Source organism: Marmota flaviventris, chromosome 19, assembly GCF_047511675.1.
Source record: "Marmota flaviventris isolate mMarFla1 chromosome 19, mMarFla1.hap1, whole genome shotgun sequence".
NCBI classification, from domain to species: domain Eukaryota; kingdom Metazoa; phylum Chordata; class Mammalia; order Rodentia; family Sciuridae; genus Marmota; species Marmota flaviventris.
The window spans coordinates 31,779,148-31,851,236 of NC_092516.1; the positions used below are offsets into that span (position 1 = coordinate 31,779,148).

The 72,089-nt window shown below is 40.8% G+C and overlaps 3 protein-coding genes across 16 annotated transcripts in view; 1 reads left to right on the forward strand and 2 right to left on the reverse strand.

Annotated features, from left to right (window-relative positions):
* Znf655 (zinc finger protein 655) overlaps positions 1-3,249 on the reverse strand; it is a 16,719-nt gene extending 13,470 nt beyond the window's left edge. For 2 of the 8 annotated variants that reach the window (XM_027953269.2, XM_027953274.2), the window contains exons 1-4: positions 2,951-3,161; positions 2,047-2,209; positions 564-649; positions 42-168 (exon numbers count right to left, since the gene is read on the reverse strand). In XM_027953269.2, the coding sequence (XP_027809070.2) occupies positions 42-168; positions 564-649; positions 2,047-2,182 (349 nt within the window). In that variant the 5' untranslated portion in view covers positions 2,183-2,209; positions 2,951-3,161. The other 6 variants (XM_027953272.2, XM_027953275.2, XM_027953270.2 and 3 more) reach the window with 5 other exon arrangements.
* A 33,046-nt stretch (positions 3,250-36,295) lies between these two features.
* On the reverse strand, positions 36,296-54,976 carry Zkscan5 (zinc finger with KRAB and SCAN domains 5). Of its 7 annotated transcripts, none has more exons than XM_071605275.1 (7): positions 54,907-54,976; positions 53,186-53,685; positions 49,460-49,598; positions 46,077-46,159; positions 45,653-45,788; positions 39,813-40,421; positions 36,296-37,968 (listed from the first exon to the last, which is right to left on the reverse strand). In XM_071605275.1, the coding sequence occupies exons 2-7, from the start codon at positions 53,597-53,599 to the stop codon at positions 36,845-36,847; spliced, it is 2,505 nt and encodes an 834-aa protein (XP_071461376.1). In that variant the 5' UTR covers positions 53,600-53,685; positions 54,907-54,976; the 3' UTR covers positions 36,296-36,844. The 7 variants fall into 7 exon arrangements, with proteins under 7 accessions (XP_071461376.1, XP_027809068.2, XP_071461377.1 ...); XM_027953267.2 differs by having other exon boundaries at positions 53,186-53,688; positions 54,907-54,967; XM_071605276.1 differs by lacking the exon at positions 54,907-54,976 and having other exon boundaries at positions 45,653-45,785; positions 53,186-53,954.
* A 3,199-nt stretch (positions 54,977-58,175) lies between these two features.
* Znf394 (zinc finger protein 394) lies at positions 58,176-70,791 on the forward strand. Its single transcript, XM_027953280.2, has 3 exons — positions 58,176-58,785; positions 63,135-63,261; positions 68,071-70,791. The coding sequence occupies exons 1-3, from the start codon at positions 58,285-58,287 to the stop codon at positions 69,129-69,131; spliced, it is 1,689 nt and encodes a 562-aa protein (XP_027809081.2). The 5' UTR covers positions 58,176-58,284; the 3' UTR covers positions 69,132-70,791.
* Positions 70,792-72,089: the final 1,298 nt, after the last annotated feature.

Below are 72,089 nucleotides of genomic sequence, written 5' to 3' on the forward strand. Positions count from 1 at the left end.
CAGAAACAGATAAATTGAGAAATAAGAAAGACAGTCCTTACCCAGTGAGACCACGTTCTCATAATTCTCTAACATCACTTCTCTGTAGAGGTCCCTCTGAACAGGGTCCAGGCATCCCCATTCCTCTCGAGTAAGGTGCACAGCCACATCCTCGAATGTCACAAACTCCTGAAATAACACATTCTGGCTGCTCTGGGGAATGAGGCCACTGTAGCACCATGGCCAGAAAATGAGGATGATGACAGAGAGGGCATCCAGTGTGTATTTACATTGGGGAGGAGGGAGAACAGATTAGAACCTAGGGAATAAATCCCATAACCCTTAAATATCGAGTAAGTGGCCACCATAGGACCAGGGTCAAAGAAGGTCTGCTCAGGTATTGGGGAGATGGAAAAGTGTTTTGTGTAAAGTGCAGATCTCTGAAGAGGACCAGTTCCCAAACTGGGGGTCTGCTATTGAAAAAAAAAATTCTAGGCAAGGATCAATGGATGGGATGAGGGAGTAGTCACACTCATATCAGCAGCAAGAGCCCCTGAGGAAAAGCAGAGGGTTCCTCAGCTCACCTGGTACCTGGCTGTCAGCAGCACAGCTGCCTGGTCTCCTGGGCTTCCCTCGTGGGGAAGAGCAGGCACCTGGGGAACAGGTGGAGCTGAGGGAGGAGAAAGGAGCCAAGAGTGAGAGCAGCCCCTCCCCAGGGCTCCCTTTCAGAAGAGGCCTCTCTAGCCCAAGGGGTGTCAGTGGGACCTCCTTTACATCTATATTCTAGTAAAACCAATGAACATTTATCAAGCAATGGGTGTGTCTACTCTGCTCCTGCACAGTACTTCATGCCCTACTCACACATGTTTAGACCTGTGATACAGGATTTTATTAAAAATCCTCCTATTTTACTTTAACCCCTTGACATGATATTGCTCTCACAGAAGAACAGCATTATACCTGTTCTATAGATGGGCAAAGCAAAGCATAAAGACTTGTAGTGACTTATCCAGGGCCAAGGTTATTTAAAATACTTCTGACACTTTACCAGACACTGCTCTATAAATTCCATTAAGCCTCTCTCTTTTGTGAATGGGCACTGTCTCTGCAACCAGTGTGTTAGGCTCCCAGGAACAAGGAATGGCCCTCTTTCTTCACAATCCTTTCCGCACTCCCACAATGCCCCACAGCACCCTACACCCTATGGTGCAATCTATGTTGCAACACACAAGTGTTTCAGGCACTGAAGCTGGCCACAGCAATCTAAGACATAATTCTCAAAAAACAAAGGAAAAAAAAAAAAAGTCTTGACTATCTATAGATAACAATATGACTCTACAGTCAATATATAACACATATGCATTCAAACAGGCATTGTGCTCAACCAAGGAATTAAGTTAGATTAGTCACAAACACTGCAGCTGCAACAGAAAGGCAAGTGGCAAAGCAAGTAAAGTGAATAGGGGAAGGGAAAGGTCCTGGATCTAAGAGGAAGTGAGAGCCAAGCAAGGATTGTGAGATATGGCAAAAGCAGCAAATCTTAGAAATTATTTTGGATGTATTAAGTGGGATGAAGTGAAGGTTGTCTGAAAGACAAACACCCAGAACAGAATGAATGACTACCACTCTGCTTATTAAAGAAAGATGAGCTGAGCACAGTGGTGCATGCCTGTAATCCCAGTGACTCAGGAGGCTAAGGCAGGAGGATTGGCAAATTCCAGGCCAACCTCAGCAACTTAATGAGATCCTTCAACTCAGTGAAACCTAGCAATTTAGGAGACCCTGTCTCGAAATAAAAAGTAAAATGGATTAGGGATGTAGCTCAGTGGTAAAGCATCCCTGGGTTCAATCCCCAATACTAAAAAGGAGAGATAGAAAGAAGAAAAAAGAAAGAAGAATAATTTTTAACCAAGAGGTCCAAACTAGGAATGATCTGAGCCACATCTGTCCCTTCCAGTCCTCCCTCTAGGGGATAATTCTTATTCAAGTTCCTGGCCTCATCCTGGCAGGCCCAGGAGACTCTCTACACTCCCATTCTCCTGGTTATAAATGCTATCTCTGCCTTACCCCCAGTGAGTCCCTGTTCCATGTCGGTGTCCTGCAGGAACTGAGGTTCTGGGGGAAAACACTCAGACTGTGTCTCCAAAGGCTGAAACTGGACCCTTGGTGATCCTGCTGCTTCCTGGGCCGATATTTCCTCCATCCCTGTTCTGGAGGACAATAACCATCACTGCAGGGTGAGATTAGGAGAAATTATTGCAATACATTAAAACAACAAATCGATTTATATCCTCTAGACTTAGCAAAGTATCTTACACACTGTAGGTACTCAATAAAAACTAGTTAACAACGATTACCCACTCCAAATAAACAACACAAAGAAAAACAGATATTACTCAGTTTCAGATGCTTAAGATCCAAATCATTAGGTCCTGGTTCATAGATGTATTTGAAATCCACTAAATCTGAACTTATAGGATTTCATTAAGAAAAACAATATATACTACAAGCGAATGTTGTAAAGCTTCCTGTAGAGAGTTTAAAGAATTAAATGTACAACCTTGTTTTGGAGTCTCAAATTCGTACTCAGCGAAACATGCTCGTTGTGATTACTCATTGTTTTCTAAAGGAGGCCCCTTAGGAACAATTTTGGTAACGACGACAGCCCACTTGAATTACTGAACGGGACTAAAGAATAATAAAACTCCACTTTTGGGGTCAGACCCTTCGTCCGACTGGGTGGGCAGTCTGAGAGGAACATACAGAAGACCTGAGACTCAAAGAGGTTTAACTAGTGTCCTTCAAACCCAAGGACGCCACAGGGTTACGTCCTCCTTCCACAACCCGGTGTAAAGGCCCTCGCCAGGCTCCTAGCTTGGTGCGCAAAAGGCCTCGCCTAATGCTGCCCTCCTCCCGCTTCCCTTTTAGGTGAAAACAGAATCCCAAAAAAGGCGAAGCGGGCCATACGGACCCCGCTCACACCAAGGCACGGACACCGAGTTCTGACCGCGGGGCCCTCAGTCCGCGCCGGGCTTCCGGGAGAACCAGGACCGACGAGAAACAGGCCCCCGCGCGCTCCTAGAGACGGGAACAGCCTTCAGTCCCGGCCGGGGCCGCCTCCTCCTCCTGGGGAAGCGAAACAACGGGCCGCTCCCACGGCGACGCGAGAACGGCTTCCGGGGAACTCACCCGAGCAGAGAGGCGGACCTAACGACAGTCCCGTCACGAACACCCTCGTTCGCTTAGCCGCGCCAGCCTTTCCGGGACCGCTCTAGACAACCCGGAGGCGGGCGCTTCTCGTTTTCACTTCCGGCGGCGAAAGAAAGGCCCCGGATGAGAGCCCCGGATGGTGCCGTTGGATGAGGTCCTGCATAAGGGAGTGGGTACTCTAGTAAGGGCCATAACCCTCTCTCATATGGTTTTTCTTCGTCCTTCTGCGGTCGCACTCACCTGATGGGCACTTTTAGCCATCACACCACCTATGACTGCGACAGACGTTGGGAAAGCGCCCCCCACCGGCCCTTCTCAGACGCCAGCCGACCCTTCAGACTCCCCGCAGGGAGGTGGCCGGCCCTAGTAGGCCCGTCACCCTGAGGAACAATGACTGAGCTATGGTCATAGTAGGGAGCTAGCAGAAGGGTGCCTCCGCCGAGTGGCGCCTCTGCGAAAGGAGGACCACCAAATCCTGGGATCGTCTGAAATTTGTGGACCTTGGGTAATGTGGGGGTGGGGAGCCTTGTGTAAGTTGAAATGGAAATGAGACTGAGGAAGGCAGTTGGGTTTCTGGTGCAAAGCCTCAGCCATGCAGAAACAGGGATGGGTATAAGGTAGTGCCTTACCTGGGCAGGCGGAGAGCTGGGACACGAACCCATAGGCCATTGCGTCCCCATGGTATTCTTGGATCTTAAGACCTCTTAACAGAATCAAAACTAAAAAAAGTGATTTGGAAGAAACTTTAAACATTATCTATAGTAAGTCAAATGCTATCCTTTACTGTTACTTGTCATTTCAAATTAAGAAAAATCTGAAATGTGCAGCATCCTGTATGCTTTTTTTTAATATATTTTTTTAGTTGTCAGTGGACCTTTATTTTATTTTTATGTGGTGCTAAGGATCAAACCCAGGGCCTCACACATACTAGGCAAGTGCTCTACCACTGAGCCACAACCCCAGTCCCTCTGTATGCTTTTTAAACTGCATCAACTTCTGAGAGATTTTGCCGTCTTTGTCTTTCCTCCTTGGGTATCATTGATCTAGGCCAACTTCATACTGTGACACAGTCCTTTAATCTCTAATATCCTGGCACAATGGAGTCAGGATCAGAGACAGATGATACACTGCTTAGTTTATTGCTTGCTGGCCAGCTCCAGTTGGAAACTGTGTCTTCTGTTAAACAGAAATATACTCTTGGGTGATGTCTAACTATTGTTCCTATTGACAGTCCCTGGGACAACAGATGACACATGAATTTCTCCCTTTTATAACAGCTGTTTTAATATTCTAGGGTAGCTGTAGTTTTGGATTTCTTTACTGAGTTGCCATTTCTCCACTTCAAAGTGCCTCACACTGTAAGCAGAGAGGCAGAAGAGATGAGCAAACTGAAAGTGATGTACATACAGTGTTTCCAAGTTTTAGCAGATTCAGGCAGTTTTTTCCAATGAAAGGACCACAGGAGACACCCATTCAAGAGTCCCCTTCCCTCCAATAGCCGTTGAGCCCTAACAGAGCAGGGTTCTCTAAGAAACAGTAGCTATCATTTTGCTTTTGAGTCTTTCAACACTTCTTCAGATGACACAGGTGGAAACAACCAACTCATAAAATTTATGATTTTTAGCACTATGTTGCTTTACAGTGCAACTATTCCCAAGGGATTGAGCACTTCATTAATTTTTACCATAAGCCCCCTATTGCACTTATCATGGATAGGCACAAAAGAAGTAGAATATTACACCTCTATACTTTTGTAGTTTGAGATAAAAAAAACTAAGCTAGTCAGGTAAAGTGGCACATGCCTATAATCTCAGCTACTGGGGAAGCTAAGGCAGGAGGATCACTGTTGAGAGCCACAGCGGAAGGGGCCCCAGCAAACTTCCAGCTGCCAGCTGATGATTGGCTCACAGTGGCCCCAGCAAACTTCTACTAGCTGCCAACTGATTGGCTCCTCTGCGGTGATGCTCATTGGGTTGTTTCCCTGCCCTTTCAGACCACAGAGCTGCTCATTGGGGGACTTTTTTTGGCTCTGCCCACGCGACCCAATGGGCCTCAAGAGCAGGAGGAGGTGGGGAGGTTGAGAGGCTTGTGGGCCGTTGGTGGTGGCAGTTGGGCTCTGAGGGTTTTTCCTGAAGAGCTGTGTGGTGCAGTGTGTGTGTGTTCTAAAAATAAAGTTCATTTCTTTTGACAAGTGGCTCCTGAATTGTGCCCAGCCAGACTGCAGCAATCACAAACCCAAGGCCAGCCTGGGCAATTTAGCAAGACCGTGCGTGTCTCAAAATAAAAAGGTCTGGGAATGTAGCTCAGTTGTAGAACACTTGCCAAGCGTGTTTAAAGACCTCAATTCAGTGCCAGGGCAGGGGAGCTAAGATAAATTGCTGAGGAAACATGGGGTAACTAGGGCAGTTTGGAACAGCTGGAGAAAAGGTTTGAGTTGGAATCTGAACAAAGCAATAAACTGTTGCTGGGCACAAGGTGGCACACTCCTGTAATCCCAGGAGACTGAGGCTGGAGTTGTGGGACAGACAACTGGGACACGAGGTTAAGGGAATACTTCATTAAGAGGCCCATTTTCAAGAAGTAATTTGCCTGCAGCCTTGCCTAGCTTAAATGGACAGGTTATGTCACATTCCTCAGCAAACTGTTATCTGTAGGAGAAATGCAGGCCCACAATAATGTTGATAAGAGGAACCCAAGTTACCCTGGGGGGGGGGGGTGACTTATGTGTGCCCTTTCATAGACCAGATTCTGAAAATCAGGGAGATAAGAATAATTCATCCTAACCATCTATAAGAATTTATGGTTAAGAATTCAATTAGAAGTGGTATGGGCCACAGTGAGCCAGAGTTGGCATGGCAGAGGGGACTTGAAAGTCTGGTGTCATCCTGCTATTAGTCAAAAGTCAGACCTGCATGGGACTCTCTGGAAAGTTTCTCTGGGTTCCCCAGTTAAACTGGAATACAGGAGAGTCACGCTGTCCCTCTTCTCCCCAAGAGGAAAAACTCTCCCTTGAGAGTGTCCCCTTTACCCTTTTCCTATCCCTTCAATAAACTCATGCCTTTTACTCTTTGTGATATGTCTGAAATCTTTCGGACTTGATCACAAGAATTGAGGTTTGAAGGTTGGGGGAATCTTTGTGCTACCTCAGTTTCCCAGATGGCACCAGCTCTGTAAAGGAGGATTGCAAGTTCAAGGGCAGCCTCAGCAACTTAGGGCCCTATCTCAAAATAAAAAGGGCTGGGGATACAACTCAACACCCCTTGGGGTCAATCCCCAGAACCAAAAAAATAAAAGTAGCAAACTGCTATTTTAACCAGATCCCTGGAGAAGTGCTAAGAGGAGAAGAAGTGTATTAAAGACTGGCACTCTTGGGAAGTGATGGAAACTTTAAGAGGTGAGGCCTAGTGGGAGGAAGTTAGCTGGCTGGGGCTTGTTCTCCTAGGGGATATTGAGATCCTCACCTCCAACACTTTCTTCTCTCTCTTTGCTTCCCTGTTGCCATGGGATGAGTAACTTCCTTTGCCACCTGCCATGGTGTGCTGCCTCACCACAGGCCCCAAAACAACAGGGCCAGCTAATCACGGACTGAAAACTTTGAAACTCAGCCAAAATAAAATTTTCCTCCTTTAAAAATTATCTCAGGTTATCTTGTTACAGTAATGCAAAGCTAACACTATAATAATAAATCTACGACATAAATCAACTATTTGAAAATAGTGTCCGCGCAACTGGCAACACATAATCATGGCCCCAAAGAGAAGCAGCCACTTCAATTTGTGAAACCATTTATCCTTGATCTTCTTTTACCTATACTCTTGCATCAGAGCCTCAGCCATACACACTATTATTATTGACCGATAATAATTATAACTATTAACAATTACTGCCATCAACAAGAAAAATATAAGTATCTGTGAAATATAAATATCTGTGAAGGCAAGTTTCCCTGTCCTCAAAGCAGGCAAGCTGAACAGAGATCCCCCAAGCCAGAATTTAGTACCAAAGTGAAAGACCCACCGATTCCCTGTCCAAGAAAGACGCACGAGGCACTGGCTGCAAAAGCAAGAGGCGATTTATTGATACACAGGCGCCTGCGGGTGCCCAGCGAAACCTCAGCCGGAGCTTCGGTGAACTGGCACACCAGGCTTTGGGGTACAGATCTTTTATAGGGTACAGTGGTCAGTTTCCCTCCTAGCACAGTAACAGGTATCTCATTGGCTCTTTTGAATCCAGCATATAGGTCACTTAAAGGGTAAACTTGTTTTTCACTATAGGTTCCTGGAAAAACCACATAAAAAAACATTTGTTATTCATTGTATGGTTTTTCATTGTATGATCCCGTTTGCCCAATCGTGCTGGTTCCTTTCCCAACCATCCTGTCCTTTCTTAATCGGTTACACTTAACTGATTTTCTGAAAAATACATCTGACGTCTGTGCAGGTGTGGAAGCAAGCCCTGGTGATTTATTACTGGGCCTAAAGTTATTGGGCTGGGGTCTTTCAAAAGAAGTCCAGAAATCGGATGCAAAGTCCTCCCAAGATCCTAGAGAGGATCTCGAGCTCAGTGCAATTCCGCAAGGTGGGTGCTAACGCATATCCGGTTATAGCACTATTTCTTTCCTCTGGGTTCTTGTGACCTGAGGGTCCGGGTTGCTTGCATCAGCCCCTTTTTCGTCCCAGCACTCCAGATTTCTCCAGGGGTTACCTTGAAATGTGGTCGGGGCCAACGGGCGGGGCAAAGGTTGAGGTGTCCCCCGTGCCCCTGGCCACCCATGATGTGGTTGGAGAAGGGTCCTCACACGTGTCCTGACTCCCCACCTTGGCCCCAGAAGCCCCTGCTCCCTTCGGGGACACACTGGATCCTGGCCAGAAGGGTGCAAAGTTTGGATAAGGGGCTGGGGTGAGATGTTTCGGAGACCAGATAGAGGAGTCTGCACACCCTTCTGGGGCCCACTTGCTCGTGGTTTCCCCCGCTGTGGGGTTGAAGCCAGAATTAGGAAGTCAGTATAGATAGGTAAATCGAGTCAGGTCGGATCAAAGAGGCCAATTTTGATGGAGTCTGGGAAGTTGGCGACTGTCCCCAGAGGGATTGAAATGTTAATTCCTTCAGAGCCCTTCCTCCACCCTTATCAGGAACCTGCCCCAGCTCCAACCTGTTGTCAAGGTAACCTGTCCCAGGAATTGCCCCTTTTGTTGTTAACAAGTCCTAGGCTACTCCATCCTGCCCTTTCCCCTTCAGCCCACTTTTTTCCCCACCTTTGGGCCCTCCCACTGAGCATTCCTGGGCCTAGTGACATACACAGGAAGGAGAACAAAGGAAGCCCAGGGCATATAAAAAGGGCAGAACACCTGCTTCTTGGGATACCAGGATACCAGCTATGGCCCCCTTCTCCCTCCTGGGAAGAGTCTGTTACCCCTTTTTAAATAAACCCTGCTTTATATGCTTGCCTCAGCATGCTTCTCTAATGTTCAAACTTCAACAGGTGGGGAAACAGGACTCATCACCGATAACTGGCAGTATCAGCGACTTGGATGAAATCACCCTAATTTCTGGAGTTCCATAGGACCCCAGTTTTTTTTAAGTACCCAGGTTTATTACATATCAAAAGTGTTGTACATCATCAGTTCCTCCCAGAACCCACGACCACTAATGGTGATTACAGGATGAAGCCTATTGAATTAAAAAACGTTTTGGATGCAATAGGAAAGATTGTGCGTATAAAACCATTTTCCTGTCAGTTTTAGGGCTTTGTGAGGCTTTTAAACAAGAAACTGTAGACCATAGGTGGATTTTTTCAGTTATGGGGGGATAACTCTTCAACTTAACAAAGGTTCCTAGTGAAGGGGGTTTGTATAGAATGTGAGTTGGGCCATTAGGAGTCTGGTTACCAGGGTGGTCTTGGGTGAAAACTGTAAGCCCACCAGGTCTGAAATTTTCCCTAAATAAAATAAGCTATGTTAAAGGCTCTTCAATTTTGAAATTTAATGATAGACTGAACTTCACTGTGAAAAATTCAGCTAGCTAAAACCTAATGCCCACCTCCATTTCTTGTTGTGCCACTAGCATGTGAAAGATGTTTCTTTTACTGAGAGCTACTAAATGAGAGAGGACCAAATAAAAACTTCATTATACAGGTCAGTGCTAAGTAGACCAGAAGTAAGCAATAAATGAATTGTATAGAATACACTGTAAACAGATCAATGAAATCTTAGAATTTGCTGGAGCAATAGGTTTATTACACAGGGAAATGTGTCTTTTAAATAATACTGTTTTCTTTCTCATTGGATCTTTCATAAATAACCTTGCATTTGTAATATAGTGAAATCTCTTTCACTTATATAAGACATGCCCTTGCAAGAATTGAAATAGCAGGCCTAGAATGAACTTTATACTTTCTACCAGTGAGCAAAAAAACATTGATACTGTATCCATTTGAACAAATATTTTTTAAATGTCAACTGCTTTATGAAGAACCATGTTAAATGTTATGTTAAAAATAAAAATTTTATTTTCTGTTTTTTATACTGGGGATTGAGTTCATGAGTACTTTACCACTGAATTATATCACCAGCCATTTTTCAGTTTTTACTTTGAGACAGGGTCTCTAATTTGCTGAGTCTGGCCTAGAACTTGGGATCCTCCTGCTTCAGCCTCATGGGTCATTGGCAGTACAAAAGAACACTACTTCACTCAGCCAGGTTTTGGGGGGGTTGGGGGGGTATGGAAGATTGAACTCAGAAGCACTAGGCAACTGAACCACATCCCCAGCCCTATTTTGTATTTTATTTATATACAGGGTCTTACTGAGTTGCTTAGCATTTTGCCATTGCTGAGGATGGCTTTGAACTTGGTGATCCTCCTGCCTAAGCCTCCTGAACCATTGGGATTACAGGTGTACACCACTGCACCTGGCTTCAGCCAGTTTTTACACTTTTTTTTTTCCTGTGATGCTGGGAATCTAACGCAGGTTTTATGCATGCCAGGAAAGCACTCTACCACTGAGCCACATTCCCAGCCCTTTTTATTTTTTGAGACAGAGTCTTGCTAAGTTATTTAGGGCCTAAGTTGCTGAGACTGGTTTTGAACTTGCCATCCTCCTGTCTCAGCATCCTAAACCACTGGGATTACAGGAATACCACTGCACCCAGAAAGTCTTTATTCTTGAGTAGCCTAGTTGATATAAAGTAGGAAAGCATTAAGAATTAAATTTCAGAGGGGTTGGGGTTGTGGCTCGGTGGTACAGCACTTGCCTAGCATGTGTGAATGAGGCACTGGATTCAATTCTCAGCAGCACATATATAATAAAATAAAGGTCCACAGGCAACTAAAAAATATTTTTTAAAAAATTAAATTTTAAGAATAGAGTTATCAGACTCTTACATAGTAATTGGTATACAGTGGTGGAGACAGTCTGAAGTCAAGAAAGGATTAACTAGGTGCTGGGATCATTTGAGAAATGTAAAGTAAAACCCTATCTTTCTACTTTTGCCAGCACTGAATTGGAGCAGGAAAATATCCCCACAAGGACCTGTCCAAATCAGGGATAAGTGACTGATCCTGACAGCAGCCCTGGCTCTCAGTTCCGCCACCTTGTTGGAGTGCATTCATTTTGATTCATACTACCACTATGAGCAAAGGTTTGTAGGACTGTTTTCTCTTTCCTCACTATTAGAACTTTGACACAGATTTCAAAAATATTTCCTCCATTTTAAAATACCTAAGACTGAATGGGATTTCAGGAGATCTATCACTAAAATTGAAGGAAAATCAACAAATAAAATACAGTTGAAAGAGGAGGCCTGCCCCACCCTGCTGCAGTCCAGCAACCTGGGGAGAGGCCTGCCCCACACCTGTGTGGAGAGGCACCCAATGCTGGGGTTCCTTATTCACCAAAGCATGGTTCTACAGCCCTATATCAGGGTACATATAGGCTTGAAGGTGCTGCTGCCACAAAACTGGGATATCACTGCTTCTATCAAGGGACAACAATAAGGACCTGGTAAGACATCACCAAGGTCCCTGTGGGCCTGGCTACACCAGAGGCATCTCTAATAGGGGTGTTAAAAGTTATCCTGTTGCTAAGATAACAGGGAGTCTTGCATGGGGTTCCCATTCTCGTTTCGCCTACTAACAGCCAATTTCTTATGATTACCCTTTCACTAGTCATATAATCTAATACCTCTATATTCTCACATTCTACCTCATAAACATCTCAGCTAACCCCCCAGTAACCCCCACACCATTAGAAACTGTAAACCATTATGCAAACCTATGGACTATATGATAGAAGATAACCGAAATCATTCTTTCTAATTATAGCAACAAAACTGTAAATGTAAATATAGAAGCTAACTGATCTATGGCTGCACATTGGGTACTTGAGTGCTGTAATTCTGATCTCCCCCTTAAAGGTGAGTTATTAATGACCTGCAGGGACACTATAAGACAATAGGGAAGAAGCTGTAATACCTCAAATCTACACTTCAAGAGAAGAAGACACATGACATCATGAAAATTCGAGGGAGGAAAGTGCCCCAAACAAACCAAAATACAACAATAGAATCCATAGATAGCAAAGTAGATGAAATGTCAGAGAAGGAGTTCAGAATATACATAACTAAAAGTAACTGGGACTTAAAGAATGACCTAAGTGAAAAGATACAGGCAAAAACTGATCACTCCAACAAAGAGATAAGAGAACAAATACAGGCAACCATCAATCACAGCAACAAAGAGATAAGAGAGCAAATACAGGTAGCAAGAGATTACTTCAAGAAAGAGATAGAGATTCTGAAAAAACAAATAGAAATCCTTGAAATGAAAGAAACAATAAGCCCCCCCCAAAAAAACAAAACAAAAAAAAAAACTCAATAGAAAACATCACCAGCAGACTAGATCACTTGTAAGACAGAACCTCGGACAAAATATACAATTTTGAAAATAAAGTTGACCTCACAGTGAAGATCGTAAGAAACCATGAACAGAATATCCAAGAATTATAGGATACCATCAAAAGACCATTTTAAGATTTATTGGGATAGAGGAAGGTTCAGAGATTCAAACCAAAAGAATGCACAATCTCTTCAATGAAATAATATCAGAAAATTTCCCAAGCATGAAGAATTAATTGGAAAATCAAATACAAGAGGCCTATAGGACACCAAATATACAAAATTACAACAGATCTACACCAAGGCACATTATAATGAAAATGCCTAGCATCCAGAATAAGAATAGAATTTCAAAGGCCACAAGAGAGAAAAATCAAATTACATATAAAGATTTTTCAACCCAAACCCTCAATGCCAGGAGACCCTGGAACAACATAAAACAAGCTCTGAAAGATAATGGATGCCAAGTAAAAATCTTATATCCAGTAAAATTAAGCATCAGATTTGATGATGAAATAAAAACCTTCCATGATAAACAAAAGCTAAAAGAATTTACAGCAAGAAAGCCTACACTACAGAACATTCTTGGCAAAATATTCTACAAGGAGGAAATGAAAATCTGCAAAAGGAACAACTACAATAAAGGAAAAGCCAACCAAAGGAGAAACCAAGTCAAGTTAAATACCAGAAATACAAATCATGTCTCAATAATAACCCTGAATGTTAGTGACCTAAATTCACCAATCAAAAGACAAAGACTGGTAGACTGGATTTAAAAAAAAAAAAAAATGCTTCCTTCAAGAGAGAAAAATTGAAGACAAAATATACAATCTTGAAAATAAAGTTAACCTCACAATGAAGATCGTAATAAACCATGAACAGAATATCAAAAAATTATGGAAAATAATTATGGGAATTATGGGAAAAACTATGGAAATTATCATAGAAAAAAAAGTCCACAGACTGAAGGTGAAAGGTTGGGATAAAATATTCACATGGTCTGCATAAATAAGCAGGGATTTCCATCCTCATATCAAAAAAAGTAGACTTCAAGCCAAAGTTAATCAAAAAGGATAAAGATGGACATTTCATACTGCTTAAGGGAAACATACGTCAACAAGACATAGCAGTTATAAACATGTATGCCCCAAACAATGGAGCATCTACGTTCATCAAACAAACTCTTATCAAGTTCAAAAGTCAAATAGACCACAACACAATAACTCTAGGTGACTTTAACACACCTCTTTCACCACTGGAAAAATCTTCCAGACAAAAACTAAACAAAGAAACTATAGAACTCAGTAATAGAATCAATAACTTAGACTTAACTGACATACATAAAATGTATTATCCATCAACTAGTGAATACACTTTCTTCTCAGCAGCACATGGGTCCTTCTCTAAAACAGAGCATATATTATGCCACAGAGTAACTCAGGAAATGCAAAAAAGTAGATATACTACCCTGCATTCTATCAGACCACAATGGAATGAAACTAGAAATCAATGACAAAATAAAAAATAAAAGCTACTCTAAATAAATATTATTTACTACTCTATTATTTACTCTCCAACTATTCTGGAAAGTAAATAATATGCTATTGAATGAACAATGGGTTTCAAATGATATCAAGGAGGAGATTTAAAAATTCTTAGAGGTAAATAAGAACACTGATACAACATATTGAAATCTCTGGGACACTATGAAAGCTAAAAGGAAAGTCCATTACATGGAGTTCATTCCTTCAAAGAAGAAAATGTCAAAAAATAAATGACCTAGGGGCTGGGGATGTGGCTCAAGCAGTAGGGCGCTCGCCTGACATGCATGCGGCCCGGGTTCGATTATCAGCACCACATACAAACAAAGATGTTGTGTCCGCCGAAAACTAAAATAAATAAATAAATAAATATTTAAATAAATAAATAAATAAAAATAAATGACCTAACCTTACATCTCAAAGCCCTAGAAATAGAAGAACAAATCAACCCCAAAAGCAGTAGAAGACAGGAAATAATTAAAATCAGAGCTGAAATCAATGAAATTGAAACAACTGAAAAAAATGACAAAACAAAAAGTTGGTTCTTTAAAAAAGTAAATAAAAATGATAAACTATTAGCCATGCTACTGAAGAGGAGAGAGAAAACTCAAATTACTGACATCCATGATGAAAAAGGAAATATCACGATGGACACTACAGAAATACAGAAGATAATTAGAAATTATTTTGAAAATTTGTACTCCAATAAAATAGAAAACACCAAAGGCATCAACAAATTTCTAGAAGCATATGATATGCCCAAACTAAATCAGGATTATATACACAATTTAAACAGATTAATTTCAAGCAAGGAAATAAAGGACAACATCAGAAGCCTACAAACCAAGAAAAGCCCAGGACCGGATGGATACACAGCTGAGTTCTACAAGACCTTCTTCTTTAAAGAAGAACTAACACCAATACTCCCCAAATTATTTCATGAAATAGAAAAAGAGGGAACATGTTCAAACACATTCTATGAAGCCAATATCATCCTGATTGCAAAACCAGACAAAGACACATCGAAGAAAGAAAAGTTTAGACCAATATCTCTAATGAATATAGATGCAAAAAAGTCTCAATAAAATCTGGTAAATCGAATACAAAAACATATCAAAAAGATGGTGCACCATGATCAAGTAGGGTTCATCCCAGGGATGCAAGTTTGATTCAACATACGGAAATCAAAAAATGTAATTTGTCACATTAATAGACTCAAAGATAAAAATGATTTGATCATCTCAATAGATGCAGAAAAAGCATTTACAAAATATAGCACCCCTTCATGTTCAAAACACTAGAAAAACTAGGGATATCAGGAACACATCTCAACATTGTAAAAGCTATCTATGCTAAGTCCCAGGCCAACATCATCCTAAATGGAGAAAAATTGAAAGTATTCCCTCTAAAAACTGGAACAAGACCAGGATGCCCTATTTCACCACTTCTATTTAACATGGTTATTGAAACTCTAGCCAGAGCAGTCAGACAGATGAAAGACATTAAAGGGATATGGATAGAAAAAGAAGGACTCAAATTATCACTATTTGATAACGATATGATTCTACACCTAGAAGACCCAAAAAATTCCAACAGAAATCTTCTAGAACTAATAAATGAATTCAGCAAAGTAGCAGGATATAAAATCAACACCCATAAATCAAAGGCATTTCTGTATACATCAGTGACAAATCCTCAGAAAGAGAAACTAGAAAAACCACCCCATTTACAATAGCCTCAAAAAAATAAAATACTTGGGAATCAACTTAATGAAAGAGGTGAAAGACCTCTAAAATGAAAACTACAGAACGCTAAAAAAAGGTATTAAAGAAGACCTTAGAAGATGAAAAGATCTCCCTTGTTCTTGGATAGGCAGAATTAATATCATCAAAATGACCATACTACCAAAAGCATTATACAGATTCAATGCAATCCCAATCAAAATCCCAATGACATTTCTCACAGAAATAGAAAAAACAATCATGAAATTCATCTCGAAAAATAAGAGACCCAGAATAGCCAAAGCTATTGTAATGCTACCAGAAGAGTGAAGCTGGTAGCATTACAATTCTAGACCTTAAACTATACTACAGAGCAATAGTTACAAAAATATCATGGTATTGGCACCAAAAGAGACCTGTAAACCAATGGTACAGAATAGAGGATACAGAGACAAACTCACATAATTACAGTTATCTCAAATTAGACAAAGACACCAAAAACATATATTGGAGAAAAGACAGCCTCTTCAACAAACGGTGCTGGAAAAACTGGAAATCCACATGTAACAAAATGAAATTAAACCTCTCTCTCTCTCTCACCATACATAAAACTCAACTCAAAGTGGATCAAGGACCTAGGAAATAAACCAGAGACCTTGCGCCTAGGCCCAAATCTCCATCATGTCAGATTAGGTCCCAACTTCCTTAACAAGACTCCTATAGCGCAAGAATTAAAACCAAGAATCGGACTGAAAAAAGATGGCCGCTGCGTACGGGGGTTGCTGAAGTGCTGAGCGTGGTGCTCAAAGCAGCGGCTTTAATAGAGATTTCTGTTAGAGCTCATTTCACCATTAATCTGTAGCGGACCACTTTGCCAAGGAGCAGGAAGAACAAAGAAATCGAAAAAGAGACGCTTGGCTGCTCAGAGCCGCGGGCGCTTTGCTCCCATCTGCTTCCTCTTTCGCTTCGCTCCGGGCGGAGAAGCTGAATGTGTAATCAGCAGTGGATTGTAAGTACCCGAGGCAAAGAAAGCTCAGTGCGCCCCGCCTTTTTTTTTTTTGAATATTTTTTATACAGGGAGAGTTTGTGGATTGGGTTTGTTGGTGGGGCTGTGGTTTCTGTGCCGAAAATCCACTCCGCGGGAGCCGCCATTTGCTTTCTGCTTGCTGTCTTGATGGCTCTGTATACACTGTCCGGCAGCCACACCTAGAGGTTGGAGCTGGGCTGCGTGCCGAGCCCTGTCCTCCGAAGGCTGGACTGCAGCCTCGAGCGTCTCGGTGGCCTGTTCGCCGCTGCACCTTCGGGCAGAGCCTGCTCTGGGGTCGTTCTGCACCCCCCTGCCAGGGGACCCGTGCTCCGGAGGAGGGGGACGGAGAGCCGCGGCGGCAGCCGCTTGGGCCCCTGGGGCCGGGCACAGGGCTGAAGAGCTGCGGAAGCCAGGGCGGCTCTGCTATGGTCACAGACAAGCGTGGCCCAGAGACAGCGACAGCGGCAGGGTTTCATTTCTAGAAATCTGGACTGGAAACAGAAGCAGCAGTTTGTATAATCCCAAGAACTTGCATATACCAGGAAGCTGTAAGGGCAACATGAATAGCATTGAGGAGATGTAACATGGTGGCAGGCGCAGAGAGATCAAGTCACTGACATCTTCAACTGCGCGGGCATAGGGAGCCATAAACTGTCTAAATGCTGTTTGCTCAGGATCACTAGGCAATGCTGAGCTGACGTGGATCTGGGGTGCACAGGCTGGGCCCCTCAGAACACACACACAGAGCCCGAATCGGAAGCAATTAAGCTCCGGTTCGCCTGCTTCGTGTGACTCAGCACTAACGATCCCGCTGAAATAATTGGCCGGCCCTTAGGAACTTACAGAGGTAAAAGCCAACCGAGCCTTCATAGGCAGTGGCCACAGGACTGAAACGGGGATTGGGAGAGACAGTCAGGACCCACCCGTTGCATTGGTCACCCGGCAAAGGGAACAAACGGTCACCATTTGCATGGGATATCACCATGGCAGAGAAACGGCGTCACGGGCGGAGGAGATAACTGCATTGAAACCAGCGCGACAGGTGTGTAATCCCCTAGTCATCTCTCTCCACACAGCAGGGAAAACTTAAGGGCCACTCCCAGCTCTCCTGTGAACGCAATAACCAGACAGAGGGAATCAGGAGTGGTGCGGGACTCGCGGCGCGGAACTCCAGGCTACCAATCCCACCAGTGCTGACAACTGAGGTCTCTTGCACCAGCTACCGGGGGCGTGGCTACAGGAGGGCAAGCAAATTCACTGGGGGATCTCAGCCCCAAGCTCTACAAACTTAGGGTCTGAGGGAGGCAAACAGGGAGAGTGAGCCCAGGTGTTCATGAAAACAGGGCTCCCAGGAGCAGCAGACCTGGCGTGTAGCCAGTATTGTGGTGAGCGCCACAGGTGAGCACGGCCTGGCTTGAGGAAACACAAGACAAGGCCCTAGACACTCAGGATTGGAGACCCGCCCAGTCTAGGAGAAAGAGCGGCTGCACAGTGAATGGTTCCCACCTATTGAGAGGAGAAGCTTGGCCCAGTGGGCACAGCTCCACCTACTGGAAGAGAAGTTAATAGAACTCTAGGACTGCATTTATTATTATTATTATCATTTTTTTTTTCTTTTTCTTTTTTTTTTTTTTCTTTTTTTCTCTTCTTTTTCTTTCATTTTCAATTTTTATTTGTTGTTGTTCTTTAACTTTTTTCAATGTTTCTATTTTTTTTTAAAATTTTATTTTATTTTATTATTATTTTTTTTAATTTTAATTTTCATTTTTTATTATCACTATTATTTTTCTTAAAATTTTTTTTTATCTTTCCTTTCTTTCTTTATTATCTAATCTTTGTTATTCTTGTTTCTTTTGTCTTTTCATTTCTTTTCAATTTTCTTATTCCCCCTTCCTTGAATTCTACCTGCCTACTCTCATTCTCTTTAGTGACTTCTTCCCTTCCCTTCTAATATCTTTCCTCTCAAGCATCAAATAAATCTATAAGAGTAAACAGTAACTCAGCAGTCAAACAGAACAAGAAGAAACATGAGCAGCATAAAAAAGCAAGGAAGAAAAGTAGTACAAACAATGAAGGACAGCCTAAATATTCAGGAGGACCTAGAGTCAGCAGAAAAATGGTCATATAAAGAACTCAAGGAATACCTTAGACAGATGGAATGGAACCTTAAAGAAGATACGAGACAGCAAATTCAAACAGTGAAAGAACACTTTGAAAATGAATTACATAGACAGATAAAAGAAGAAGTTAAGCATCTTTATCAGGAGATTGAGATTATAAAAAAAAAACCAAACAATAATTCTAGAAATGAAGGAAACGATAAACCAAATTAAAAACTCAATTGAGAGTATCACTAACAGAGTGGAGCAAGTAGAAGCCAGAACATCAGATAATGAAGACAAAATATATCATCTTGAAAAGAGCCTAGCCAACTCAGAAAGGCTGGTTAAAAATCACGAGAAAAACATCCAAGAGATATGGGATAACATAAAGAAACCAAACCTACGAGTCATCGGGATAGAAGAAGGTACAGAGATTCAAACCAAGGGAATGAGTAACCTGCTGAAAGAAATAATTACAGAAAACTTTCCAGAAATAAAAAAGGAAACGGATATACAAATTGTAGATGCATACAGGACACCGAGCACACAAAATCACAGTAGACCAACGCCAAGACACATTGTTATGAAGATATCCAATATACAGAACAAAGAGAAAATACTAAAAGCTACAAGAGAAAGGAGACAGATTACATTCAGGGGTAAACCAATAAGGTTAACAACGGATTTTTCATCACAGACGCTGAAAGCGAGAAGATCCTGGAACAACGTATTTCAAACACTGAAAGACAATGGATGCCAACCAAGAATTCTGTATCCAGCAAAATTAAGCTTCAGGTACGATAACGAAATAAAAATCTTTCATGATAAACAAAAGCTAAAAGAATTTGCAGCCAGAAAACCAGCATTGCAAAGCATCTTGAGCAAAACACTACACGAGGAAGAAATGAAAAACAATAACCAAAACCATCAGTGGGAAGTGCCTCTATAAAGACAGAGGGCGGGGGGAAAGCTAACCATGGAGAAACAAACTAAATTAAAAAAAAAAAAAGAAGAAGAAGATAAATAATCAAACATGGCTGGAAGTACAAACCATATATCAATAGTAACTCTAAACATTAATGGCTTAAACTCTCCAATAAAGCGACATAGGCTGGTAACATGGATTAAAAAAACAAATCCAACAATATGCTGCCTCCAGGAGACACATCTGATTGGAAAAGACATACACAGGCTGAAGGTGAAAGGTTGGGAAAAAATATACCACGCACACGGTCCTCGTAAGCAAGCAGGGGTGGCCATCCTCATATCGAATAAAATTGACTTCAAGACTAAATTAATCAAAAGGGATAAGGAAGGACATTATATACTGTTAAAAGGAACCATTCACCAACAAGACATAACAATTATCAATATTTATGCACCAAATAATGGTGCTGCGACGTTCATAAAACAAATTCTCCTCAAGTTCAAGAATCAAATAGACCACAACACAATGATTATGGGTGACTTCAACACACCTCTCTCACAATTGGACAGATCCTCCAAACAAAAGCTGAATAAAGAAACTATAGAACTCAATATCACAATCAACAACCTAGACTTAACTGACATATATAGAATATATCAACCATCATCAAGTGGACATACTTTTTTCTCAGCAGGACATGGATCCTTCTCAAAAATAGACCATATATTATGCCATAGGGCAAACCTCAGTAAATATACAGGAGTGGAGATAATACCATGCATTTTATCTGATCATAATGGAATGAAACTGGAAATCAATGATAAAAGAAGGAAGGAAAAATCCTACATCACATGGAAAATGAACAATATGTTACTGAATGATCAATGGGTTACAGAAGACATAAAGGAAGAAATCAGAAAATTCTTAGAGATAAATGAAAATACAGACACAACATATCGGAATCTATGGGACACAATGAAAGCAGTTTTAAGAGGGAAATTCATCGCTTGGAGGTCATTCCTCAAAAAAAGGAAAAACCAACAAATAAATGAGCTCACACTTCACCTCAAAGCCCTAGAAAAGGAAGAGCAAAACAACAGCAAATGTAGCAGAAGGCAAGAAATAATCAAAATCAGAGCGGAAATCAACGAAATTGAAACAAAAGAAACTATTGAAAAAATTAACAAAACTAAAAGTTGGTTCTTTGAAAAAATAAATAAAATCGACAGACCTTTAGCCATGCTAACGAAGAGAAGAAGAGAGAGAACTCAAATCACTAACATACGGGATGGAAAAGGCAATATCACAACAGACACTACAGAAATACAGAAGACAATTAGAAATTATTTTGAAAACCTATATTCCAATAAAATAGAAGATAGTGAAGACATCGATAAATTCCTTAAGTCATACGATTTACCCAGACTGAGTCAGGAGGATACTCACAACTTAAACAGACCAATAACAATAGATGAAATAGAAGAAGCAATCAACAGACTTCCAACCAAGAAAAGCCCGGGACCGGATGGGTATACAGCGGAGTTTTACAAAACCTTTAAGGAAGAATTAATGCCAATACTTTTCAAGTTATTTCAGGAAATAGAAAAAGAAGGAGCTCTGCCAAATTCATTCTATGAGGCCAACATCACCCTGATTCCGAAACCAGACAAAGACACCTCAAAGAAAGAAAACTACAGACCAATATCTCTGATGAACCTAGATGCAAAAATTCTCAATAAAATTCTGGCGAATCGGATACAAAGGCACATCAAAAAAATTGTGCACCATGATCAAGTAGGATTCATCCCTGGGATGCAAGGATGGTTCAATATACGGAAATCAATAAATGTTATTCACCACATCAATAGACTTAAAAATAAGAACCATATGATCATCTCAATAGACGCAGAAAAAGCATTCAACAAAGTACAGCATCCCTTTATGTTCAAAACATTAGAAAAACTAGGGATAACAGGAACTTACCTCGACATTGTAAAAGCTATCTATGCTAAGCCTCAGGCTAGCATCATTCTCAATGGAGAAAAATTGAAGGCATTCCCCCTAAAATCTGGAACAAGACAGGGATGCCCTCTATCACCACTTCTATTCAATATAGTTCTCGAAACACTGGCCAGAGCAATTAGACAGACGAAAGAAATTAAAGGCATAAAAATAGGAAAGGAAGAACTTAAATTATCACTATTTGCAGATGACATGATTCTATACCTAGAAGACCCAAAAGGGTCTACAAAAAAACTACTAGAACTAATAAATGAATTCAGCAAAGTGGCAAGATATAAAATCAACACGCATAAATCAAAGGCATTTCTGTATATCAGCAACAAAACTTCTGAGACGGAAATGAGGAAAAACACTCCATTCACAATATCCTCAAAAAAAATAAAATACTTGGGAATCAACCTAACAAAAGAGGTGAAAGATTTATATAATGAAAACTACAAAACCCTAAAAAGAGAAGTAGAAGAAGATCTTAGAAGATGGAAAAATATACCCTGTTCATGGATAGGCAGAACTAACATCATCAAAATGGCGATATTACCAAAAGTTCTCTATAGGTTTAATGCAATGCCAATCAAAATCCCAACGGCATTTCTTGTAGAAATGGATAAAGCAACCATGAAATTCATATGGAAGAATAAAAGACCCAGAATAGCAAAAGCAATTCTAAGTAGGAAGTGCGAATTAGGCGGTATAGCGATACCAGACTTAAAACTATATTACAGAGCAATAGTAACAAAAACAGCATGGTACTGGTACCAAAACAGGAGGGTGGACCAATGGTACAGAATAGAGGACACAGAGACTAATCCACAAAGCTACAACTATCTTATATTTGATAAAGGAGCTAAAAGCATGCAATGGAGGGAGGATAGCATCTTCAACAAATGGTGCTGGGAAAACTGGAAATCCATATGCAACAAAATGAAACTGAATCCCCTCCTCTCGCCATGCACAAAAGTTAACTCAAAGTGGATCAAGGAGCTAGATATCAAATCAGAGACTCTGCGTCTGATAGAAGAAAAAGTTGGCTCCGATCTACATATTGTAGGGTCGGGCTCCAAATTCCTTAATAGGACACCCATAGCACAAAAGTTGATAACAAAAATCAACAAATGGGACTTACTTAAACTGAAAAGTTTTCTCTCAGCAAGAGAAACAATAAAAGAGGTAAATAGGGAGCCTACATCATGGGAACAAATTTTTACTCCTCACACTTCAGATAGAGCCCTAATATCCAGAGTATACAAAGAACTCAAAAAATTAAACAATAAGAAAACAAATAACCCAGTCAACAAATGGGCCAAAGACCTGAACAGACACTTCTCAGAGGAGGACATACAATCAATCAACAAGTACATGAAAAAATGCTCACCATCTCTAGCAGTCAGAGAAATGCAAATCAAAACCACCCTAAGATACCATCTCACTCCAGGAAGATTGGCAGCCACTATGAAGTCAAACAACAACAAGTGCTGGAGAGGATGTGGGGAAAAGGGTACTCTCATACATTGCTGGTGGGACTGCAAACTGGTGCGGCCAATCTGGAAATCAGAATGGAGATTCCTGGGAAAGCTGGGAATGGAACCACCATTTGACCCAGCTATTGCCCTTCTTGGACTTTTCCCCGAAGACCTTAAAAGAGCGTACTACAGGGATACTGCTACATCGATGTTCATAGCAGCACAATTCACAATTGCTAGACTGTGGAACCAACCCAGATGCCCTTCAATAGATGAATGGATAAAAAAAATGTGGCATTTATACACCATGGAGTATTACGCAGCACTAAAAAATGACAAAATCATAGAATTTGCAGGGAAATGGATGGCACTAGAGCAGATTATGCTTAGTGAAGCTAGCCAATCCCTAAAAAACAAATACCAAATGTCTTCTTTGATATAATGAGAGCAACTAAGAACAGAGCAGGGAGGAAGAGCAGGAAGAAAAGATTAACATTAAACAGATAGATGAGGTGGGATGGAAAGGGAGAGAAAAGGGAAATTGCATGGTAATGGAGGGAGACCCTCATTGTTATACAAAATTACATATAAGAGGTTGTGAGGGGAATGGGAAAATAAACAAGGAGAGATATGAATTACAGTGGATGGGGTAGAGAGAGAAGATGGGAGGGGAGGGAGGGGGGATGGTAGAGGATAGGAAAGGTAGCAGAATACAACAGTTACTAATAGGGTATTATGTAAAAATGTGGATGTGTAACCGATGTGATTCTGCAATCTGTATTTGGGGTAAAATTGGGAGTTCATAACCAACTTGAATCTAATGTATGAAATATGATATGTCAAGAGCTTTATAATGTTTTTAACAACCAATAAAAAAAAATTAAAAAAAAAAACCAAGAATCAATAAATGGGATGGATTCAAACTAAAAAGCTTCTTCTCAACAAAACAAACAATCAGTGAGGTGAATAGAGAGCCTACAGAATGGGAGCATATCTTTACCACAAGCACATCAGAGCACTAATCTCCAGGATATATAAAGCACTCAAAAACCTTAACACCAATAAATAGTAATAATAACTGAATCAATAAATGGGTCAAGGAACTGAAAAGAGACTTCTCTGAAGAGGATATACAATCAATCAACAAATATATGAAAAAATGTTCAACTTCTCTAGCAATTAGAGAAATGCAAATCAAAACTACTCTAAGATTTTATCTAACTCCAGTCAGAATGGCAGGTATCAAGAATACAAACAACAATAAGTGTTGGCAAGGATGTAGGGAAAGCAATTCTTACCAAGAAGACTGAAGCTGGTAGCACACTCATACATTGCTGGTGGGATTGCTAATTAGTGCAGCCAATCTGGAAAGCAGTATGGAGATTACTTAGAAAACTTGGAATGGAACCACCATTTGACCCAGCTATCCCACTCCTCGGTTTATACCCAAAAGACTTAAAAACAGCATACTGCAGGGACACAGCCACATCAATGTTTGTAGCAGCACAATTCACAATAGCTAAATTGTGGAACCAACCCAGATGCCCTTCAGTAGATGAATGGATAGGGAAACTTTGGTATATATACATAATGGAATATTACCAGTATTAAAAGAGATAAAATCATGGCATTTGCAGATAAATGGATGGAGTTAGACAATATAATGGGAAGTGAAGTTAGCCAATCCCAAAAAAACAAAAGTCAAATGTTTTCTTTGATATGAGGATGCTGATTCATAATGGCGATAGAGGGGGCATGGGAGGAATAGAGGAACTTTAGATGCGACAAAGGGGAAGGAGGGGAAAGGAGAGAACATGAGGGTAGAAAAGATGGTGGAATGAGTAAGACATCATTACCATAAGTACATGTAAGAAGACACGAATGTTGTGAAAATACTTTGTGTACAACCAGTGACTTCAATTATGCACAATATGTGAATTATGAAATAAATTTATTATGAAATTAATTGCACTCTGCTGTCATATATAACAAATTAGAATAAGTAAATAATTAATAAAGAAAAAGAAAGGGGAGAAGAATAGCAACACAAATGATGACAGAATAAAAATGCTGTAAAATGGGACAAAAGTATACAGCTGTCAGAAAGGCTTAATGGGCTTCAATAAAAAGTACAATTTTAAGAGATAAAACTGGGAGCAGAAGATGTTACACAATTTCTTGAATATTTTGTTCAGAGATTGGAGTTAACCATATACATTTACTATTTCATATAGAAGTTCATTGGTTGTTCAGGGCAAGATACTAAGCAGAGAATATGAACTCTGGAATGAAATTTACATTTTGAAGATAACATTTGGATAACGAAATTGGCATATTTAAGTGATATCTTTGGCATTCTTATAATTAATTATGAAGATACAGGGGGAAAGCAATAACATATTTGAATATCTTGAACCTATCCTAGGATTCCAAAAGACATTATTGTGTGGCGAGCAAGCCTTTATATGTTCCCAACATTGTTGCAATACATTGAAAAGACATTAAGGAAGATGACTTAAAGGAAATAAGAGAGATTGTTGCATCTCCCTTCTTTGTCTGAAACCTTTGTTACTTTCCAGAAATGAAATTTGAAATTTTTAAAGAAAATATTTGGGTGAAAGACCCATTTGCTTTTCAAAACCTAGAATCAATAATTGAGTTAAACTTGATTCCTAGAAAATAAACTATTGCAACTCGGTTCATCATTCACACTGAAGAATTATTATAAGATGTTATAATAATTATCAGCCTTTTGAATTAAGATTAAAGATGAGTTTCCATTGCTGAGTAGAAAGAATACATTGCTATTATTGCCATTCACAACTACTTATTTATGTGAACTAGGATTTTCAATCTTAATATGATTTAAAACAAAGAAAAGAAACAGGCTCAACAGTGCACCTGACATGTGAGTAGCACTGTCTTTATGTTCCTGACAAGGAACTTATGAACAGACAAGCAGACCATCACATTAAAGAAAATCTTTACAAAACTTTGCTTTTGTACTTTTTAAGGTATTTTTCATATGTTGCACTTAAATGTTAATAAAATTATATTTATTTAGAATTAACTAGAATTTTCTTTTCTTGCAGTAAGTATTGTTTCATAAACCTTGTTTCGGTTACATGAATTTTTGTATATACACAGTGTGACATAGCCAAGCACAGTGGAACACACCTGTAATCCCAGCAGCTCAGGAGGCTGAGGCAGGAGGATCACAAGTTCAAAGCCAGCCTAGCAAAAGCTAGGCCCTAAGCAACTCAGTGAGACCTGTCTCTAAATAAAATACAAAACAGGGATGGGGATGTGGCTCAGTGGTTGAGTGCCCCCAAGTTCAATCCCTAATACCAAAAAAAAAAAAAAAAACTGTGTGTGAAATAAAATATGTTCTGTGAGTTACTGTCAAGAATGCTGGGGCTGGGGTTGTGGCTCAGTGATAGAGGCTCAGTGATAGAGTGCTTGCCTGGCAAGTGTGAGGCACTGGATTCAATCCTCAGCACCACATAAAAATAAATACATAAAATAAATGTATTCTGTTCATCTACAACTAAAAAAAACTATAAAAAAAAATAATGTTGAAAAGTAGCCAGGTGCAGTGGGGCACACCAGTGACTCAGGAGGTTGAGGCAGGAGGATCATAAGTTTGAGGCCAGCCTGGGCAACTTACTGACACCTGTCTCAAAATGAAAACTAAAAAGGGGAGGGGGTAAAGTGCCCCTAGGTTCTATCCCAGTACAAAAAAAAAAAAAAGTTCCAGCAGAATCCCAGTTGCACTCAGTTATCCACCATCCATATGTTATGCGCTCTTCCCTTTTTATTGTAATTCCAGGAAGTGTCTTGCTCTTCCCTTTTTATTGTAATTCCATGCTCCTTGTCACTGTCCCCAGGTTACTTAGGTAGAGATTCGTTATAACTCTAGTTAGAGAGATGTGGAGGTGGTCTATTGGTAAACATCTGTGGAGGTTTCCATTGCTCTCAAAAAGGACATACAAGAGAAGACAAGGATGACAATGGCATAGTTTGTAAACCTCCCCAAATACCTCCTTTAAGATGCACAGCAATTAGGACAGGAAAACTGAACTGAATCTACAACAAAACCAAATGACAGTATATCACCAAGGGTAAAGAACTGACGACTTCAAGCCGTTGTGTAAGAGGAATCGAAACAAGCATCGGACACACCTGAGAATGGCAGAGTGATCAACAAGTGGCCAGGCATGGTGTACACACTGGAGTCCCAACTGAGAGGCTGAGGCAGGATGACTGCTTGAGCCCAATAGTTTGAGGCTGAGTTGGGCAACAGAGAGACCCTGCATCATTTCTTTTTTAGTACTGGGGATTGAACCCAGGGGTGCTTAACCACTATGCAACATTCCAGTCCTTGTTATTATTATTTTTTTTTTCATAAAGGGTCTAACCAGGGGCTGGGTTTGTAGCTCAGTGGTAGAGCGCTCACCTCGCACGTTAGAGACACTGGGTTCGATCCTCAGCACCATATAAAAATAAATAAACAAAATAAAGATATTGTGTCCATGTATAACTAAAAAAAAAAAAAAGAAAAAGAAAGGGTCTAACCAAGTTGCTTAGGGCCTCACTAAGTTGCTGAAGCTGGCCCCAAACTTGCGATTGCTCCTGCCTCAGCCTCCTGAGTTGCTAGAATTACAGGCATATGCCACCATGTTCGGCTTTCAAGTTTTTAAAATAAAGCTGGGCATGATGGTGCATGCCTGTAATCCCTGCACTCAGGAGGCTGAAGCAGGAAGATCACAGGTTCAAAGCCAGTCTCAGCAATTTAGCAAGGCTGTTAGCAACTAATGAGACCCTGTCTCAAAACATGAAAAGGGCTGGGATGTGGCTCAGTGATTAAGTGCTCCTGGTTCAATCCCTCAAACCAATTTTATACCAATTTTACACTAATTTTTATATAGTTAAAGCAAATAGTTTGTGGACACTTTGGTGGAAGGAAAGTGCTAGAGGTTGGTGATGGTCTGGAAATTGTGTGGGTGGGCTCTGTGAAACAGAATCCAACTTGACCAAGATAGGAACAAAAGAAAGCAAGTAAAAGCCTTACCTTTTAAAAAATATTTTTTAGTTAGACATAATACCTTTATTGCATTTATTTATATGTAGTGCTGAGGTTGGAACCCAGGGCCTCACACGTGCTAGGCGAATGCTCTTCCGCTGAGCCACAACCCCAGCCCCTAAAAGCCTTATATTGATGGACTTGTCAGTTGATCTCTCTTTTTTCCTCTACAAATTTAAGATTTGTCTGTCTTGCTGGTTGATGATGGCCTTTGATCAAGTTCTTGGATAAATCTGCACAAGCACCACCCCTAAGGATCATAGCAGTGTTGTAGATCTTCTCAATTGAACTCCTGCCCTTTCTGGGTCAAATACTTGCCTGCCTTCACGTTTTCTCACCATAACATAACAAGTATGTGTCTCAGTAGCAGTTTTGCCAGGGGTATACTGGGATGGCAATGGGCACTTTGGGGGAAAACTTTACATAGATGAGATTGTTTTTGAAAAGTGCTTTAAACAAAAGGAGAAGAAACCAAAATATTACCCTTTTGTCTCTCTGAAAGAGATCATTTTGCTTAATATAGGAGACATGATCTCCTTGGTTTCTAGACTTCAGGATTTAATGAGTTCTGACTTCTTAATTGTATGGCTATTAAACCAAAGCTGGTTCTGAGGAGTTTTTTGTTGTTGTGTTTTTTGTTTTGTTTGGTTTGGTTTGGTTTGGTTTGGTACTGGGAATAGGATCCAGGGGTACTTTAGAGATAGGGTCTCACTAGAAGCTTAAGGTCTTGCTAAGTGCTGAGGCTAGCTTTGAACTTGTGATCTTCCTGCCTCAACCATCTGATTTGCTGGGAATACAGGTGTGCACCAGTGTGCCCAGCTTAGTTATTTAGTCCCAGCTCTGATAATAGATGTAATAATCTCAGATTAGTTCTTTTGCTTTTATGGCCCTATTTTATAATTCCTGCTCCATCTTAGAGTGGGAAACTAAGAACTGTGAGATGTAAAGGCCTGTGTGTATGTGTGTAGTACGAGGGATTGAACCCAGGGTCTTATTCATGCTAGGCAAGCACCGTACCACTGAATTACATTCCCAACCCCTTAAAGCATTTTACAGTAAAACAAATACTCGTAATGCATAACACAGAACTTCCCTGATGAGTTACAAGAACACACAGAAGAACTGAAGTTAGCTCACCACCTGCTAATTTCTTATCACTGCTACTTAGGTTTTGGGAATATAAAAACCAGGAAAATAGCCCTTCAGAGCTATTAAATCCCCTAATTAGAAGATTAATTCTCAAGATCAAAGATGATAAAGAGAAGTTGTTCCATGATTCTAGAGGCTTTGAACAATGCACTGATACCCCACTTTTTACAGCTATTCCTGCCCTGGGTTGCTCCAGGTGTTTGAAATGATTCTGGGGAGCTATCATAAATTTTATGAGAACATGCCCAGGCTTCCCATCCCTGGACTAGGAAGAACCAGCTAGGGTCCCAGAATAGAAGATAGTCTTTTGAGATCTCTCTCTCTCTCTCTCTCTCTCTCTCTCAGTGGGGGGCGTGGCAGTTCTGGGGATTGAACCCAGGGAGGCTTTACCACTGAGCTAGATACCCAGCCCTTTTTATTTTAAAAAAATATATTTCTAGGGCTGGGGTTGTGGTCAACAATAGAATGCTTGCCTAGCATGTGCAAGGCCTGGGTTCGATCCTTAGCACCACATAAAAATAAATAAATAAAGGTATTGTGTCCAACTATAATTAAAATATAAATATTTTAAATAAATAAAATTTAAAAAATATTTCTAACTGTAGATGAACACAATACCTTTTATTTATTTAATTTGATGTGGTGCTGAGGATTAAATGAAGTGCTTCACATATGCTAGGCAAGTGCTCTACCACCATGTTACAACCCCATCCCTTTTTATTTTTTATTTAGAAGCAGGGTCTTGCTATGTTACTGAGACTGACTTTGAACTTACAATCTTCCTGCCTCAGCCTCCCTAGCCACTAGGGTTACAGGTGTGCACCACTACACCCAGCTCATCTCACTCTTAAAGGAAGAGTGATGGAAATATTCTCCATTTTGAGATGAAAACTTTTGCCAACTTAAAGGCTCCTGGGGAGGCTGAGAATGTGTAAAGAAATGACCCCAAGTCTCCACATTCCTCTCACCCTCCTCATCCAGATGTTGGAATGGGGAGGTGAGCTCTAGTATTTCGCTGCCAGAATGAAAGAACTAGAAAGCTGTAAAAACATCAGCTGCATAGTGTAGAGCATTATCTAGGTTAGGATTTAGGAAACCTGAGGTTTGGGGCTTCATTTAGAAAATAACTAGTTATGATCGTCATATCTTTGTGCTTCCATTTCTTCATCTGTGAGACTGAGATAACGACTTAGGATAAAGAGAGATATACAATTAGTCTTACCCCCTAGCTACTGAAATGCAGAAAGCACTTTACAAACCTTGAGCTTGAGCGACAAGCTCTCAGACCATGCCCTTGTGAAATGAGGGAAATACACAATCAACAGAAAAACTGGTGAAAAATTGTGTAGCTCTGCCCCACCTCCACTTCTTGTCCAGCCCTTAGCACTGGCCCTCTATAAATATTAACACCCCACACCAGAAGGTTGCTCTCTCTCCCCCTGGAGATGATCTGCCTTGCACCCATTCTCCCTTGAATGCGTATCTTCCTTCCTAAGTAAGCCTCCCTTTATGCCTTTAACTGGCATGTGCTGAAATTGTTTTCAATCACATTTATCAAGAACCCTGTTGGTCCTGAGTCCAGTTCCCCCTTCTCTCTGGGAGCTCTGCAGACCCTTCTCTGAGACATCTCTTCTTCTGCAACAAGATGGGTACTATACCTCCTGCTTTCCCAGCATAGCTTCTGAAGATCATAAGACAATGCTTCAGAAATGTAAAGCACTATATGAACATAGTGTATAAATTCTCGTATATTAGAGAAAAGATATTACATATGCTGCAGAGAAAGAAAGAATTCAGGCTTCAGAGATGAGCATCTCAGAGTTTCAATCCTGATTCCAACTCTTTTAACAAGGGCCACTCCTTTGAGAACTGACTTTGGCAATTACTTTTTCTTCTCTTCTTTGCCCAGCATTCTAAATCCTAAAGAAAAGCCACACCTAAATGCCGGGTTTCTGTTCTCTCAACTAAAAGACTCAGGGGTTACTCCAGATGAACTGGGCTGACTGGACTGCGCAAAATAACCATACAAGGGACACAAATACCTTTTTCTTTGGCGTCGCTGTGACGGCTCCTCTGACCTTAAGGGTCCGCAGAAAGTGAGTGAGAGCACGCCCTGAGGAGAAGCTATTCAAATGAGGCAAGGGGTCAGGTTTCAGGGGGCTGAGTCTATCTTCATGATGTCCACTGTCAGCAGGTTGACTGACACCTGGGTAGGCCACACCCAAGGGCACAGTAAGAGAAGGGGACAAACAAAGGCACTTCCATGGAAGATTCTATCCTAAACAGGGCAAGGGGTTATATTAAAAAGGAACAGGTGAGCATAGCTTCACCCATGGGGCTGTAGCAAGACACACCCATGCACGAGACACCAACCCTCGAACCCAAGAAGGGTGAGGAAAGCTCTGCCACATTTTTGTGACTGAGCGCCTCAGCACCCAGCCAGGGAGTGTGACCCAGTCACCTGCAAGGTTGGTCTCTCACACCTAAATGCTTGATATTAACTTCTAAATGATCCTTTAGATTTACAAGACCCAGATCATCTTGTGACATTCAGGTAACATCAGAATGTGTAATGCCCCTCTTTATTCTTTAAATCCGTGTATCAGTTGACACAAAGCATGAAATATGTAACTTGCAGAAAAGTAGAATACTTGTAAGTAGGGACTGATGAAGAATTTACCCTGAGTGAAAGGTACAGGTAACCAAATTTGAGAACTAGCACATGACATCTATTTCTAATTGTTTCCTCTGCAAGAAAAGGGCCCCAACCTCATTCTCCAGTCTGATCACATGCAGATGGCCCCAGTATCTTTGGAAAAACTTCAACAGAAAAATTTAGCAGAATTAGCTGGGTATAGTGGCTAGGGGTCATTTCCTAACACACATTCTCAGCCACTCTGAAGACTTTAAATTGCTAAAAAATTTCAACTCTAGAGACTATTCCCGTCTCTTTCCTTAAAAGAGTAAGATGTCAAAAGACTGCCTTGTGGGACCCTGGCTGGTCCTAGTCAAGAATTTAGCAGAATTATCTGGGTCTAGTGGCAGCTACTCAGGAGATTGTGACAGGATGGTTGCCAAGTTCTAGGCCAGTCCGGGCAACAAGGGTCCTGTCAAAAACATAACATACACACACAACTTGCCACCTCTTTCTCATTTGGGTTTAATTCAAAGGATAGCACTGTTATAATGACCAGTGTGATATTCTACAGAATGTTCAGACAATTCAGGGCCCTTAGGACAATAATTAACATAACCTTGAGGTATGGAGGTAAATATATACTATCATCGATCTCACAGAAATGTCACTATTTCTGATCAGTTTTTCCTTGTGGATATTAAAAAATGCATTCACCAGATCAATAACCACATACTACATATCTGAAGGTGTTAATCAGTCCTAAGGACACCTCTCACATGGGACAACAGCTGTAATTGGGGTTAATACTTGGTCAAGTTTGTTGTAGTCTACTGTCATCTGCATGATCCATGAGCTTGGTTTTATAGGGACATGACTGGAAAATCAAATGGAAACACAAAAGGGACCACTTACTCCCTTCCATCTATTAAATATGTAAAGATAGCACTAGTCTGCCATTCCCAAGATGAAATACAATTTTTGCTTAACTAATTTGACTTGGTTGGGGTAGTTTCAAGGGCTTCTGCCACATCCCACCATATTCCTAGCCTTTTTCTTGTGAAGACTTTCAAGCATAAAGATGCTAACCAAGGGATTACTTTTCTACTACAATAGCTCTTAATCTACAGGTGTAGGTACCAAGATGAAGGCTCTACAATGTAAGCTTGTCCATTCTACTCACATACCAAGAAACCTAGAAAAACACCATCAAGTGTAAGTGTGCACCCAGGGGATCTAATGGGATATAAACCTGGGGTAGGACTCCATTTATTATCTGACCCTCTAAGAAAACAAAGGGGGAAACAGAGAGGGGAAATGATGGAGCTTCGGGTATTCTCCTAATTCCTCATGTTCAGTAAATGACCATGGGCCTTTTTAGGAGAAATAGGGAAATCACTCTGTACTTATTGCCATCATGTTGCAGGATCTTTCCTCAAGGCAACTAGATTCATCTCTTTTTTAGTGTGGAGGGTACTGGGTATTGAACCCAAGAGTGCTTTGCTACTGAATCACATTCCCAGTTCTTTTTATTTTATTGGTGAGAAATAATATTTAAAGCCATTGCGATTTTGCAGATTGTCAATCTTGACTTAACTAATTAATAATAAGGGTAGGGAAAAACTCAAAATTCTCATCAGATTTGATTTATAATAAATTAATTCAATATCTTGATGTTTTTCCTTCATTAATTAAAGACATTGAGCTGACATAAAAACATGCCCATTGATCAATGACCTTGCCCTGTATTCAAAGGTGATGTTATTGAATCACTGTTGGAAGAACATTTTTTAAGTTAATTTGTCCTTTTTGAGACAAGACTAGCTAAATTGCTAAGGATGGCCTCGAATTTGTGTTCCTCTTGCTTTAGCCTCTTGAATCACTGGGATTGCAGATATGCGCCACCATGCTCGGCAGGAATTAGACTCACTTTTAATCCGTGGGTTCTGCGAATTGGTTTAAACCTACAAACTGAGCCAGTTTTCAATGGAGTGGTTGGCTCCAGACTTCTGTTCATCCTTATCTCTTCTAACTATGTTAAGCAACATTCTTGTTTCATTAGCCATCTCCATGTAGCCCTAAAGTCAGCTTCCCATCTGTCCTTTCAGGCCTTGCTGCCCATTATAGTAATTACACCCACTCGGTTTCTAACAGTTACATACTGCCACCTGGCTTCTGCTATTCCAGGATCCATCATCCCCTTTGCTACTAAGGACAGCACTGTTAAGAGCATTTCTTACTATCAGGCCCAGCAAATGAGGACAACCACTACTAGGCTTCACATTGATACTGACTGCCCTACCACGACTGTGGTCTTTATTACCTGTGTACAAGGAGTGCTCCCCAGTGCTCCCCAAGAAACGTAGCTGATGGTGGTAGTCCCATCCTAGATCATCTATGAACTTTTAATCCTCTGTTCAGGGGTTATGGCACCTTTATTTCATTTAATGTGGGCCATTAGCCTTCGTAAGCTTTCAAGAATCATCTCAGCAGCACATTAGACTCTTCTCCCTCTTGTCATATTGCTAAGTTCTGTCACACAGGGAGTATCTTCATGTTGTCAGGTGTTCCCATTCCAACTTTGACCTCTCTGGTCAGCACTCTCGGGATCCTCTCTCTGGCATGGTCTCCTGGTCCTGCCAGCACATGCTAACCAGGACTTGCAGCTCCTTCGGTGTGGAATCTCTGTGCTCCTTTAGCAGGCCCAGCAATTAATGTCGGATTGTGGTGAGACTTATCTTCCTAACCTGTCTGGGAGACCAATAGGGAGGTTGGAGCGGATTGTGAAGGTCAGCATTGTCTTGTAGATCACCCACCTCATTTGCGGCATCTTGGTTTATCAAGCAGAGGGAAAGTTCTATATTAGTGAGCCACTTTTGCAGGGCGAATTCAAGGGACTCTACGGATTTAAATAAGTACAGCTACCCACAGAGTCCCATCTTTTCCACCCCCTCCCCACCAGAGCCCTGTCTTTGGTTAGACCTATCTCAGTTGTGAATTCAGGCTTTGTTGATGTCCTGTCATTCTTAATTAAGCCTTTTACCTGAACTTCTGTGATTATGTTTGCAGATGAGGATCTTTTTAAATCCAAGGAGGCCTCCAGTCACTCACACTTTGTAGTTTTTGCTTTTTGCAGTGCTAGGGATCAAACCCAGAGCCTCATGCATGCCTGGCAAAGGCTCTACCAAGGAGCCACATCCCCAGCCCCCATACACTTTGAATTGGTGGCTATTTAACCAATTGTCTTTTCTCTCAAGGAATCAGTGGCTTTCAGCAGAACCACCCAATTCTATAATCCTTTTTCCCCCCGTTTTTCCCAAACTTTATACAAGTTAGTTCATCCCTTTCCACCCAGTTCACAAGTGAACATCTCAGAGACTGAAGAGGTACCACATGCCAAGGACTAGCAACACTCCACCCTCTATCAGTAATAGCTCCACAAGCCACTCCTTTTATTTGGTGGTGCTTGAGATCAAATACCCGCAGCCCTCTATAGGCCATTCTTAGCTTCTTTAGGTCCACTCATGGCCCCAAATGTCTTAGATCAAGTTCAAGTTCTCTACAGTACAGCCTGAGACAGGGCTTCAGAGTCAGTAACTAATGGAGGGCATGCTCCTCAAGAAAAGCCCTTGAAGGAGGAAAAGAGAAGACAGGAAAGGAAAAGAGCCAAGTATGGATGTGGCTTAAAGTTGACTCGGTCTGATCCTCAAAGAAGGTTCTGGAGCATAAAGTACACCATTAAGTTTCCCCATTCAGACAAGGGAATCCACCTTTTGTACCCCAAATCAATCAATCAGTAGCTAGGGGTGTGGAGGGGAGAACTCCTGACTGAAGCAGCTCCCATCTTCTGAGGACAAATCCCCAGTATCTGGAGCAGATCTGTGAGCACTTAGCAGCTAAAAAACAGAGCAGCTGAGTGGTAGGTGACAGTGTAGCCAAGGGGTCTAGACAGGACACCACCATGTGCCACACATCCAATTAACAATACTTAGTGGACACTTATTGTGCACCAGGCAAAATCAGCAGAAGTACTCTTGCCCTTTCTGGCAAACAGGTTCAAGTCAATGTTCTTATCCATGTCATAACAAGACATTCCCACACTGCAGAGCTAACCAACCACATTCCTTTCTGTTCCTTGTTACTATTTTTCAATTCCAGCTGCAATGTAAACTCATTCTACGTGCCATCACCCTATCTATAGGGGAGATCTATTCCCAGGGTAGCTGGGATTGACACACACATTGCTTGGGCCAAGGTTTTTAATTCAACTTGGATTTGGCTGTCCTTTTCTTGTGAGTAATATAATATAAACCAGTCTATAGTTCTGTCTTCTCAATCACCCAAAGGTTTCTCTCCCATACCATAATATGTTCTTGGCTAGCACTATCTCTCATAAACTTAAAATTTAACTCCTCTAGCTAATCTTGTTGTCAGTAGAATCAAAATTAATGTTAGTGTTTCACGGAGAAGTTGTAATAAGGTAGTAGGAACACATCCCATCCAGCCTCGGAACCCCAATCTGCCAAAACAGAGATACCTTTAATCAATTTCTTTTCAAAGGGTTTAATACTCAAGATGAGAACAATGGAGTATTCTAGTGGTAGAATAATAATTTCTAGAAAAGGTTCATTGCTGAGGTACCAAACGGATATCATGCTAGAGAGTTCTTTCTTTCACTGCACTCTTCCCTGAATAGATATACGGTCAAACAAGGCCAAAACTACAAATAAAGCTTATTTCTACTGCATTCATGAGGCTTTTCCCAGTGTCAATATTCTGAGTCTCAAACAGACTGTCATCTAAAGGCTTATCCTTCATTGGGTGTCTTCAGAGATTCTTTTTGTCTACTTTCAAGCATGAGGATGCTAATCAAAGTGCTTCTCAATGGGAAGAACAAACAGGGATTTCTTTATTGTGATGCTCCCGGTTCCTAAAGCCAAGTTCTAACTGAAGGATTTAACACACCCATAGGTTTGATGGTTACGCTGGAAAAATGCTTGACATCATTACCACACTCATTATAGTAGTTAAGGTTTCTCTTCAGGAAGGCTGTTGGGCTAAACAGCAAAAGTTGGGCTGTTTTTCAACAGAAACACCTACACACTTAAGTTGTTTATGGAATCTGTCCTCTCATGGCTCCTCAGATGTTTAAAGAGGCTGCAACTCCAACTGAAACTCATTCCACATTCTTTACACTGAAAGGGTTTTTCACCAGTATGGATTCTCTGATGTTGATTAAGATGTGACTTCAAAGTGAAGACTCTTCCACATTCATTACACTGGTGGGATTTTGTGCTGGAGTAGATTTTTTGATGTTGTTTTGTGTGAGAACACTGGCCAACATTTTCTCTACATATATCACATTTATGGATTTTCTCTGCAGTATGAATTCTGTAATGCTGAATAAGGTCTGAACTGTAATTAAAAGCTCTTCCACATATATCACACTTATAAGGCTGCTCTTGTAACTCAATCTTCTTATCTTCAATCACTGTCAAGTTCCAACTATATGCTTCCTCACAAATGCCATTTTTTTCATTTTTCTGACCCATGTGGAGAACTTGATGTTCAATTAGGCTAACATACTGGAAAAAGATCTCCCCACACTCATGACACTGATGAGATTTCTCCCTTGAGTGAAGTCGTAGATGTCCAGCAAGGTGTGACCGTCTCCCAAAGCCTTTCCCACATTCATTACACTTGAAGGGCCTCTCCCCGCTGTGCACACTCTGATGCTGAACAAGATGGGACCTCACTCTAAACGCTTTCCCACATAAATGACAAGTATAGGGTTTTTCACCAGTGTGAACTCGCTGATGTTGAGTAAGGTGCACACGCTGATTGTAACTTTTTCCACATTCCTCACACCTAAATGGTTTCTCCCCAGTGTGTATTCGCTGATGTTGAATGAGATGTGCACTCTGAATAAAGCTCTTCCCACATTCATTACATTTATGTGGTCTTTCTCCTGTAGAGGATTTTTTGTGGACATAGGAGACGTCACTACAATTCATCCTCTTTGAAGACGGTTGTCCTAAAATTTCTTTCATGGGAATTCCCTGCTTTCTATCTGCCTTGCCTTGGTGTTCATAGCCTTCTCCAAAACCTTGAACTTGAGAGGCATTCCTCTGGATTTTTCCTGATAGTTCTATATCTGCTTCTGAAAGTTCTATTTTCTTCTTAACATTCAATTTTGTATTCTTATTTCTTTTGTCATTACCTTAAAAAAAACGGAAACGTCATCAATTCTTTTACAAAACAAAAAATAACAGGAAAAAAGAGGATAATAAGATGAAATTATGATGTAATAGGTGTAACAAAGAGGGGTACATGTAGATACTTAATGCCAATAGGAATAAAAATAGAAAACTGCTCAATGTTGCGGTACATGCCTATAATCCCAGGAATTCAGGAGGCTGAAGCAGGGGGGTTGCAAGTTCAAGGCTAAACTGGGCAACTCAGTGAGACACTGTCTCAAAGGAAAAAATAAAAGGGCTTGGAATATAGCTCAGTGGTAGAGGATCCACTGGATTCAATGCCCAGTACCACACAGACAAAAAAAGAAAAGAAAAAGGAAAAAAAAAAAAAAAAACTCTTCTGCTTATTCATCTTGTTAAAAAAAATTTTAAGGCTGGGAATGGTGGCACATGCCTATAATCCCAGCAACCTGGGAGGTTAAGACAGTAGGATGACAAGTTAGAGGCCAGACCGGGCAACTTAGAGAGACCCTGTCTCAAAATTAAACTGGGGATATAGCTCAGTTATGGCATTCCTGGATTCAATCCCCAAACAAAAACAAACAAATAGGGCTGGGATTGTAGCTCAGCAGTAGAGCGCTCTCCTAGCACAGGCAGGACCCAGGTTCGAACCTCAGCACCACATAAAAATAAAGGAATTGTGTTGTGTCCATCTACACCTAAAAAATATATTAAAAAAAAAAAAAAAAAAGAAGCAATTTGGGGCCGGGCACTATGGCATACACCTATAATCCCAGAGGCTCAGGAGACTGAGACAGGAGGATTGCGAGTTCAAAGCTAGGCTCAGCAAAAGTGAGGCAATAAGCAACTCAGTGAGACCCTGTCTCTAAATAAAATACAAAAAATAGGGCTGGGGATGTGGCTCAGTCATAGAGTGCTTGCTTAGCATGTATAAGGACCAAGATTCTCTCCCAGTACTGCTTAGGGAAAAAAAAAAAGGAAGAAGCAATTTGGTGATATGTATACAAGGCAAGCGCTCTACCACTAAGCTACAACCCCAGCCTCCCAAATCAAGAGCCATAGAAATATATTTTGTCTTTTCATTACTAATTCTACGTCTATGATCTATAATAAGGAAATAATTCTAAATAAGGAAAATTCACAGATATAACACAGGACAAAGAAGAAGATATTAGAAGTTTAACTATTAAGGAACAGTTAGGTAAATTATAACATCAACAACAATGGCAGGTTGTCAAAAATAAACAGGAGGGCTAAGCAACACTGGAAACTGTATATGTCTAATAATTGTATCCTGTGAGTATACAACTATGTAAAATAGACTCATGAAAAATAGAGAAGGAAACACACTAAATAATAACAGTTCTCTTGATTAGGATGGTGGGATTATGCGGGTAATTTTTTTTCTACCTCCTACTTTCCTCCAAACTTCCTACACAACTGTTATTTTATCATTTTAAAATAAAATGAGTGAAATGACTAAACTGCAAGAAGGGGAAACCAACAAAGAATCATGTAAGAGAACCAAAATCCTCATTTACTACAATATAAAGTCCACAGATAATGTCTGTTCATGAGTCAAGTGATAGCGGTATTAGTATGCAAAATGGAATTATCAAAGAAACAGGTAAGACCTGGAGCAGATAAATGTAGGGAAAGGTGAGTTATTCAGTAATGGGTTTTGCCTGTCAACTTGACAATTTAAGTTTAAATAAGAATAAAAAACTATTCATCTTTGCCCCTTCCTACTGCTCCCAGTATCACAACCTATCTGCCCTGTGGTACCAAGTTCATAAAACAATTTTTGCCTCCATTTATTCCCCAAGTACAAAATCCTCACACATACATCTTTGGGATTTCTCTCTGAAGTGGCGTTTCAGGTGTTCGATCAGGTGTGAATGGCGGCCGAAGTTCTTCCCGCATTCGTTACACCCATAGGGCCTCTCTCCACTGTGGACGCTGTGGTGCTGCACGAGATGGGAGCTCACCCGGAAAGCCTTGCCGCACACCTGACACTTATAGGGTTTCTCACCAGTGTGGACCCTCTGGTGCTGCGTGAGATGCACGCGCTGATTATAGCTTTTCCCACATTCACCACACTTAAATGGTTTTTCTCCAGTGTGGATTCGTCGATGCTGAATAAAGTTTGAAGCTTGAAGGAAAAATTTCCCACAATCGGTACATCTGTGGCCCCTCTCACCATTTGTGTTCTGCTTACGGTTAATGGCTGTGCTGACACCAAGATCTCTTTTCTGAGAAGGATTCTGTCTGGATTTCCCCACAGTGGGGTTTACCTGCCACCTCTGTACCATGCCTTTAAGGTCACTAACTTCGGCAAACTCTTGACTCTGGGGTGCATTCCTTTCAGGGCTTCCTGGTGCCATCCAATGGGTGTCTGCTTCATCAGAAATCTGCTTTACTATGAGCTCCATATCATTGTCCCTGGACTCATAATCTGAAATAAGACAAGGAAAATGGGGGAGATTAGCTATTCCTTGCATTAGAAGAAATGACTGAGGGATACTGGATAATTAAGTGAAACCCATACATCTAGAAATGCATGACTTTGTAAAATGACCTGCCAATACAAGGACGGAATAAAGAATAGCCAAGCAGAAAACTGAGACAGGGGAATAAACCGAAGAGTTGGCAAGAATGGTTCAAAGATGAGACTGGAGAGCAGTCGTTCTAGTCATTAATGAAGAGGAGAGCTTCTTGGTGTGATACACAGAGGAACTATTTGTGAACACCTGTGCACTACTAAGTAAAATAGTCTTAATAAAGATTTGACATTGGGTTATGCAGCTAACCCAGTCTTTACTTTCCTCTTCCTTTGAATTCACAGCTTGAAGAAAAAGGTGAACTTTCTAGTTTTTCCAATTTCCAAAGGATTTCAGTGTGGTAGGAATTAGTCTAAAGAAAAAATGAAATTCTTTCTATAATTAAGTACCTACTGCTTTTAAGAGCTAGGTTAACATACAGTAGTCACTGATAAATATATCATGTTTAAATGACTACAGCCCGTTCCCTTGTGACATTGTATCAGCAACTGATATTTTACTCAAAAGACTGAAGATTAATATAGTTGGCAAAGACAAATCTTTAGTAAATAACAAAAATCAGGCAATATTATTTTTTAAATGCTAGGGAGATCATGGCCTATTGAGAATTTTCTAATAAAATTTCTTGTGAAAAGAGTTTTCAATATTACATAATTTAATGGTAATAAGAGGTAACATTTAGCTAGACACAGAGGCACACACGGTTTTGCAGCGACTTGAGAGGCTGAGGCAGGAGTTTCAAGCCAGCCTCAGCAACTCAGCAAGGCCTAATCAACTAGGCAAGACCCTGTCTTAAAAAATTTTTTAAAGGGCTGGAGATATAATTCAGTGATAAGGCACCCCTGGGTTCAATCCCCAGTACCCCCCCCCCAAAAAAAAGCTAACATTTAACTTATTGAGTGCTTGCTGTAAGCCAGGCACTATCCTGAGTGTTTTACAATTTATGGCATAGTTAATCCTCATAATGATATTTTGAGGTAGACACTATTACTATTTTTTTGATATAGTCAGGAGTTATAACTCTTGTACTATGAAGACATTTTAATTTACCATAGAGCTATTTTTATTTAATTTCTCTTCCTAAGGATATTTTAGCAGTGTAAACAAATATATAAACAAAAAACACTCTCATAAAACCAGACTTTTTTGGGGGGCAGTACTAGAGATTGAATTCAGGGTTCTTGCACATGCTAGGCAAGTGATCTACCAATGAACTATGTCCCAAGGCCCAAACTAGACTTTTCACATGTTTTTCTCTCCCCCGTTTAACTAATGAGATGATCCCAGGTACCATAATATTTTTTCTCTTTTATTCATATTACATATTTGTTTGGGTTTTTTTTTTTTTTTTTTGGTTCCAAGGATTGAACCCAGGGGTGCTTAGCCACTGAGCCACATCCCCAGCCCATTTTATTTTTTGAGACACAGTCTCACTAAATTGCTCAGGGCCTCACTAAATTGCTGAGGCTGGTTTTGAACTTGCAATCTTTCAGCCTCAGCCTCCTGAGTTGCTGGGATTACAGGTGTGCACCACCACGCCTGGCTCACATATTTTATTCTTATTAGAATTCTCATGTTCCAAAAATCAAATATATACATGGCTTTCTTTTTACAGGACTGAATTTGAAAAAAAAAAAATCCACAGTGCATGTACCTCCTTGGGGCTATTAACAACGGTCCCTTTCCAGGGACAGGGTTGACACAGGTTGCTACACCACCTGGCTTATACACCAGCTTCTTGCCTCTTCCCCAGCCTCTTCTTAATGTGCAGGACAAGCTTTCTGATGATTTCCCTGGCTTATCTGCATATGAAACATAGAACTTTCCTTGTTCAGTGCAATCCCAGGCTACTGAGTAATGCAGTTGGGGGCTGGAGGTATATGAACACATCCGATCAGACAGACCTGGTACTTTACGAAATCATTATCTTCAACCCCACAGTGTCCTGTTTGGCATGTTGTTTTCTAAGGCTGGCTTCTCTCCTCACTCATTGTTCTTAGCAGCTATATCAAAACATTCCATCATAAACTTCCAGTTATATCACTGTGGTAAAAAAAAGGAAGCTGGGCCAGGTGCAGTGTGGCGCATGCCTATAATCCCAGTAGCTCGGGATTAAAGGGTGAGGCAGAAGGATTGCAAGTTCAAAGTCAGTTTGAGCGACTTAGTGAAAGTGTGTCTCAAAACAAATTATAAAACAGGTTGGGGATGTGGCTCAGCGGTCAAGCACCACTAGGTTCAAAAAAGAGTAAACAATGAAAGCTGGGCATGTTGACATGTGCCTAGAATCCCAGTAACTCAGGAGAGGCTAAAATAGGACATGAGTTTGAAGTCAACCTGGGCAGCACTGTGAAACCCCATCTCAAACACACACAAAAAAACCAAAACACGAATAGTGCACATGAGCCTACATACATATAGAATATGTCCAGATCTGGTAATAGTTTTGCCTCTGAAAGGAAAACTATTTTTCACTTTATATCCATTTTACTATTTGAATTTTTTACTATGGTGCAGTATGACCTTTTAAAATAAAAATCAACGTTCTCTACTGCATTGAAACCACTACTCTACCATCTACTTACAGCCTATGCTGTCATCTCTGAACAGGGATTTTTTTCTCCTATTTCAGGGAAAGTCAAAGCTACCCAGCCAAGAACTCCTTTAAATGTCTTTTACCCACATCTCTGAACTTACTGGTAGTCTCTTCTTTCCTCCTCCCTCGTCTCATAATAGAGAGATCTCTCTCTCCCTAGCCAAAGCCACCCCGTGCTCCTTCCTATACCCCGGACTTCATGCCTTCTTAAGTCCTCCCTACAGCACATTTCTGCTCTCGCCCCTGTATTAAACAATGAGTTCTTTCTCAGGAGCATTGAAATATGCTTAAAACTTCTCCATACAAAATATCCATCCACTCAACCCATGTACTCTTTTAGTGATTAGGTCTTTTTCTCTTCCTCTTTAGAGACATTGTTCTTGAAGTATATATCGTAATAGCTCTTTCAAATCCTTCTCCGTTGCAGTCTTCACAGACACTGTCTTATATTCCCCAATCTACACCATGAAAACTACTGTTTCCAAGATACATTCATTTATTTTTAAAAATCTCATTTCCAAACACAATAAACATCTTTTAAAATTCTGACTTTCTATGATGCTGTTAGAAAGCCACAGGCATGAAAATAACCAAATGTGGTCTTCTAAGAAAAGTTAAGGGGTTGGGGTTGTGACTCAGTGGTACAGTGCTCACCTAGCATGTGCGAGAGGCCCTGGGTTCGATCCTCAGCACCACATAAAAATAAAATAAAGTATTATGTCCAACTACAACTAAAAACTAAATTTAAAAAAATTTTAAAAAAGAAAGAAAAGTTAAGAAGACGGAAACTACTGAATCTATTTTTAATGTGGAGAAGAATACTGAAGCTGTAAATATGCTGTAATGAAGCCAATGACAAAAAGCAGATGGTAAGAAGTGAGAACTGCTTGGAGAATGATACAGGAAAGAAATACACTAAGCACCTCAAACTCTGGAACCCATGAAGTACTGATACAGTAACTGAAAAACATAAAGCAATATGAATAGACTCAAATTAGAAAATTAGACAAGTGAGCTATCAGAAATTAAAAGAGAATTTAAAAGGCATTAAATACAACATTTTTATTATATAAATTCATTGACATAAAAGACTACTACTAAGATCCCAATAGATTAATGAACAAAGGACACATAAAAATAAATCAAACAAAAAGAAATACAAACAAATATTAACAGCAATCAAAAAACTGTTAAAAAGAGGAGTCATTTTTATACCTTTTTGGTAAAAGCATGTGACTGAACTAAAAATCCTTAGACAATGTACACTGACATAATGTTTCTCAAAAGAAATCTGGCCTTGTATGTGTTTGATCTGAAGTTCACCAGCGTGCCTGATATAGAGTGGTTCTTCTAGAAGTATGAATTTAAAAAAAGTAAAAAAATCACAATCTCTAAAATGTTTGCAATAGTGTTTAGCTACAGTTTATCACTGCCCCAGACAGCTAACTGAATGTTAGCTTTCAGGATCAAAACCTAGTTACAAATAGGACCTTAGAAACCAATAAGTGATATGATAAAATGCAGCTCCCAAGGTAAATATCACAGAATAGGGGTTGGTGGTCTGAGGATGGTCATGGGGTGAACAACTAACCATCCACATATGAAAGGGAAGGAAACAGTGTTACTAAAGAATCATAATAACCATTATAAGTTAATCAACAAAGTATGAGAAATTTTTATAAATCAGAAATATTCTGTTAAGAACTACCCAATTTATCAAAGAATAAAACTACCAAAAATTTACTTAAATTTAAACCTATTAGTTTAAACTTTATCTTGTGTGTGTGTGTGTGTGTGTGTGTGTGTGTGTGTAGTGTACTGGGGATACAACCTAGGTAACTCCACTACTAAGCTACACCCCCAACCCTTTTTTAAAAAATTATTTTTGATTTTTTAAGACAAGAACTCATGAAGTTGCCAAGGCTGGCCTCAAACTTGCAGATTCTCGGGTCTCAGCCTCCATAGTCAGTATGGTTACAGAATGACAGGTGTGCACCAACATGCCCAGTAAGCTCTTTTTTATTTTAAAAAAGCAAAAAGGATTTGCTGGATGGTAAACACTATTCCCCTAAGTACTATCAGTTTCAATTGTACCCTTATGAAGGCAGAAATAACCAGAATAAACTGAATAAGAAAAAAGGAGGTTTACTCTCCGGGAGAAAGAAAAAGAAAACCAACAGCAACTAAAACATACAAACATACATATTTCTTTTTTTAATTGTTGTTGTTACTGGGGGTAGAACCCAAGGTCTCATGCATGCTAGGAAAGTGCTGTACCACTTAGCTACATCCCCAGCCCTTTTCCTTTTTCCTTTCTTTTTTTAAAATTTATCTTGAGGCAAGATCTCAATAAGTTGTCCAGGGTGGCCTCAAACTTGAGGTCCTCCTGCCTCAGCCTCCCAAGTAGCTGGGATTACAGGCTTATGCCACTACAACTGGCCACATATGCTTTTATAGGACGTGCTAGAAATATTCTTTAAAAGGCAACAAAATTAAAATTTCCTAATCCATGCAGGTGGAAATAAGTCTTACCCATAGAAGTAATACTCCCATAATTCTCCTTCCTGCCTTCCCTATAAAGAGACTTCTGGGACTGGTCCAAATGTCCCCATTCCTCCAGGATGAAGGACACAGCCACATCAGCCACGTCTTCAATTTTCACCAACTTCTGAAACAGGAGATCTCTGCTAAATTCCCAGTCCCTATGTTCAAATCTGGAGCGAGGGGAAAAACTGGGAGCATTAAGGAAAGAAGTCAGGGGAGGGATTCTGCTTCAGAAAGGATTGAAAAGTACTGGGAAGAAAGAAAAAGACAAAGGGAATGAAGATACTAACCCCAGATGGGTCTGGTTGCTGATTAAAGAAACAAATCTCCTGATAAAGATTTGGGAACAAGGCGGCTAGTCTTTAGAGAAGAGATATGGGTCCTCACAGAGGGAGAGGGGGCTCCAGCTCACCTGGGACCCAGCTGAGAGAAGTGAGGCTGTCAGCTCCTGGCTGTCCTTCAGGGGAAGGGAAGGAACTTGGAGAACAGGAAGGGCTGAAGGAGGAAAAAAGGTGTAAGTGAGACTCTCTGTTTCGTTCTCAAAGCCATCATGTGCCTCCTTTGCTCATGAATCTACAATGACCCCTGCCACACCAGGCCAAATTCTTCTGCTTTGCTCTCAAGACCCTCTACATTCTGGTCCCATTCACATTTACCTTCTTTTTCCTCCTTTCCCCTCAAAACAGACTTCTTGCTCTGCTGGCCATTCCCCTGTAAAGGATGCTTTCCACTCTGCTTAGGTTGGCCCTATTTACCTCCAAGAATAATCAGAGTTCCACATCTTCCAAGCCCACAGCATTTCCTAGTGTCCAGGGCTTCACAGGAGACCCCAATACATGGCAAATTCTAACTCAAGAGTCCTGGGTGGGGCCTGAAATTTTGCATTTCTAACAAGCTCCCATGTGATGCCAATGCTACTGTTTCTTGGACTATACTTGGATTAGCAAGGCTTCAGTTCAGTCTCTCCCCTCAAGGAATATCCACAGTTAGTTTATATTCAGTCAGGAAGTATGCATGAGGTCTATTCTGTGTTATAGAAATAAATGGAAAAACAATTCTTGCCTTCGAAAACTTTTACCTTTGTGTGTGTGTGTGTGTGTGTGTGTGTGTGTGTGTGATATTGGAGATTGAACCCAAGGGCACTTTTACCACTGAGCTAAACATCCTTTCTACTTTTTATTTTGAGATGGGGTCTTGCTAAGGTACCTAGGGTAACCTGAAACCTGCGATCCTCCTGCCTCAGCCCCTCAAATTGCTGCAATTACATGGTGCACCTCTGTACAGGTCTGTATTTATTATTTTTAAGTCTTCTGAAGAACAAAAGGAAATTTATTTTCTTTAACTAGGATAAAACTCTTTAGAGATCCATTGGATACTCGTACAAATCTAAGATACAGTTTAGAATCTGTGTGACCTTAGTTTTGTTATACCTTCAAATACTGTTCCATTTTATCAGCCTAAGAATTAACTCATTGTTACTGATCATTATTAATTATTCTCAACAATGCCACATAAGACTGAAATAATGAGAATGGAAAAAATAAAGAAAATATTTTGGATCACAATAGCAAAATAAATCATTCTTCATTTTTCTCAAAATATTACATGTTGCATCATTCTTCAAGAAGGTAGAAAAGAAGACTGTTGATATCCATAGTTTCATTTGACACAGTTGAAAATTCAGAATTTTTCATTTGCTGCCCATATCAACAAAGAGAAGAAATTTGCAGAAGACAGTCACTATTATTAGGCAATTCAGGGGCTGGTAAATTAATTAATTAATGAATTAAGGTCTAACAAAAAAAATAAAAGTCTACCAACAACTTTAAAAAAAATCAATGATAAATGTATTTCTAATTTCAAAAAGGAACTATAGCATTTTCATCTAGCAAATCCTTCAAAAGGAAGGACATCACCATGTCTTTTTCTTTCTTTTTTTTCTTTTTTTGGAGTTGTAGATGGACAACATGCCTTTTTATTTTATTTGTTTATTTTTATGTGGTGCTAAAGATAGAACCCAGTGCCTCATAAGTGCTAGGCAAGTGCTCTGCCACTGAGCTACAGCCCCAGCCCCACCATGTGGTATTTTGCAACAAGATCTTGGACCATCCCATTTTGCTAAAAGGACAGTATTGTGTGATAGTATTCTTTCATCTTTTATAAGATTTTTATGTCAAAATGTACTTGATACTGATTCAATAAAATTTCTAAAAGATTATTTCTTGCTATCTTTTGCATTTTACATAAATTATTCATGAAATGACTTAAAATATAAAAACCAAAAAGGTACTGACCCCAAATAGGACCATTTTTCCTGAGACTCTGAAGGCTAAATGAAGTCCAAAAGGTGAAAAATACTTAGAACAGTTTCTACACAACGTACACACTACATAAGGAAGAGCTATTGCTGCTGCTGCTGCAGTTTAACCAGCATGGAATTAAAGCTGGAAGAGATTAGGGCAGTAAGGTATGTCAAAGGAAATACCTGACCACCTGTAGGAGCACAGAAGAAAGTCTAAGGTCAAACAGAGAAAACACAACCCCTTATTCACAACTTGGAAATCCAACTCTAAATACCAAAGGATTGTTTTGTTATGTTTCTCTGACAGGATCTTGCTATGTTGTCCAGGCTCATCTTGAATCATGAGTTCAAGGATCCTCCTGCTTCAGCCTCCCAAAGTAGCTGGGACTACAAACATGCTCCATCATGCCCACCTCCAAAGGCAAGTTTTTTCAATAAGGTAGGCATCAAATTAATTTGACAGCAAAACCTGACCTGATGTGAAGCTATTTCAAGTCTATTTAATCAACTTAATGTAAACATGCACACATTTCACTGCAAAAATATTAATCCTGCTGATAGTGTAACATATGATATAAATCATATTACCTTGCCAAATCTGAAAAATTCTGAATCCTAAAATATATTTCACAGCAAGGGTTTCTGATTAGGGAATATGGATTTGTGGACAAACATCATAATAAATATGACACTCAGGGCCTGGGGCTGTAGCTCAGTGGTAGGGCACTGCATCGCATGTGTGAGGCACTGGGTTTGATCCTTGGCACCACATAAAAATAAATAAATATTTTGTATCCATCCACAACTAAAAAATGTTTTAATTATAAAAAAAAATGACACTCATCTGTTCATTTTTCTTCCTTGATATATCTAATGCAAGTAGATAAAATTGAGATGGGAGACAGAAGGAGGGAAGAAGAAAACAAATGTTCTAAAGGTTTTTGAGAAAGCTGCTTCAAATAAGATTTCCAAGCAAATTTGCAGACAAAAATGAACATAACTGGGAACTGCAGAGCCTTTTCAAAAGCATATGACAACAAAATCTATGAAGCAGAGGTAAAAAACTGCAGCAAAATGATGGTACTTTTTTAACAGACTTAGTAGATCTTTGAACAGTACCTGTACTTACTTATCATCTGCATTATAATCATATGTGTTATAGCTTTTGCGATAACTCCTTTTTGGGGGATGTTGGGGGCGGGAGCTAGGAATTGAACTCAGAGTCTCACACATGCTAAGCACAGGCTCTACTACTGAGCCACACTCTCAAGCCCCATTATTGTTTCTGAACAGAAGTGCTACAGTCCTAGCTATCCTAGAAGCTGTGCTTTCTCAATACCAGCCCACCCCAGGTTTCCAGACCTTCCCAACCTCAGACCCTGCTGGTTGCAGAGAAGCTATCCAACCTCTAGTCTTTTACAATGCCACCTGCCCACGTGGCCAGGGTACCCAAGCTCCAGCCATGTCTGTTCCACTGAACTTCTGAGCCTCACCATTTTCCTCCAGAATATGAGGCTTCTGTGGCTCCTGTTCAGGCTGGGTGTCCATGGCCAGGAACTGGGAATCGAAGGACTCCTGCACTGCTCCAGGTGGGACCATCTTCTGAGGAAGCACTTCAGGACATGCAACAATCTAACAACCACAACCAATCAGCACAGTTACATAGAGGGCTATGAACAAACACAGTAAAATTCCATTGGATTTTCATTTGTTCCCTTACCAAGTATTTAATGTGTATCCACAATGAGTCGGACATTAATTATACAATGGTATAACAAACACAGTTTACTTCTACTTGTAGAAAACTTTCAAGGAATATGTCAACACACAAATAGTTAATTACCAGTTGTGTATATGTCACACAAGGGGAGAAACATGGTGCTATGAGACACAACAGATGAGACTGGGAGGCCAGGGAAGGTTTTTCTGAGGAAACATCTCAAGGATGAGAAGAAGGCATCCAGGGAAAAGCACAGAGAAATGACCCAGGCAGTCAGGAGACTAGCAAACACCTCAGGCAGAAAGAGGATCTTTGATACAATCCAGAAACCATAAGGAGTCCAGTGTGGGTAAAAGGTTAGTGAAGGGGAGAGATGAGAAAGGAAGTTGGAAAGATCATTATAGGACACAGGAAATCACACTTGGACAGACCAACACTAAGACTTAACGCTAGTTCCTATCCAGTGTACTACAGGCCTCCACCTTTCTGCTCTTGGTCCTTGCTCAATCCTAGGGTACACACAATTACTCTGTCACAACCATTCTCTAGAATCTACCTGTTCTGAAAAATACCAGCTCAGTTCCAGTATACTGGAAGGTAACAGGATCTTGCACTAAAACAAAATTGCTATCTCCCTTTTCCCCTTCCTTAGGTTTCAGAGCACTTTAAATTTTAACCCTCCCAGCAAATATGTCATGGGTTTTACATTAAGAGGTAGCTGCAACATACCTATGGCAAATACCCACTCTGAAAGTTTGTGCATTCCTGTGAGTCCACTCAGAACAAAAGTTCAGATGGTTCCAAGTATGTCAATGGGCATCTGAGCTCCAAAGAACCAAAGTAGCCCTTGAGATCCACTGAGAATAGGAGAAAAGACCCAAAGGAGTAAGGATGGAGTAAGAAATAAAGCTGAGGAACAAAGCTGGGATACAACAAGGCAGGTAAAGGGAAAGGCAAAGTGAGCTCTGAAGGTCCTTGGGAAAATTTCATCTATGGACCTGAAAGTACTGACTACCACTAAGAACAGATTTTTCTCTGTGTCCCTTCCAAAGATAAGCTGCACATATCACAACGAGAGGGGTAAACATGCAATATGTGCTATAAATTCTCTATTTTTAAAAAATCCTTTTAAATTGTACCTTTCAATATCTATTTCTGCAAAACACACTAATGGAAGTTGTCCATTAGTGTTCCAAGTTAGGTTCAGAAAAGGAATAACTGAATGTCACCATGAACCTTTACTTCATGTCGAGACTAAGCAACAGAAAGGTCTAAACGTTCCCATCTGAAGGTTAATCTTGCAGGACAGCTGCAGGGTCTGGCTGCAGGAAGGTCAGCAGCCATCCTTCTGCTGTTACCTGAATCACAGAGGGAGCTAAACTAATCCATAAGCCCAAAGATATTCTGGAACTCTTAAGTATCCCTTACCCAGAGGGTAGGAACAACGAACTAGTACCTTATGCTTAATTGCAGTGGCTCTAAGAAATGAAGGAAATTCTTTAGCTAGCTTTCAACTCTTATAAACATGACCCCAAGATTAAGATTTTTGTTTGTTTGCTATGGAAAACAAAAAACAAAAATTAAAGTTTAGATCATGAGGCTAACAGCAAGATAAAGGAATGGAGTTAGTTTATAAATTAGGAAAAGAAGATAAAATAATCAGTTCTCCTTGAATTAACCATGATGTAATGGAACACCAACAATAATACCAACAGGTTTGGGGGTTTGGTGGAAACTAAGTAAGTAATTCTTAAGTCCATAAGGGGAAAAGAAAACATTGAAAAAAAAAAAGTGGAGGGATAAGGGTAGTCCTATCAAAGCTGAGCATTTTATACAGAAATCAAATAATTAAAATATCAAAACATGAACAGCCAAGATGATTTAAAAAACGATAGAAAGACCTGAAAAGGACCCCAAACACAAGCAGAAATTTGATATGTGATAAAGGTGGCATTTTAGTTAGTTAAGAAAAAAAGGATTACTATAAGATGCAGTGGTGCATGCCTATAATTCCTGGGAGACTGAAGATAGGAGGATCACGAGTTTGAGGCCAGTCTCAAAAACTTAGTGAGACCCTGTCTCAAAAAGTGAAAAGGACTGAGGATGTAGCTCAGTGGCACAGCGTCCCTGGTTCAATTTCCAGTACCAAAAAAAAAAAAAAAGATTATAAGTTGGTGGGAAAAACTTATCTAGGAAAAAATTAAGCTGCAACCATGCCATACAACCTACACAAAAATAAATTCAAGATGAAATAATCATTTAAAAGCATAAAAAAATAGTGGAAAAGAAAATGTTTTCATAATATTGTAGTGAAGAACATCTTTTTAAGTATGACATGAAACCCAGAAACCATAAAATAGACTTATTCTGATTGTATAAAAATCTTAAATCTCCACAAGCAAAGACAAACAACAAAGTGGAAAGATAATATGTGGAAATCATATGATACACACAATGCTTATTATTTCTAACACGTAAGGAACATGTAAGAAACATAAACAGATAATTTGCAAAAACAAAAAGCAATTATGATGTATGATTAACCCTTAAAAATATGTACTGTGGTCAAACTGACAAGACAAATGCAAATTAAGATGGCACAGAAAGGAAATATTGCATTTTTCACACTGATAATAATCAAAAAGTTTGATAACACTGTGTTATCAGACTGTGGACAAAAAAAAAAAAAACTCATACATGGCTGGTGGGAATATAAATTGGTATAACCTTTATGAGGGGCAATCTGCAACAGCTATCCAAATTTCAAACATACCACCAAGTCAAAAATTTGACTTCAAAGTATCCATCCTATAATTGACATATATAATATATATAATAAAATATATAGGGGATACTCATTTCAGAAAAGTTTGTCATAGTAAACATTAAAAAATAATCTAAAGGAACAACTTAAATGGAACAACTTAAACTCCTTGAACAGGAGTTAAATAAATTATGATACATCCATACAATGGAATATAAAAAGAGTAAGGCAGATGTATTTGCACAAATTAAGATATAGGAAAAAAGAAAGAGGAAGAAGTGTATAGACTTAACATTTGTGTGTTTTTAAAGCACATTATATACGTATATGCCAAAATATAAATGAATATGGTATATCTCTGTAAGGATATATAAGTTTCATGTAACAGTGGCTGCCTCTGGAGAGGAGAACTAGGCAGTTGGGAAATTAGGGGTGGGAAGAAAACTTACTTTTCATTATAACCTTATGTACCTTTTTGGATTTTGTATCATGTCACTCAAAAAATAAATACAATCTTAAAAATAAATAAAATCGCTGATTGTCTTCTACAGGTTAACACACTGGATATTGCTTCTCTTTGCTGGAGTGGCAGGAAATCTCCACAGTGTACCTAATCCCAGGAGAACAAAAGAATATGAATGAAGCACCACAGGGCTAAAAAATCTCACCCCTGCTTAGCAGTTCCTTAACTCTTTCCTCTCCTTCCTCACTGCTCCTGCCTCTTCTTCCACTCACCTGTTGCCTGCGTTCCTCAAGCTCTCTCTGTATACTTTCTATCACAGCCACAGCCTCTTCGCCACTTTCAGGATGATGTTCTCTCACCCAGGCCTGGAACTCTTCTGGCAAGATGGTCAGGAACTGCTCCAGCACCAACAGCTCCAGGATCTGCTCCTTGGTGTGCAACTCGGGCCTCAGCCACTCACAGCAGAGTACCCGGAGTTGACTGAGAGCCTCACGTGGACCTGATGCCTCATGGTACTGGAAATGCCTGAACCGCTGGTAAAAAGTCTCAAATGGTGGCGGATTGTACTCCTGCATCCAGGTGCAGTCTTCTTCTTCCACCTTCACTATTAGAAGGTCTTCCTGTTCCTGTGAAGTCTCAGCTGGAGGATCTAAGTCTATAACTTCCCGGGATTCTGTCATTATCATTCCAACTCAGAGGGAATTCTCTCGAGGCTGGCTGTGTTACTCTGACCCAATTTGTCTTCTGAAGAGCACTTTCAGTAGTGTGCAACCTACTGATATATATCGGGAATCATTATTAGCAAAGAGAGACGGCAAAGACGTTCTATACAAAAACTAAAGATGACACTCAACGAAGTAATTTACTTAAAAATATGGACTGCAAGGCAGCCGCCACTCCATCCACAAGAAGATTATCAAGAGATTACCTCCAAGATTTAAAAAAAAGTAATGAACACTCATAAAAATTTCACATCAGTCTCAATCTAAGACACAATTTTAGAGGCAAAAATACTTGACAGTTCCTATAAATAATGAGACAAAACTTACTATTACAGATGGAGCCCTTCCTTCTCTCTACCATAAATCAAACTTAAGTCAGAATGGGGGTGAAAAACATTAAAATGTTCATAACTGGTTCTGTCCATCAAGCCACAAGAGCTTGACAGACAACTTTAGACTTCATTGGTCCAGAAGAGATATGGTATAAGGTAAAGATCTGGACCCAAATTCCTCCGAAACCGCTCCTGACCCCACGACACAGACAGCCCGGTCAAGGTTAGGGACAGATCCCCCGTCCGAATACAAAAGCCCGACTCCCTCCCCTCAAGTCCCCAGTCCCAATTAGCTCTCCAGGAAGATCATACTCCCCGCAGCCAAGATTTGGAAGACCGGGAATCGTACAAAACAGGAGAACACTGATGCTGACACTTCCCAACACTTCCTCACCGGAAGTAAGCAAGTCCAAGCTTAAGCCATAAATCCCACCCACGAGAGCACTTCCGAGGCCTCTCTAGGAATCCCGGAGGTCCTCGCCTCGCAGCGGGTGGGGTGGGGGGGTGCCGCCCCTGGCCCCGCCCCAGAGGGAAAGATGACCAATCGACACCGAGATAGGGCGCGGCCGGACCCCCAGCCCACCGCCCACAACCCGGACGTCCCTAGGCCTCTGGGGTGCAAATACAAAGTTACCAGAGTCGGCCAGGAAACCCAATCACCCTCTTCCCCACCCCACAGCACAGCCAAGAAACAGCCGAGCTCCTCCCCCTTTCTTGGAGTGAGGACAAGAGGCGGGGCATCAAGGGTTAGGCAACAGTTGCCGGCGCCTGATTGGCCGCGGTCCTGGCGCCTCCCCACCCCCAACGCTCTGCGCCCCAATTCGAAGTAGGTCCGTATCTATCTTTCTGCGAGTCCGTAAGCCTCGGACATCTTATACTTTGAGCACTTTAGGTTTTATTCACCCAAATTCTCATCCCTCCCTTTCCAAACACACCCACCTCTTTACTGCCACAGTCGGCTCACTGGGCCGAAGTCTCCAACGTCACACCCGCAATTCGCCAGCGCGAGAGGCTCTTGGGACTACATCTCCCAGGAAGCCCCGCGCGGGCTACACCAGCTAACCAATAGGGCCACGACTCTACTTCTAGCCTCGTTCTCGCGGGCCTATCAGAAAGCGGCAGGGTGGGTGGCGTGTCCGCTGGCGCCGGTCTGGAAGACTAGTGGGGGCGCCTGGTGCCTATTGGCCTTAGGGGTGGGGAGAGCAAAACTTGTAAAGGCCGTTGTTTACTCAGGGGTTCCCTAGCTCAAGCTCAAGAGATTTAATAATCTCTCACTTTTAAGTTTGCCCGTTTTCAAAGCTGTCGGACAGACACGACAGATTCACTTATCGCCACTCTTTGGGGCTCAAACGGCTCTGGAACTGCAGCTTCTACCAACAGATGGAGAGGATATTTAGAAGTTAAAGGACACTTTCCAGACCACTCAAAATCTCATGCATGATAGGTTGCTTCCTATTTAAGACCAAGACCCTGGTGAAAGTCCGCAATGTATTTTGCGTGTAAGTTGACATTTAAAAATAAAAATAGAATCGACGAAGGAGTGTGGTGTAGGATTTTGCAGCTGGGGCTTAATTTTGGTGCTTTTATTCAGTTGACTTAATGTATGTAAAAGTTGTCTAAGATGGATATCCATTTTTTCCAAGAAACCTACCTCAATTTGAGTGGCTTCGAAATGTTCTCCCCTTTTTGCGGGGCGGGGGCAGGTACCGGGGATTGAATTCAGGAGCATTCCGCCACTGAGCCACATCCCCAGCCCTATTTTGTATTTTATTTATAGACAGGGTCTCATTGACTTGCTTAGCACCTCGCTTTTGATGAGGTTGGCTTTGAACTTGTGATTCTTCTGCCTCAGCCACCGAGGGGCTGGGATTACAGGAGTGTGCCACTGCACTCTGCTGACCTTTACATTTTTAAAATGTCATTTATTTCTTAAAGTAGGGAATGGATTTGCATGAGCCAAAATTCAAGTCATTGTTTGTTTGTTTGTTTGTTTGTTTTTGTACCTGGGATTGAACCCAGGGGTCGCTTAACCAGTGAGCCACATCCGCAGCCCTTTTAATTTTTCATTTTGAGACAGTCTTTTGTATGATCCTCCAAAATCAAACATTATTTTGAATAATTATAATCCTGTTCCATACTTGTTTTATATATTGGAACAATAAGGCTTATAATCCTTAGAGGACTTTTCCAAAACCATATCTGGACCTTTTGGGCAAAGAAGATCCAAGTTGTCTCAGTTCTAGCCCAAGGTTTACTGTACTAAGTTACTCACAGTTGAAGAAAATAAATCTACAAGTTGCCCCTAAGGTAAAGATTTGGTGTAAAAAGTTCAAATCAATATAAATAGGAAAAAGGAAAAGTAAGGGTTAGGATTGTGGCTCAGTGATTGAGTGCTTGCTTAGTATGTGTGAGGTACTGGGTTTGATTCTCAGCACCACATATAAATAAAATAAAAGGTCCATCAACAACTAAAAGATATTTTAAAGAAAAGTAAAAATAATGGAAGAAAAGACTAGAGCATTAGGTATTGCTATCCTGTTCTAATACCAGTTCTGCCACTTAGTAACTGAAAACTTTGGGTAAATTATTTTTCTCTGGTTCTCAGTTAACTGCACTAACCCAGAGTGTCTCATTGTAAGGATTGAGATATAGCTCTTCAAACTTCTTAGCACATAATAAGCACTTGATAAGTGTTGGGGTTATCATGAATCATATAAATAGCAGTACACAAAGGCTCCATGACATAGAAATGAGGAAATCTGGGGAGTTTTCCAGTGATCATTCTCTGGGATAGGAGGGCAAATTGCTGACTGTTCTAAGTTCTTTCTTCTTTTACCCTAGATTATCATCTCACATTTGCTCCTTTTGAACCTGGAACCTTCTGAGAAATTTAGATAACAGACCTATATAGGGCTTATTCTTATGGATTGAATTGTGTCCCCCAAAATTCACATGTTGGAGTCTTAACTCACAGTAACTAAGAAGGTGACCGTATTTGGAGATAGGGTCTTTACCAAGTTGAAAATGAGGTCATTAGGGTGGGTCCTAATTGGTTATAACTGTTGTCTTATAAAAGGGAAATTTGGAGACAGACCATGCCTGCAGGTAGAACGACATGTGAAGATGGAGTCAGAGTGGGATGATGCTTTTGCATTTAGCCAAAGAACAGGGAAGAGTGACACCAACCACTAGAAGCTGGGGTGAACTAAGAGCAGATTCTTCCTCTCAGCCCTTGGAAGGAAACACTCCGCCAACAACTTGATATCACACTTCTAGATTCCAGAACTGAGATGATAAATTTCTTAAACCACCCAGTTTGTAGGAATTATTAAGACATCCCCATCACCCCCTATTCCATCCCCTGCTCTCACTTCATACAGCACCCTGAAGGAGGGAGGAGTTCTGTTACTCTGCTAGAGCTTCAAAGGTCTTAGATGCTCAGGAAATCTTCACTGGGCATTTGGTGACTGAAGGGCCACAGTGTGCCCTGTACTTTTAGGAGGTGCAGTGACATGTACCAATAATAACAGGCCAGGTCAACTTGTCACTTTCCGGAGAGCAGAAGCACAGCAGTCAACTCGCCACCACCCACTGGTCCAGGGGATTGGACCCAGGGCCTTGCACATGCTAGGCAAACGCCCTGCCACTGAGCTACATTCTCAGTCCTTGGATAGGTTTCTTGAATACATGAATGAATAAATGAACCAAATAGCTTGGGCGAAGAAATCGCTTTTGGGGGAGAAAAATTACAATAACTGAACATGTATCAGTGGAAAGTGCTCAGTTTTGGAGTTTGAAATGGGCATGTTGGTCTCATTTATCAGTCACAAGCCTATTGATTATCAGGCAAGACACGACTTCTTCCAGCCACAGTTTCCTCATCTTTGAGAGAATCAAAGGCCATAACATGTGACGTACACAGAAGCAGTTAAAGTTCTTTTTTGTTTTCTCCCAACTCTGACAGTTCCTTGCCCTATCAACTGCTCCTAAACCGGTTATTTTCTCCAGATGCAGAAATCAGCACAGGAGTCGCCGCCTCGGGATGGCGGGAGTGAGAAGGATGGTAAACCACCGAGATGCATCTCAGTCCTCCGGGCCGCCTGGAGAGGCCCCGGAAATGCTGGAGCGGGCACCGCAGGGATCGGTGACGCACTTCCTGCGTAGGCTGGGTTTTTTTTTTTTTTTTTTTTTCTATCAAAGGACCTAGGGGGTGCCGGGGTATCCCCGGTGCTAGGCGAGTGCCTAGTAGACAGCGGGCTGCGTGGAGTCGGGTGTGTGGGACACGATTGCCGTGAGCCCTCGCTTTGAGGAGGGCCCATGAGTTCCTTGGGTTTGCTGTCTTCTCATCTGAAGGCAAGACTCTGGGAAAGTCAGCAAGTGCCGGAAAAAGATGGGTTCGAGCTTGTCTGCCCAAAGGCGCGGATGGCCGCGAGATCCAGGGTCGCCGCGCAGCCCCTACCTGAGGGGCTTTTCATAGTGAAGGTGGAGGAAGACTCCCTCGGAGGTCGGGAGTCCGACCCGCCCGGGGCCTGGCAGGACCCCGAAACTTTTCGACAGCAGTTTAGGCAGTTGCGTTACCAGGAGGTGGATGGACCCGAAGAGGCGCTGAGTCGGCTCAGGGAACTCTGTCGTCGGTGGCTTAGGCCTGAGATGCGCTCGAAGGAGCAGATCCTGGAACTGCTGGTGCTGGAGCAGTTCCTGACCATCCTACCCCACGAACTCCAGGCCTGGGTGCGGGACCACTGCCCAGAGAGTGGGGAAGAGGCTGCGGCTGTGGCGCGGGCTCTCCAGAGAGCGCTGGGCGGGACCTCTCCCCCGGTGAGAAGGGGAAAGGCCTGTTCTGGATGGTGGGAGTGTGAGGGATGCTCTGAGTGGCCGACATTCTTTCTCCCTTGTTACATTTTGTGTGAACTTTGTTTTATTTCCATAGCAAGCAAGGCCTAGTAAGGACTTAGCATCAAGCAAATTACTGGTTATCTATTGCAAGACACCCTCTTCTTTTACTGGACTGGAAAAGAATGATGTCAGGATGGAAAGCGGGCTTATGTCCTTAAACAACTTAGAACAGCAATTTCTCAGCATCTTTAATGTGAACATCCCGTTTTGCTTTTTAACAGCTTAGTTATCCCCGCCTCCCACAGTGAAGTTGGTTGTACTTTTTTATTTTTCAATTTGCAGACATTACTTGATATCAGTTGGGGAGTCGGAAGCTGCAGCAGTGGTGGGCTTTTTTAAATTTTTTTTTTTTTTTAGTTGTAGATGATGAACACAGTAACGTTTATTTATTTATTTATTTATTTATAGTGCTGATGATCAAACCCATGCCTCACACATGCCAGCCAAATGTTCTACCACTGAGCTACACCCCAGCCCACTGGTGGGTTTTTAGCGAAAGTATATTTGATGTAATAATGATTTGTGGATTACTGTTGGATTTGGGGGGGGGTAGCTGATTGAACCCAGAGATTCTTTACCACTAAGTTTATCCCTAGCCCTTTTTGTTTTTTTTTACTTTAGTCTCATAAGTTGCTTAGGACCTTGCTGTGTTGTCTCAAACTTGAGCAATCCTCCTGCCTCAACCTCCCTTTGAGTAGCTGGGATTATAGGGTGCCACAGTCCTTGGCTACTGTTGGACTTAAAATAAGCCTTGTTGCATTAAGGGATTCACTGGACCTAATTCTGTACCTTTATGGTACTTGCCATTGAATTCCATTTTGCTGCTGCAGGAATAAAGCCAAAGCTAACTAGTTCTAGTCATCACAGACATACCGCAGCCTGGCACAATATCACTTGCCTGTGATTCCAGTGATTCTGGAGGCTGAGGCAGGAGAATCGTAAATTCCAGGCTCTCTTGGCAATTTAGAGAGACCCTGTCTAAAAATAAAAGGGACTGCGGACTGTACCTCAGTGGTAAAGCTCCCTTGGGTTCAATTCCCAGTACCAAAAAAAAAAAAAAAAAAAAGAAAGAAAGAAAAATGCAGCAGTTGAGAATCAAATTTTTTAAAATATTTTTTTCAGTTGTAGATGTACACAATATCTTTATTTATTTTTTTTATGTGGTGCTGAGGATGCCTCATGCATGCAAGGCAAGTGCTCTACCACTGAGCTGCAACCCCGGCCCTAGAATCAAATATTTTTGTGATAAGGTGTCATACATTAGCAGATCTTTGTTCATTGCTCTATGTCAGTCTTTTATGAATGACCTTACATTCTTCTGCACATTACTCCATATTTCTTTTCCACTGAAAGCAAAAAATGAAAAAGGGTATTTTGTTGTATGAGTATTGACACCATTGAACAACAAACCAGAACACTCCAGCTTTGGGGTTTTTTAATTCAATATTATTAGTTGTAGATGGACAAAATACCTTTATTTTGTTTATTTAGCTTAGTTTAGTTGTTTGTTTGTTTGTTTGTTTGTTTTTAATGAGGTGTTTGGGATAGAATCCAGTGCCTCATACATGCTAGCCAACCGCTTTACCACAGAGCCACAACCTCAGCCCTCCAGCTTTAGCTTTAAAGGTAGGAAGAAATGAATGTCACTGAAATCAGCAGGAGATTGACTTTATTACACAGTACTGGGTTTCCCAATCCTTAGAATCTTAAGATTTCCAGTACTGTGTTTGCAAAGCATTCTCTGAAGTTTCCATCTATATCTCTTAGGTAGTTTTTAAACACTGCCCACTCTGAAAATAAGTGATCATCTGTGTCATGGCAGCTTGCTATTAGGTTTTATTTTGTTTGTAATTATCCACAAGAATGAAAGTAGTAGCCAAAAGTCATTAATATTTGGTTTTAGCATATGGCCTTTTTTAAAAAAAATACTTTTTAGTTGTATAGATGGACACCATATCTTTATTTATTTTTATGTGGTACTGAGGATCAAACCCAGTGCCTCACACGTGCCAGGCAAGTGCTCTACCACTGAGCTACAACTCCAGCCCCTAGCATATGGCCTTTTGCAGCAATTGAAGACAAATAAAATCTAGTAGCTAAAAAATACCATGGCGGTGTCATCCTCTCTCATTTCAGAGATAAATATGAGGCACAGACATTTAGGGTCAAACAACTGTGTAAAATAGGAAAAGTGTCCATCTGGGAAAGAGGAGATCCAGATTCCGTAACCATATCTATCTGTTTAAAATGTGAGGGCTCATGCCACAACCTGCACGGCCAAACCTTAGAAACTGGCAAGGACCAGTTGAGTGTTAAGAAAAACACAATAACACTTATAGAAAGCAAGCTGGGACCAGGTGGAACACCATCCTCTGCTGGAGGAACAGTGACCCAGAGCTAGTACAGCATGTTTATTATGTAGGTTTTATCATCAAAAGGTTATTTATGAGCTGGGTGTGGTGGCACACACCCTTAATCTCAGTGGCTCTGGAGGATCACAAGTTCAAAGCCAGCCTCAGCAACGGCAAGGTGCTAAGCAACTCAGTGAAATCCTGTCTCTAAATAAAATACAAAAAATAGAGCTGGAGATGTGGTTCAGTGGTCAAGTGCCCCTCAGTTCAATCCCCAGTACACACACACAAAAAGATGATTTATGGGAAAGTTTCTGCAAAGCCTGAAAGTCATGGCACTTACAAGGCATTGTGGTTATCTTATTATGTCCAGAATTATTTATCCCTGGCAGCTGGTGTCTGAGATCAGGGTCAAGACTGATATAGTTCTGTGCCTTTACACAGAGCTTCCTCAGGCAGGATGTTGCCATAACAACTGGGCAATCTTGACCTGCATGTTTGCACAGAAAATTCCCAGTACAAGTGCATCCACAGCCACAAGGCAGTCAGAGACCATGATCCAAGTCACCGTTCTCTACAGGTTTATTTAACAGTGTCTCCTGCCTTTGATTCCTGGTCCACAGCTATATACTTATGTGCATCTTATTTACAATCCTAATTATTTTTGGTTTTTCAGATGTTAAAATACAACTGTGTGGTAGACTCTTCAGAAGAATACTAGAAAAAATAGTACTAATATTCTGAAAGGTACTCCATTACTGGTTTTGAAATATAATTTGGAGACTATAGACAAAAAAAGAAAAAAGATGGCCATTTCATATTTTAGCATGATAACAGGCAGAGTTTCTTAACTTCAGCACTATTGACATTTGTTGCAATACTTATTTGTTGTAGGAGCTTGAAACTCAAGAATTTTTAGATTTTAGCTAGGTGCAGTGGCACACACCTGTAATCCCAGTGACTCAGGAGGCTGAGGCAGGAGGATCCCAAGTTCAAAGCCAACCTCAGCAATTTAGCAAGGCCCTAAGCAACTTAGCAAGACTCTGCCTCAAAACAAAAAGTAAAAACGGCTAGAGATGTGGCTCAGTGGTTAAACACCCTGGGTTCAATTACTGGCACCAAAAAAAAAAGAAAAAGTTTCAGATTTTGAATTTTTAGATTAGGACTGCTCAGCCAGTAAAATTTATGCAAATATTCCAAAATCTGAACTCTAAACTCTGACATTTTTGCTCCCAAGCATTTCAGATACAGGATACTTAACCTGTAAATACACATAGGCATGGGTCGACATATATGTACATACACACAGTACAGTGAGTGGAAGAGCCTTGGAGTTAATTTATGACCCACACTAGAACTGGAAAAACATCTCCCTCACCACTTTTAGAATCTTCCCTTTCTATATATTGTGTCATTCACCCACAGAAGTAGTCAGCTTACATTTAATAAGCCATCTCAAAAGAGTGTCTTGTTGCATAATTATCTTATTATAAAGTAGCCAAGGGCAGAGAACTGAAAGGACTTAGCACCCTCTGGCTGAGGTGTGTCTTTTGCTCATAAGGAAACAGCATCTCAGAGTGTCAGCACTGGAATGTGAAACTTTCTGGTTATATATTTCTCATCTATCAAGTTTCCGTTTTGATAAACCACAGTGATATAACATGCATTAAGTATTTGCTCCTGCCTACCCCAAATTAGTGTAGGCAGTACACAGAAAAGCTTTTTAGGATTACAAGACAATGTCAATCCCTTCAAATCTCCCCGCTCAGTACAAGACTCATTGGCCCAAACTGAATAGCTATGGTTGGTTCTCAGTGCTTCCTCTTCTCAGTACTCTCTGGAGTTTCACCTCATATTCAGACTAGTGACAGTGCTGCCCAGGGACAGCAGGTATTGAATAGGAATCTCATGTTGTTCCAGGGATTGGTGACACTCAAGGATGTGGCCGTGTCTTTACCCTGGGAGGAGTGGGAGCAGCTGGACACAGCTCAAAGGGACTTCTGCAGGGAGAATGTACAGAAGGATAATGGGAGCACAGTCCTGCCTAGTGAGTGCTGTTACTCTGCTGATTTATAATGTATGTAATTTGTGAAGGGCTCAGTTCACTGCATTTCCCGAGCCATTCTACCATGTACAGATGTGAGCCAAGAGCTTTAGAGTTTCTTCTGTGACCCAAGCAGGACCTTTCTATTCTCTGTTGCTAAGAGACAGATTCAGCTTTTTGGGGTGGTGGGTACCGGGGATTGAATTCAGGGATACTCAACAACTGAGCCACATCCCCAGCCCTATTTTTGTATTTTATTTAGAGACAGGGTCTCACTGAGTTGCTTAGTGCCTTGCTTTTGCTGAGGCTGGCTTTGAACTTGATATTTTCCTGCCTCAGCTTCCCGAGCCACTGGGATTACTGGCGTGTGCCACCATTCCCGGCTTGATTCAGCTTTTTATTTTAGTTATTTTTAATACTTTACACTTAGAGAAAATATAAAAAGATAATGAGCAACTGTTTATTTACCACCCAGGCTTATCAAATCTTAATATTTGGCCATATTGATTTTGTTTTCTATTCCCCCAAGAAATAAGAAGTCATAGCTAAAGTGAAGACTCATGTACCCTCCTTGAAGCTATTCCCCATGCTCTTTCTCCAGAGGTAACCAATATCCTGATTGTGGTATTTATCCTTTCCACGCATGTTTTATATTCTTTATATACATGCAGTCACAGATCAGATATAATTAAGCTTTCTTTTAACACCTTATTTGCTGTGTGAAAACTCCAAAATTAACCTTCCATTCTGCCAATGGGCATTTAGGTGTCTAGTTTTTCACCATTACAATGTGACACTGAACATTCTTGTTACATCCCTGTATTCATATATGGGTGATTCCAAAGAGAATATACAGTATGCAAAGATGTATGCCCCTCTTGCTGTCCACAGAGCTTATCACCAATTTATATGCCTATAAGCCACTTATGAGAATTTTTCATTCTCTGCATTCTTGTCAACATTTGGTGAAATTGGCTGGTGGCATGACATCTTCACACAGCAGCCTGATTGTTCCTTTTCAGATGTTGGGTCATGTCACTCAGGACCTACAGTGGCTTTCATTTCATGAGGGAGAGAGCCATTGATTGTCCTTTGATGCTGGGAACCTTCCTCCTCTAGCACCCATCCTTTGGTCTCCCCACTGTCTGCAATCCACTCTGCTCTGACCACACTGCCTGGCTGAACTTGAATGTACCAGACATCCTGCCTCCTGGTCTGTGTAATGATTGCACCAATTGACTTCATTGCCTTGAATGTCCCTCCTCTGGATTTTCAGTAAAGCACACGCTGACTCAGCTTCAGGAATTTGCTTAAATAACTCCTTTTCAATGAAGCCTGATCCTGACTGCCTTGTTTAATGCTGCACTTTGCCTATCAAGCCCTCTCTTCCCACACTGCTGATACTGCTGATCTCTCAGCCTTTGTTTTTGTTTTTTGTTGTTTTGGGTATCAGGGATTGAACCCAGAGGTGCTTGCTTAACCACTGCGCAACATCCCCAGCCCCTCCCCACAACACACACACACCACCTCCCCACCCCACCCCGTATTTTTTTTTTTCCTTGAGACAGTGTCTTGCTAAGTTTCTAAGGCTGGCTTTTTAAATGTGTGGGCCTTCTGCCTCAGCCTCCTGAGCTGCTGGGATTACAGGCATGTACCATTGTGCCTGATATTTTTTTATACTAATCCTTTGTCATCTTGGCTATATAAGGTGGCTTGTCTTTTTACTGTGGCATCTTTTATTATATAGAATTTTAAAATTTTAATATAGGGAAATCTTTCAATGTTTTATTCTGTGCTTTATGTTTATTGAGTCTTTTAGATAAATATCAGACCCTTCTGAATCCAAATTTTAGCTTCTCATAGGCAACTATTTTCAAGTCTTTTAACTATTGCTGAGGGTGTAGATTGATGGTAGAGTACTTGCCTAACATGCCCAAGGCCCTGCATCCAATCCCCAGTCTTGCAAAAATTAAAAAAAAAAAATCTTTCAGCTAGCCACTCAGCTATTTATTTTTATATTTCTAAATAAGATGCTTGTACTACTAACCCCCCCTCCCACCAATTTCGATTATTGTCTCTTGGCTGCCTACTGGGGAAAATGAAGAATTTTGTTCCCCCTGCATATGTATATTTAGTGGTCCATAATTCTCTACAGTTAAATTAGCCTTTTATAGTTTATAATTATAGTTAAATTAGTATACCATACTTCAGTATTATCTATATTCACCTATGTGTCTTTTCTGTTGCAACTTTTTGTTTCCCTGGAGTTAATAATGCCTCATTTTGCATTTCCTAGTTTTCTTTTTTTTTAAATTTTTTTTTTTATAGAGAGAGAGAAGAGAGAAAGAGAGAGAATTTTTTAATATTTATTTTTCAGTTTTTGGTGGACACAACATCTTTATTTTATTTTATGTGGTGCTGAGGATCGAACCCAGCGCCCCGTGCATGCCAGGTGAGCGCGAAACCACTTGAGCCACATCCCTAGCCCATCTTTTTTTTTTTTTTTAATATTTATTGTTTAGTTGTTGTTGGACACAATATCTTTATTTTATTTATTTATTTTTATATGGTGCTGAGGATCAAACCCAGGGCCTCGCACATGCTAAGTGAGCGCTCTATCACTGAGCCACAATCACAGCCCCGCATTTGCCTAGTTTTCTATTGATCATTAGGTCATGGATGTGCTCCCAGTTTTATTTTTCCCCTTGCAGAGATCCTCCTCAAAGCTTCCTCTGCTCTGGTATGAACAGAATGCTTCTTTCCCAGGCCTGTTACACAGCTTTTGTCCTAGGATTCCCTTCATCATTTTCCTGGAAATTCCTTTTCTCTTTACTGGATTCTGTAATATTTTCTTCCTTGGTATATCCCCTTGATTTGGTAGAGAACATCTGCCAGAGAACATATACTTAGGAACTAAATCTTTGGAAACTTGGCATGTCTGCAGATATCTTTATCTCTCTCACACATTTGGATCAGAGTGTGATGCTTTGGTTGAACATGTTTCCCAAATATTACAGTTGGAAATTTAATCCACAAACTCAGCCTGGTAGTATTTTGAATTGGGACCTTTGGGAGGTGATTAGGAATAGATAAAAGTCAAGAGGGTGGGGCCCCCATTGGTGGGACTGGTGGCTTTATAAGCAGGGGAAGAGAGACCTGAGCTGACAACATGCTTGCTGTCTCGCCATGTGATCCCTCTGCCATGTAATGATGCAGTAAGAAGAGCCTTGCTGGATGCCTGCACAATACTCTTCAGTTCCCACCCTTAAGAACTTTGAGTTAAATGAGTCTTTGCTTTTTGTAAACTACCCATCTCAGGTAGATATATGGCTAGGTATTTCAGGTTAGAAATAATTTTGAAGATAGTTAGTTTTCTATCTAGTTTGTCATGTTGCTTTTGAGAAATTCTGATGCCATTATACTATTTTATCTTTGATGTGTATTTTCTTCATGTTTTTCATCATTTTGTATATTATGACATTTTGACATCTTAAAATCTTTCTGACTGAGAAAGAGATTGCCAAGGGCTAGCCATTCTGAAAGACAGCAAAGAATTCAGCCAGGAGCATGCCTTTGCTGTGCAAATTAACCAACCCTGAACTCCAACCCAGATCCCCCTCCGTCTGGTCCACACAGCCTAGACAGCAGTATTCCAATGCCTCAGTCATCCCAGAGTCTGGTACCAGGCAATAAAGGATCACCTTTATGGCTTGGAGCCCTGCTAAATTATTCAGAACAGCCAGCCCTCGCCAGTTCACCCTGCCTTTCTTACCTTTCTTGTCCAGTAAGTCATGGCTTAGGTTCTCCCTTACTCCTATCTCTTCTGCCTCTGCCACTGCTGCCTTCCTATGTGGCTTACATGGCTTGGTGTGCCTCCTGTCCTTAGGACTGTGAGTATAATAAACTGTTTCCTAGAGCCTCTCCTCAGTCTTCTCTTGTGGCCACACCTGACAAGCATATAAAAGAACACAGCACAGTGTGTGATCTGTCTTGGGTGGAGACATTTAGGTGTTTTCCTTTGTATGCCTCAGTGTGAGATGTATTTTTTAAAATATTTTTAGTTGTAGATGGACACAATACCTTTATTTTATTTATTTTTATGTAGTGCTGAGGATCGAATCCAGTGCCTCACACATGCTAGGCAAGCGCTGTACCACTGAGCTACAACCCCAGCCCGAGATGTATTTTTTTAATTCATTGTTCTGAGTAGTTGGTGGGCCCTTATAACAGAAGCTCTGGGGCTTGGGTTGGGGCTGGGTGGTAGAGCACTTGCCTTGCACATGTGAGACCCTGGGTTCTATCCTCAGCACCACATAAAAAATAAATAAGTGAAATAAAGGTGTTGTGTCCAACTACAACTAAAAAATAAATATTTTAAAAAATAATATAGAAGCTCATGTCTTTGAATTGTGAGAAACATTATATGTCTTTTATCTATTTATTTTTATATCAACTTTTCCTGAATTTATTTTTGTTGCCCCACCCCTGCCCCCAGTACTTCAGATTCAATCCTTTCTTGTCAGCCCTTCCAAATGTACCTTTCACAAATAATGACATATCACTGCAGTGGAGTGGGGCTAGGGAAGAAGAGCTGGGTTGGTTGACATAGGCATGAGTATAAAAGGAAAGATATGGGGTTTGCACTGGCAAATATGAGCATATCAGACAGGTTAACTAAATAACTTCACCTAAGGAATTTAATGGAAAATACTTAAAAGGGGGCTGGGGTTGCTTTTTTGCTAGTACTTGCTTGTTTTGCTATATTGCACAGAGATGAAATGAATGGTAGTAGTTTGTACTTTAATGTTTCAGGTTTGGAAACTAAAGCTGAGAACAAAGAGTTGATTCCAAAAGAAGAAATTTTAGAAGAAGCAGAGCCACAGGTGTGGCTACAAGAAGTTTCCCAGGGGAAGGCCTCCCTGTTTTCTAAGTGTTACAATATGTGTAAGGACAGAGTAGAAAAGCACCCGAGAGACCCTGTGTCATTGAAACTCAAAAATTCTGAAGAACAAGGACTCAGATCAAGAACTAGCATCTCAGATCTCAACAGCAGTGGTTCCACAGAAGAGAGAGTCTCCAAAAATAATGAATTTGGGAATAGTGCTAAAAGTTCCAGCTTTGTCCTTGGTCAGCACATCCAGACATCAGTGAGGCCAGTTGATGGTGAGGAACAAGGGAACAAGTGCAAAGAAAGTTTTGATCAGGTGAAACATCACATAGCGAAACCTCACAACTCTGTTGACAGTGAGACCCAGAGATGGCTCCATGAAGAAAGACCTTATAAATGTGATCGCTGCGAGAAGAGGTTCAAACAACGCTCAGACCTCCTGAAACACCAGAGGATTCACACAGGTGAGAAACCCTATGAATGCCAAGAATGTGAGAAAAGCTTCAGACAGACTGCTGCCCTGATTAAACACCAGAGGACACACACAGGCGAGAAGCCATATACATGCTTGAAGTGCGGGGAACACTTCAGACAGAGCTCGCATCTCAATCGGCATCAGAGAACCCATGCTGGAGAGAAGTTCTATAAATGTGAGGAATGTGGGGAGACCTGCCATGTTTCTAACCTTTTTAGACATCAGAGACTACATAAAGGGGAGAGACCCTATAAATGTGAAGAGTGTGAAAAGAGCTTCAAACAGCGCTCAGACCTCTTTAAACATCACAGAATCCACACTGGGGAGAAACCTTATGGATGTTCTGACTGTGGGAAAAGCTTCAGTCAGAGTGCAACCCTCATTAAACACCAGAGAACTCATACTGGAGAAAAACCTTATAAATGTGTTGAATGTGGGGAAAGCTTTAGACAAAGTACACACCTTGTCCGACACCAAAGGATCCATCAAGGTAAAGTCCCATCACTTTGAAATGTTTTGCTCACTTGGATTTATTTTCGTGTCCAGAAACTATTTTCTTTGGCATTTGGAGCATTCAGTCATTCATGAATCCTGTTTCTGCAGGCATCCCACACAGGGTACATTCAGTCCAGCTTGAGTCTCAAGAAATACTTATGATGGAGAACTTCTGTGAAGGAGGAATGAATATAAACCCTCCAAAAGATTTGTACTTTTTGACAAAATCTTTCCCGTTTCAATTACTTCTCTACTTCCCTAAGAATTTGGGCCCTTGGAATTGTCTTGCTCTTTAGATAGTGAAAGAATTTCAACTACTTCATAATTCTAAAAATACTTGGTAAATTTCAACACATACATGAGACACTAGTTTCTACATTTTAAGATTGTGTATAGCCCTCTTTCTTTCCCATTCTAGGAGTCTTGATTTCTTTTAAAACAAGAAAAAAAATCATTACAAACACACACACTTCTGGCACAGTATCCTTTTAACAGTTTATTGAATAGGGTTCATTATTTGATAATTTTTGGTTTCTGAAAAAGGTTATCAGTAAACCATCACTGAACTGTACATGTATGGGCTCTTGTAATACCAAAAAGCCTAAAGCATTTTTCCTGAGGAGGCTTCTTATAGTGTGGAATATAAAGAAGTGCTCCTGTGGTTTTCCTTGGGGTCTTCAAAAAGAGAGGGCCCTGAGGACAGAGCTGCTTATTTTGTTAACAGCAGTATTCATTGGCATTATGTAATACTCTGCATTTCTCCATCAATTTCCAAGCACCCCTCCAAGGAATTAAGAACTTACCTTGGGCTGGGGCTGTACCTCACTGGTAGAGCATTTGCCTAGCATGTGTGAGGCACTGGGTTCAGTTTTCAGCACTGCAAGTAAATAAACAAACAAACAAGTATCAATCAACAGTTAAAAAGAAAAAAAAAAAAAAGAAGAACCTACTTCATCCCATTTACAAAGGAAAAGAGAAAGGTAGGTTCACATCAACACTTGAGAACTCAGGAGGTCTCAAGGCTTGCCCAGTCAGTGCAAGGTTATATCTATAGCTGAGTATGTGTCCTCCATCCCATAATTGACTTACTCTGCCCTTTACTCCAGCTGGATCCTCTGCAGTGGTGGGCTGTGGACCCCAGGAGTAGCAGCAGAGGATCAGTGAGCGCATACACCCCCACCGTGACAGAGAATATGAGCTGCAAGTTTTCAAACTTGATTGCTCCTTCACTTCCCAGCACTTTTTTTACCCCTGTATCCAGATGGAGGAAGGACATTGGGTTGGCTTTAACATACCTGTTAGGTTCAACTTGAGGCACACAAGTATTTGGTGAGAGAAAGGTAATAGCTAGGCATGGTGGCACACACCTGAAATCACAGCCACTCAAGAGGCTGAAGCAGGAGGATGACAAGTTCAAGGCCATCCTAGCAACATATCAAGACCCTGTCTTAAAAAGGCCTGGAAATGTAGATCAGTACTAGAGCATTTGCCCAGCTTATACAAATGTATCTAATCATCTTTCTAGCTCTGTGTACTCAAAACAAATACTGCATCAATTTTTTTTCAAATTCTTTGAGAACCTTGACTCTTAAATATATTTAAGAATATAAGCACCTTACTGGGTTTTTGGGAAAATAATAAAGGACAATTCCACATGATCAACCTATTATTGGCATTTGATGGTATTTGCTTGTGATTTTTTTTCTGTGTATTTTGGATGATAAAAACCATAGTGCATTTATATCCTTAACATTTTTTCTTAAGGATCTTGTCTTCAGGTTTTCATAATCTTTATGTTTAATGGCTATGTTATTTTCCAATTAGGGAATATAACAATTGAAATTTTATTAAATAGTTCAGGCATTTCTCAGTTTTTATTGTTGATATGCAAAGTGCATACCTTACTGAAAATAGATCAATGACTTGCCCAAAAGTTTACATCTTTCCTGGAAGTCAGCTATTTATATTGTAAAATTTACGTTTGATTTTCTCTTAGTATTTTGGGGTTTTGTGTATGTTCGTTTTGGTACCAGTGATTGAACCCAGGGGCACTTAGCCACTGAGCCACATCCCCAGCCTTTTTCATATTTTTTATTTTGAGACAGGATCTCACTAAGTTGCTTAGAGCCTCAATAAGTTGCTGAGTCTGTTTTTGAACTTTCCATCCTCCTGCCTCAGCTCCCGAAGCTGCTGGAATTACAGGCGTGTACCACCAAGTATTTTTGTCTCATAATTGCCTGCCTTGTCATTCCCCCTTTATTTCCTCCAGCTGAGAAGCACTGGCGAGTGGAGAAGCCAACTTTGAGAAGAAAGCTATATTTGAGAATGGTAGGGAGCAAGGCCTTGGCCATTATGGGTATGGCCAAAGCTCACCTGGTAATTGACATGGTGCGAGCTGAGTACTAGTCAAGACCAGGTGACAACATGGGATATTTTAGTCAACCCTAATATATAAAAAGTCTGATGAAATGAAAGCATCTACCAAATTTTATCTTTATTTTTAACTGTTTAAGACAAATATCGCAAACACACACACACACACAAAAAAAAAAAAAAAAAAAACGCTTCACTGGTCTTTTCAAGAAAACATGCCTTTCTATTCAGTGGAATGGTCCATCATGGATGCCAGGCTTCTTTGCCCAGGGTTAGACACCTTCACTGACTGAGCTGACAGTTGCCCAGTCTCTCCAGGCCTGGAGGACAGTGGGTTCAGCTCAATACCCAAACAAGAATGCCACAGTTTGACCATTTCTTCCCTGTTCTCAGGGAGCTAGTTTTGAGCTCCAGTCATATTGACAAATGGTAAAAAAAACACAAACATATACTGTCATTCCCATCGCCAATTGGAACTCTTCCCCTACACCCACCTTCAGTTCTGGGGATTGAACCCAGGGATGCTCTACAAGTGACCTAAGCCACCCAGCCCCCCCTTTTTTTTTTATTGAGACAGAGTCTGAGTTGCCCAGGCTGACC

Excerpts from the sequence above, each read along its gene's own strand:
- Zkscan5 (XM_071605275.1), bottom strand. The coding sequence starts at position 53,599 with ATGATAATGACAGAATCCCGGGAAGTTATAGACTTAGATCCTCCAGCT. Across the intron at positions 49,599-53,185 it reads TTGAGGAACGCAGGCAACAG|ATTGTTGCATGTCCTGAAGT; the intron begins GTGAGTGGAAGA and ends TGTGGTTGTTAG. Across the intron at positions 46,160-49,459 it reads TCATATTCTGGAGGAAAATG|CCCTTCCTGTTCTCCAAGTT; the intron begins GTGAGGCTCAGA and ends TTCCTCCTTCAG.
- Znf394 (XM_027953280.2), top strand. The coding sequence starts at position 58,285 with ATGAGTTCCTTGGGTTTGCTGTCTTCTCATCTGAAGGCAAGACTCTGG. Across the intron at positions 58,786-63,134 it reads TGGGCGGGACCTCTCCCCCG|GGATTGGTGACACTCAAGGA; the intron begins GTGAGAAGGGGA and ends ATGTTGTTCCAG. Across the intron at positions 63,262-68,070 it reads TGGGAGCACAGTCCTGCCTA|GTTTGGAAACTAAAGCTGAG; the intron begins GTGAGTGCTGTT and ends TTAATGTTTCAG.